This window comes from Biomphalaria glabrata, chromosome 1, assembly GCF_947242115.1.
Source record: "Biomphalaria glabrata chromosome 1, xgBioGlab47.1, whole genome shotgun sequence".
Classification (NCBI taxonomy): Eukaryota; Metazoa; Mollusca; class Gastropoda; family Planorbidae; genus Biomphalaria; species Biomphalaria glabrata.
The window spans coordinates 75,866,957-75,923,862 of NC_074711.1; the positions used below are offsets into that span (position 1 = coordinate 75,866,957).

A 56,906-nucleotide genomic window follows, 5' to 3' on the forward strand; every position below is an offset into this window, starting at 1 on the left:
AGTTTTTGTTCAATCATAATAGTTATCTGGATTAGGCTATGTAAAGTAAAGTAAAGCTAGCTGTTCATTTTATTTTAGCGTATCTCTTTATCATCAGGGCGTTATTGCAAATCAAATGATGTTGATCGTTTTCTTTGCAGGTTATTTTAATGAATCAGCGCTGGCAGGCACATAATGACAGTCAAGAACAACAGGTTCATTTACTAGGTGCCAGAATAGCAGAGCTAGAAGAAATTAATCAGGTAGCACAAACAAATTCAATTTAACTCATTTCTAAATAGTAACCACTCAATAGAAATTTTGTATAAAGCATGTTTTTTTTTATTGTGAAAAAAAAATTTTTTTTTGAGCTCTTGTAATGAAATTTTATAAAAATTTTAAAATCTTAAATGCGAAAGATGGACATCTTTTTTCCTCCTCAGTTGCAATGTAAAAATTTGTCTGAATTTAAATAGAACTACTCAAATGTCAGTAATTTTAAATATTGCCCACATTTATATACTTTTTCTAATCTTAGAGGTTTATACATTGCATCTTTTTTTTAATTTGAATATTGATTGAAAATTGTAAGGTAAAATGTCTCTAAATTGTGTAATTGAAAGTTTATCTTATTTAGCTTAATTATTTTCTTTCTTTATTTACATTTTTTTACAGGAATTGGAAAAAAAAATTGAAATGGACAGATTACAATTTGAAGCATTACAACTGGAAAATATGAGATTTAAAGAAGATATTGATCATTTATCTAGAGAAACTCTGAAGCGTCAGCAGCAACAGTTTGACCCAAGTATAGTTGAAATTTTAAAACAACAAATTCAAGTGTGTACAGAGGATTTTAACACAGAAAGAAAAGACAGGGAGCAGGCTGTGAATAGGTCAAAAATACTGCAAGATGAAAATAACAGATTAAATCAAGAGGTGAGTTATAATATGAAGGACAGTCTTTTTGCTGCTCTTTTAGAAGCTTTTAACATCTAGTTTTCACAACAAAAAAAAATGATTTGGTATCTACTCATTCTTCAAGACATATGAAGAGCTCTTCTTTTTGCATTTTACCTCATTAATAGTGTACAGTAAACACCACATTTTATTGCAATAGGAGTTAGTAGGTTCCAAAAACCTGTTGGATCTAGATCCGATTCAGAATATATTTTTTAGCATCACTTAAGAAAGGGACAACAATGGCTTTAAAAAAAAACAGAAAAATCTATGATGAAAATAGTTTACATAGCTAATATTTCTTCTTCTGAAACTGAATTAGAAATATTTTGCTTTGTTAATCAATGGGGTCTTTTCTGAAAACATATTACATTTAACCAGAAGTTAATATTTTTTTAGATGTTTATGTAAACTGGTAAAGCACTTGGATCAAATTTCAATTTCTCAAGTTATAATTCCATTGGTGGCTAGGAGTTATTTTTAGTGGCCCCCCGTTTAGATCTTGTAAACTAGAAAATATATTGAAAATCTCACATCATGATATTTTAGACCTTTCAAAGTTCTGATGCAACGGCTACTTTTTCTCTTTTCTGAAAGCGAAAATTTTTATTCTTGAAATCAACTATGCAAGCAGTTTTTTCATAAAAATACACCATTTTTACAACTACTTACTATTAATAGTAACAAACACTGGAGCCTATTATATTTAACAAATTTACCATTGGGGCACCACATAAGATCAGTCAACCTTTTTTCTCCATTGTTCTCTGTCATTTGCCTTTGATAAAATATTGAAACCTGTCTTATTACCTGCCTGGGTAGACCACTTTGGTTGCCTATTTTGAGTTTGTGTTTCCACACAAACTGTCTTTGTAAGCCTGTTTTTTTTTTATTTTAGAGGTTTCTGATATTTGATGAGAAAAGCAAAGTAATTGATTGTTGAGCTGATGTTCTATTTTTGGCTGTAACTATTTGCCACAGAAATTCACTTTATTTCAATTGGCTGTGGGAAGCGTGGTCGAGAGGCTAAGTGCGCTTGAACTTGGCTTGTCTTGGCTACCTTGAAGGGGGCTCGAGGTTCGACACCCGACTCGTGCAGGGTTGCGTTTTCTGAGTGCCTAAAGGCAGCACGGAAAACTAACTCCTAGATACCCCCTACATGCACAGTGATACCTGGTCTAATTTGTTTCATTTTAATCATCTTTTATGCACAAATATGGATTTATTGTTTTGTTTACATTTAATAAAATTTACTTAAATATGACCATAATTTTTTTTTTTATATCTGACTACTTGCAACAATATTGTTGCAAGTAGTCAGATATAAAAACAAATTCTGGTTATATTTAAGTAAATTTATTAAATGTAAAGTTATAACCTTTTGTTTCTGTGAAGAATCTAATGATAATTTCTTTTTTTTTATTTCTGTGGCCAGTGGTCAAGGGAATAGCATCATGAGTCCAGTAGAATGAGCAATCATTTTTATTTTGTTAATGCCCATTACTGTTTACTATACGTTTTGTGTTTTTGATTTTGTTTCTTTACAGATAGTTTTACTAAAACAGAATATAGAATTATTAAGAGCTTCTAAACATCCACTGGAGGTATCATTTTTTAAATTTATTATTTTTTTTAAATAGTGTTTGTTATTTTTGTTAGCATTTAGTTCACTAGGGTCTATTTATTATAAAGCTAAAATAATTCCTTTACCTCTCTATTCAGTTAAACAGGTCTGTTACACAAGCCCCACTTTATCAAGGACAGAATATGAGATTCAGAGCAAGAGGTGACTATGTAACACAAAAACTGCCTCAACATCTTTTTCCTTCAAATTCCTACACTGGAACATCACCAGCACCTTCTATGTCTCCTGTAACATCACCTGTACCCATGTCACTGTCATCATCAAACTTGTCAGGTGACAGATCATCCTCCTATGCCTTAAGTTCACAAGAAAACCCTTTCAGGGCTGGTCCTGTCTTTCCAGTACAGAGAGGTCATATAGCTCGGTCTGAAGCCGACTACAGTAGCCTACCTCGAAGTAGCAGGAGCTCAACACCAGACAGCCAGCTTCCCTCAAGTACATCTCAGCCTTCAGATAACAGTAACATTTCAATGCCAATGATAAGCAGGAAAAGCACTGGCTCTAAGTCAAAAGGAGATTTTTTGGCATGCCCAAAGTGTAATCAAGAGTATCCAGAACATGAGCTTGTGGCTCACATAGACAAATGTAAAGATTAAAGTATAGCTTTTACACATTATATAGGTCATTGATAGACTCAATCAATGGATTATGGATACTTTCATCACATTTTCTGACACAGAAATTTTTTTTTCTTTATAAAGTTTGATTATTTAAAGGTGTTTAATTGAAATTCATTTAGTGAACTGAATAAAAATAGAACACCATCTTTATCATTATTAACTTAATTAATTCTGCTTAAATTCCAAGCCTTTGAACTTTATCTTGCTTAAATTCCAAGCAGAGTTTAAATTCCATTCTTTGTCCTCCCCTTTCTGGCCCTATTACTGCATTAGTTAAGTGTTGCTAACAAATAATTGTATTAGCAAATTAGTCCTTAGGGTCAACATTACAATATGGTATGTTCATACAGTAAATGTAACAAAATTTGAACAATTGAAAAAGCTGAAGAACTGAACTCAAAATGATAATTAAATCTTGTATAATGAATTATTACTTTGCACCAACTATCTCAGCTCTTGAAACATTTTGAATCAAAGAATGTTTGCCGTTGTAGCATTTAACTTTTATGTCATTTTAATCCATTTATTAAAATATGCAGAAGACTGGAACAACACCAAAAGAAAGCAGTAATTTGTATCATAATAAATGCATTCTCAAGGGTAACACACTAATAAAATAACTAAATTTTGAAATATTCCAGAATAGATGATGAAAATTGAAGTAGCAGTAATACATAGAACACTAATTTACAATTACTTAAACATATCGGAAGAAATATGAAAAAAAAAACATACTTTGCATTCCAAATGCCTAGGCAACATTATTCTGAGCAATTGCATGCAGCTTAAAGTAAGAAGGAGGGCATATCAATAAATAGAGTTTAATTCTCTTAATAATCATACATGAATAGTGAAATAATGGACATGAGCAAGACAGTTATAAATATGTTATTTACTAAAGAAAATCTGTACATTACTAGCAAAGATAAAACAAAATTCAAATAACTATTACAAATACCAAGCAAGTTAAAAAGGAAAGGATTTAAATATAAAAACTGTCAAAAAGTTCATCTTTACTATTTCTTAATAATGCATATTTGTAAATAAAATCAGTTCATTTCATTTAATTAAATAAAACGTCATTGTTTTTCTTTTTATATTTTTTTTTTTATTTTAGTGTTATAATGACACTAACCAAAAAAGACATATTTTTGTTTAAATGTAAATGGTGAAGAAGGTTACTTTGGACATTATAAATGAATGGATAATTTGTTCACCTACTTCTTTGATTTTCCTATGTAAAGTAAATGTCTCATATGTGAATCATGCATGCATAGAATGGTTTAGAAAATATTTTCTTTTATTTTTTTCTAGTCCAAGTGTTGCATTTCGTTATTCATCTTAATAAAATATATTTCCCATTGTTGGAGGCTGTACAGTTCTGTAGCATTACAATTAAATAAGTTTGTTGTTATTCTTCTCAAAAATGTGTGTAGATGTTCTGTCGTCACTACAAAGAAATGTGGCATGTGCATCGGCTTTAAGGATTTTATTGTAAGAAATCCAAGGCATAAACAACAAATTTTGGTCAAGGGGATGTTTTAAGAAGGTTAAATCAGCTAAGGCAGAAAATCCTTTTAAGTAATTTATATTTATTCCAAGGCCACCATCATGAAATTCAAAGTGGCTACTTGGTCAGACACTGGCCAGTTTGGGTCATGGTCATTTCTTGACCTTATTTTTGGTTATTATAATAAATGCACATTTTTTTGTTTATGTTTTTTTTTTTACAACCATGTTTCGGCTTACTAGTTAGGGAAGGTACTGCTGTGGGTGCACATGTACAAAGTTGTTTTTTTTTTAATGGTGGACATTTTAATTTAAAGAAAAAAATATATTATTTTACATTTATTTAGAATTTTGTTAGCCTATTATCAAATCTTTTAATATGCTGGTTGTATTTTCTTCTCTTAATTTAATATGATGCTTTTGTTTCTGAAAGTAAAGTATATTAAATGTTTGGGTACAGCTGCTACAAAACCAAGAGGCATTAAACAGAATATAAGGTGAATGGGATGTGTGCTATATAGAGTTCAACTTTTGAGTGTGACCTGATCATTAAAAAGTAGTCAACTAGGAAGGTTTCAAAAGTTATCAAAATGTTGTTTTTTTTTTCTAGTAATGTAAAGTTCTATTTGAGTTCCACAATGTCCATTTGTAAATCAGAGAACATGTTTCTTTAATCAATCAATTTAATTGGCCGTCATGTAACCTTCTTTAAGACCAAACAACAAGTTGAGTTAGGTCAGTTGAAATACTGCCACAAATAGACATACTGTTGTTATGATTTGAATGATTTCCACATTTAGATCCACAATGCCCTAATACCCAAACTAACTAATGCCAAACTAAGATGTTTTTTTCCATAGCCTTTTTATTCTGTCAGAATGTTGGAAGTAGTTCTTGAATTTCTCATCCAAGATCTGCTACTAGCTAATGGAGACGTCCAGTACCAACGAGGCAATTATTTCTCATTTTAGTTGACACTGTAAATTAATTTCATCATGCTGGAATGGTTTCGTTCTAAAAAAAAAAAAAAAACCCTAACCCTAGAATTTACACTTGGCATTTTGAAGTTATGACATCTGTCACTTAAATATGAAAGTGGTTTGGCTTAAGTATGGATGGTAGTCTATACCTAGAACTGTAGACATGTCTATTACTGGTAAATAATTTGAACTGTATATAACTTTTAAAATGTTTTTATAAGTTATGTTATTTAAATATACTAATATGTTTACCAATTGTTGAGATTCTTTTGTAATTATTTTTATTTTATTATAAGCCTATACAGACGCCTTGGCTGGCTTGGCCACGTTCGTAGAATGCTAGTAGGTCGACTTCCACAGGACATCCTGTATGGCGATCTAATAGAAGGCAGGAGAGCCGCTGGTCGCCCACTTTTACGTTATACGGATGTATGCAAACGCGACATGAAGCTCTTCAAAATCGACACTGGCAACTGGGAAGAGGTGGCACTGGACAGATCCACATGGAGAGAGAGCATAAAGGAAGGGTCACAGATTGCAGATGTCATACACAACAGAAGCAGAAAGAAGGGTGAAAATGCAACGGCGCCTGGTGATTATATATGCCCAACCTGCGATCGCAGCTGTGTATCAAGGATTGGCCTCTTTAGTCACACAAGAAGTTGCAAAGGGAAAAGATCGTCTCTCGAGACGTAAAATGCCACAGATACAATATATGTATAATTGACTAAAGATATTGTGTTAACAATAAATGACTACAATAATCAAGGCAATTCTTTAGGGGAAAAAAGTTATCCTTTAACTTTTGGAAAATTAGCCTTGGAAAAAAACAATAATGTGTAACCAAATTAGTGAAATTTCTTCTATAATTTCCAGTAGAAAAAACGTGACGTCTATGCTGACATTAAGTCTCTTGTAAATAGGCGGGTCTCTGCTGACAGTAAGTCTCTTGTAAATAGGCGGGTCTCTGCTGACATTAAGTCTCTTGTAAATAGGCCTGGGACCCGTGGGTTGTTTTCCTTTACCAAACCTATTTCTTTGTCACCTGGTTATCTTCAAACGGGATAAAAGCAGCACTTATGAAGGCCTGCAGTAAACTTGTTCGTATTTCATTATCTAGAGTAATTTTTTTTTAATAGATCGCAGGTATCTTAAGAATTGTTCAGTTTTAAAAGTGTTCACACACTGGTCTCTATGAGATTTAATAGGATACTGACACCTATACTTTTTCAACAGTTTGTAAACATAAATCGCGATTTACGAATAACTAAATACATGATTTGTAATATATATATATAAAAGGTATATATGCACACGAATATTGTTCAAGTAAATAGGTCTACTTGTTCTGACGTTGACAGCGGAAAATATTAAACTTAACAGTTGCTGGATAATTGTTTTCATTATAACAAAACAGAAGTCGAAACTGTCTAGGACCAAAATTTAGACCCATATTTCTACTTGAATTCAGATTTTCCCCAAATCATTGGGGTTAATCAAGAGAAATTAGTGCATATAGTACAGCCTATACACGTAAGGCCTATGTAGCCTATGTGAGGATGTGTCTACTTGAAATAGACCTCATTGAAAACTTAGCATGCACACGTTAAGTTCTATGTAGCCTAAGTGTCTACTTGAAATAGACCTCATTGAAAACTTAGCATACACACATAAGGTCTATGTAGCCTATGTGTCTACTTGAAATAGACCTCATTGAAAACTTAGCATACACACATAAGGTCTATGTAGCCTATGTGTCTACTTGAAATAGACCTCATTGAAAACTTAGCCTACACAAGTAAGGTCTTTGTAGCCTATGTGTCTACTTGAAATATACCTCATTGAAAACTTAAATTAGCATACACACATAAGGTCTATGTAGCCTATGTGTCTACTTGAAATAGACCTCATCGAAAACTTAGCATGCACACGTAATTTAAGGTCTTTGTAGCCTATGTGTCTACTTGAAATAGACCTCATTGAAAACTTAGCATACACACATAAGGTCTATGTAGCCTATACCTATGTGTCTACTGGAAATAGACCTCATTGAAAATGTATAATAAATTCTCTCTTTTTTTTTTTTACTTCATAAGCTTAACCTCCTAGCACTAATTCTTAAAGGATGGCTGACTGATCAAATTGTATGCACTCTGGACTATTGTTCAATAGTCGCTAAGGTCCCTGGTTCGAGCCTTCGAACCCTGCACGCCGCCATCTACCTGTCGTCCTGCAGATTTGGGTTAGGATATACTTATCTAATCTTTAGGAGCATATAGAATATTCTACTCTACATTTTTTTTACAAAACATTTACATCAAACATTTTAATGTTACGTTGATGTTGTATGTTTTTTGTATTTTTATTATAATAACCAATCTACTGAACATTTACATTAGGTAGATTGGAGATATTTTGAATAAAAAATTTAGTCCTATACATGAGGGAGGGGGGGGGGGCTACAAAGATTTTAGTCTAGAAAACCAAGACCCTACTTATTAGTAGCCTACTCATATTGTCTCATAATACGCCCACAACCCAAATTATCTGCGAATTAAAACTATAATAGATTTAAATTATTTTACTAGAAAAAAATCGTTATCCAATTTCACAAGCTTTCTAATTTTAGCTTTGAAAGATGTCAGACAACAAGATCAAGTGCGGGACTCCACATCAATAGGCTACTCGATCTAGAATTTTTGTAGTAGGCAGCAGGCTTTCTGAACACTTGAAAACAAAGTGACTCATTGGTTGCAATTAAAACGTGGTCCCCCTACAAAAAATTTGTCATTGTAGTGCCTAATAGTGTTAATTTATCTAATGTACATCAAGTGTGTAAAAGTTATTTTCTTGTATGGAGACTCTTTTTATAGCCTAATCGAGAGACGATTTTTTTCCCTTTGCAACTTTTAGTGTGACTAAAGAGGTCAAGTATTTATATTATTTCTTCGGAATCGTGGGATATGAAGGCGTACAATCTTGTATTGGCCAATTATGCAGGTCACCCTGGCCGAAAAATGCTTCTCGACCTCAACGTGGGGCATGGGTGGAAACGTCGTTAGAGGAGACGATTAGGCCAATAGGGAAGAAACAGATCCCCCTAAGGACAGATTCCATTGTAAGGGAGCCAAACAACTGTGTCATATACACCGTTCCTCAATGGGACTAAATAGAATGAATAGCTTTTACTTTTTCTTCCCTAGTGCTATTAGATAATGGAATGGGTTGCCTGAATCAACCAGGAAAACCAACGACTTAGCAGCGTTTAAAGCATTGATTAACATGCATGACAAGATTGACACATGAAATGCGTATGAAGTAATTATCTTCTTTTTTGACATCGGACTAATGTTTGTATAATATAAAAGATACATTGAAGACAGAACATGAATTCCTAGAGGACAATGGAAAGAAGCTTCAATGCAATGAGTTTCAGGGGTCTTCGACTCGGCGTTTCAGAGTACGAAACAAAAAAACAACAACAGCCAATGGGAAAGAAAAGCATTGCTTTAATTAAAGTTTAATAGTGACAATTTTATGGAAATAATTAGGATTATAAGTACTATCTAGACCAGTGGTTCCCAAACTTTTTTGTCTCGTAGACCCGGCCCTTGCCATATTTTCCTGTTTTCGGTAGACCCCCTGCTCAACTTGCACATTTTTGCAAATTCATAAACATTTTTTAAACAAATTTCTAACTGTAGTGAGTTGAGGAGTGAAAAAGTAATTTAAAACTACACAACTTAGGATATTATGTTTAATATACGAATTTGTCGTTCTATGAAGTAGTCTTTCCAACATTAAATATTAATTAATTAATTAATTAATTAATTAATATGCCTTAAGTATCATTGTAAAAGGTTTCGCACAGAGCAGTTTCTCGTGTATTTCTTGATCTTTCACGTGTGGCTCAAATGTTGAATCTGCTGAACTGTTTTCATTAACAGGAGATGGGTCGAAGGCGAGTAACTGAAGCCTAAACCAGTAAACTTCAAGCAGGAAGGGCTTTTAGCCTTGGCTTGCTACCCACCTAGCAGAAGGAAAACTGAATTCAAACCTCTGCTGCCTTGCTACTACACCCAAACATGGGAAAGGTCTCGTGGGTCAACCCTAAGGAAATATAAAGGAGACGGTGACCAATAGCGCCAGTATTTCTATTTCTCTTTCCTTGGGGGGTTCCAGGTTAGGGCTTGCCTTGTTATGTTGGATGCAGGCTTGCGAAGGGTGTGAACTATCCATCTCCAGCGTCTCTGAAGGATATCTACTTCAGTGGGCTGCTACTTTGTTCTTTGTCACAGTTCCTCATTCAAAATCTTGTCTGGCCAGCGGATCATAAGAATTTTCATCAGGCAGGTATTGATGGATTGCTGGATTTTGTTCATGGTGGTGATGGTGGTTCACCAGGTCTCTGCGATCTGGAAGCAGATGGGCAAGACGTGGCGACAGTTGGAGAGACTCGCCCGGAACCGAGATGCCTGGAGGAAGCTGGTTGGTAACCTATGCCCAGAAGGGACTACAGGCATAGATGAGATGAGATGGTGACCATTAGACAGTTTGTAGCACACAGCGCTACACATTGTCAGACCAAACTGTATTTATGTATCTTGTAAAGATTTACATAAGAAGCTTTTAATTTTATAACTCATGCCACCGAAGCGACCTACTTGAACTGTATTGTTGCTTACAAAGAAATTCTTTTAATAATAACAGATGTAGGTTTGTGCAAAACGGCTGGTGGAATCAATGTTTGACCTTTGCATTTTTCCGTATTTTGCTATAAGAAAAGAAATCTTGTAAGACTCTCACAAACCATCATCTTCTCTATATGATGTCGAACTATGATTTTGCGGGTCTATTTTGAACTTTGAGTGTTCGAAAGTTTTTAAAATCTTTATTTTTGTCAGGGTAGCATTGTCTCAGATGATCTTCCAGCGAACCTGGTTCATATCGTCATAAAAAAGTCACTTAATTAGGCTTGTTCGACAAGGAAGGAATGAATCCCAATTTTATTTTTAAATAATTAATGCTCTACTGTCTACATTTCTTTTTTTTTTTTTTTTCTAAATATTAGTTACATGTAGACAAAATTAAGCTATTTAAATAAGTATTGAAATTGATTACAACAATTTTTCATTTGAATAGCAGGATAAATATTTAAAGGATTTATGAAGGTACAAATCATATATTAGTGTATGCAATAATTACATTAGTGGAATGTGAACATTAAATGTGCTTAAATGAAATCTATTATCGTAGACCCCCGTGGGCATCTCATGGACCCCCAATTTAGTTTTTTACTTTCGTAGACCCCTTGGAGGTCTTCGTAGACCCCTGGGGGTCTATATAGACCACTTTGGGAATCACTGATCTAGACTAATCTCGAGCTTACCTTTGCTAATGTATATAGATATACGCTAGTTTCTTTAGCTGGTCATATGAGGTGTTAGCAAGCAACATAAAAAAAATAGGCATTCTCTCTCTCTCTCTCTCTCTCTCTCTCCCTGTGTGTGTATGGCATGACATCTGGTTAGGCAGTGAAATATATAATATATATATAAGCCCTACCCCCACCCCACCAAGTATAATTATTTTTACCCTATATAATATATATTGGATTTTCTTATGGTCTCAAATATGTATCCTGAGGCTTTTGTGAGTGACCTCCAGCTGTCTCCTTCTGCCATGAGGCCGCATGCAACCAGGTGCTCTCTTCTATGTCAGCTAAGGCAAGTTGGCGCCTAAGCTGGTCTTTAAAGCGTTTCGGCGGGGCACCTCTTTAGCTCACCAAAAAAGAATGCCTTTGGCATACGTTCGTCCCCCATACGGGATACCTGCTCTGTCCAGCGTAACTGTCGGGCCATATAAGAAGTCCCTCTATACTGTCCATACCGGCGTTGGCAAGGACATCGCTATTTGTAGTGCGGTCTTGTCATCGTATGTCCACGATGGAGAGCAATCATCTTTGGTGAAAGCGCTCAAGTAGTCTTAGTTGCTTTCTGTACAATACCCATGTCTCGGATCCATATAGAAGGGTTGAGAAACCACCGCTTGGTTGACACTGATTTCTGTATTCCGCCAAACTTTCGCCCGAAGGTGTCCAAAAGCACTACGGGTCCAGGCCAGACGGTTATTAATCAACTTCCCTTGAAAGCGAGGGTACTTGATACTATACTTCCTAGATATGTGAAGTTGTCTACCACTTTAAGGGGTTTACATTTACGCTTATCTTTGGAGCTGAGTAGGTTTTATTGGGTGACATCTGGAACATGGCTTATGTTTTCCGAGGTTTATAGATAAACCGAAAGAGGCGGCAGCGTATGCAAATTCGTTGACCACGTTCTGGAGATCATGTTCATTGTGAGCTAGCAGGGCGCAATCATCGGCATAGAGAAGCTCTGCTATGACCATTTCTTTTGTTTTTGTATGGGATAGTAGACGTCGAAGATCGAACACATTGACGCAGACGGCGAAAAGAAATTCTTAGTCGACCACCGGCATATAAAAGAGGAGCTTTAAACCTTTATTTTACTTGTATTAAAATAATAATTTATGTTATTGCTATTTGATGATATTCAAAGAAATAAAGACCAATTCTTAAGTAATTTATCTTTATCTTATCTTAAAAAAAATTGATCTATAAATGTAATCAATATTGCGGGTAATTATCGGGAAAAAAACAACTAAATAGATAATATAGCTTGATGGTGTTTTGTGGGGTAGGCCTACAAAATAAATGGATTGTAATTTTGAATGTTGATAAACTGTTTTAAAATGTATATGTTAATTTTTGCACATTTTTAGCACTGCAGAATCAATGTTTTGTAAGCTCTTCAGTTTTAAAATAAATGCAATATTTTGAATACAGATTTATAGATAATAGGAACTAATAGGAAGTATTAGGATTTTCCTCTATCAACAATATGACCTTATTTAAAAACAACTGGGAAACTAGATTCTAACTAATAAAAGAGTTTAATCGTCAATACGAAAATCAACTGCCAGGCATTGAGATATTGTTAAAATTATAATATTTAGCTCCATTCTTTTTTTCTTTTTAAATTTCGTCCTTCACTATGTTTAGTTTATCGTGAAAATCTCCCAATACATTTGAAAGACAAGAAAGAAATTGTTTCGTGTAAAATCTATTCGGTTATTGTTTTATGCCGCCAACTTTTTAACTATATTTATCTATAATATTTTAAAATTCTGGGAAAGATTTCTTACGATATTGTAAACATTGAGGATAAAATATAACCAACGAATTGTCACGAATAGTCTAGATCTATTATTCTATAGATAGATTAGATTCTAAATCTGGATTATTTTTAGATCTAGATTGAAAAGTATAGTCTAGAGACGTATTATTCTATCTATAGTCTATATCGACTAGTCTAAGTCTAAGACTAAATTTGTCTTAAATTTATAAGTAAATTTTGATGAGTAGAGAGTAGAGTGTAGAGTAGTGTCAAGTGTGTGTCAGTCAGCGTGAGTTAGTGTTACAGAGAGTGAGAGAGACTGAGAGAGATTACTCATACTACTCATACTCATAGTCATTACCCATCATTACTGAGATCAAACTAGACCTAGATCTATCAGATACATCATCATACATCATTTATTTATCATAATATACCGTGTCATACACTAGTGCTAGTCTAGTATATAAAGACTGTATAAAAAAAATATAGATCTAGTTATAGAGTAGAGTCTAGACTACTGAGTCTACTCTACTTCTCTAGACTTGTCACTTATGACTTAGAGACTACATTGTCACTAGATTTAGAATTTAGATTCTAATCTAGATCTAGACTGAAGACTCTCTAGAGACCCATCATGATTAAATGAAAAAAGCTCCTATTTTTTGGTTTTTATCTCTAAAATTAATCAGGAATCTAGACTATAGAGGGGATACTTATAGATTATAGATCTTGAGTCTAGAGAGTATCAAAGAATCATTATGTCCATCAAACATCCTAAAAAACGTCAAAGTGAAGAACTTGACTATTTTAGTCAAGATGCTGGATCAACCAGGACCAAATCTAGATCAGTTGTGAAACACGATTCTGTATATTCAGAAGGTTCTATTGTTCGAATAAAGCTTGTGTCATTTTTGTAAGTTTATGTAATTTGATTGTAAAAGGCTTATAAATAAAAAAAAAGATAGGTATAGTGACTATAGTCAGTATAGTCTAGAAGACTAGACCTAGTCATAGTGTAGTAGTGACAAACCTATATTCTAATGCTTATTAAACTTATTGTATTGAACTAATACTTTTTTAACTTCACTTCTCTTTTGGCTTATTAAATCTACTGAATATATTTATAGATACATACTCTCCTTTGTGCTTGTTATAATATTTAATTATAATCTATTACCGCCTGCATTAAAACAGTGGTTATCAAACTGTGGTCCATGAACCTCCAGGGTCTGCAGAAACATGAGAAATGTATAAAATTAAAATAACTTCTTCGCTAAAACCCAGTTTATCCGATTAGATAATTTTAATAATAATCAACTAGCCCATCAATGCTGTTTAATATGTCTATTACGTACCATTCTATGACTACCAAAACCTAAGATTTGAAGACATTCTTCCCTTGGATATTACCAATTGGGTGCTAAACTCTTTTGTGTGTGGATTTCAAACACAGATGAATCCACACCAATATAAGAGCATGCTTTTGAAATATCTACTAATGAGGGGCATAAACCAATGTTTGAACAAGGATAGCTAAAATGCTGGTTACAAAAACAAATTACAACTTCATATTCAGAATTGGAGGTGCAGTGGCTGGATGGTAAAGCAGTTGGCTTGTGAACTAGGGGTCCCGGGAATTGTGGGTTATTGTACTGTAGTTGTTGACCTGCCTTCCAGTCTTCCTATTTGATATTTATATAATGTTGATTCAGGGCAGTTATGAACATCATCACCAATAAAAGAAACCGAAATAGTTGCTCATGGAGATTTGCGATTGCTACTTACAAACCATAACTGATCATCCTCATCCAAGTCATTGTTTTAAAAATTAAAATTATTTTAAACAGAAGTTATAATCTCAATAAACACTGTGTTGTCGCTTTAAAAATTATTATTTTTATTTTACAATTGTAACTTATATACTAGAACATGCATTTATATAGCTTTTCACTTATAGCAAGCTTCATAGAGGTAAAATGAACCTGTGACATGTTTTTCTCCCATTTCTCATTCTGGGATCAAGTTGAAATTTTGCATAAAATTATTCATAGTTGATAACAATACAAGGAATCAATCCAAAAATTAATCAGTTAGTTAATCATTTAATACTAATTAATTAACTTTGTTTTAAATAACAGAAAGTGAGCTAAATTCTGTCATTTTCAGATAAATCACAGTAATTAGCTGTTATTTCCCCTTAAATAATCTTTGTTTTTAAAATTCTTTTTTCTATTGCTTGTTTCAATGTGCTTTTATTGATATAATATACAAATCTCTTTCTTCAGAACCTATGATAATGTTGAATTCAATACTGGGCCATACTTGAACATTCTCATTGGACCAAATGGAACAGGAAAGTCTGCCATTGTCTGCGCCATTTGTCTTGGTTTGGCAGGCAAAACTAACTGGCTGGGACGTGCAAGTGATCCTAAAGATTTCATTAAATATGGAGCAGAGAAAGCTGTAATTGAAATAGAATTGTAAGTTTTTAAAGATTTTATAGAATTGTAAGTTTTTAAAGATTTTAACACATTTCTGTTGTAAAACTGCATTGTTAATGTAAAGAATAGCTATTTAAATAATCATTTTATGGATCATTGAAATTTGTAAGTATATTTTTTTAACTGAATGTATGTTAACTTATGTACAAAGTTTTCGTTAAAGGCTTAAAAAAAAAAACCCAAACATTTTTTATATGTTTAAAAAACAAACAAAACTAAGAATTATAAACATCAACAAACAATAAAAAAAATTATTTAGCATGCAGTTAAAAAAAAAAGAGTACAAAATGTATTGCTTTTTTTACAAATCTTATATCAACTCACCCTGCCTGTTTTAACACAAATTTTGTACATGTTATTTCTCCCACTTCTTCCCATTCTCTGATCAAGCTGGCCTGTTGCATAATTATTCGTTGTTAATGACAACACATGAATCAGTCAAAAAATTAACCAGTTAGTTTCTTCATTAGTGCTAATTTATTAATTTTGTTATATATAGAAAGAAGGGATATAAATCTTGCAGCATTGATGTATATGACAAATTGTTGTTGTTTTTTTTAAGTATTTTTTTTATTATGCTTTATTTTTTTTTTCTAGGTTTAACCCATACAATGACAGCAATTACATTATTTGCCGTGAAATTTTCAAAAGCAAAGCTTCTAATTGGTTAATAAATAGAAGAACGACAAACCAAAAAGCGGTGTGTACATTTCCTTAAAGACAAAATTTAATTTGTTTTTTTGTCATTGTGAACGTCAATTATTTTGTTTCATGTAAATTTATAAAGAGAAATATTCTGAACAATTTTGACCATTAAAAAAAAAATGATTACATTGTTAAATGTTTCATTACATGTTACATGTACCTATCTTTTTCCCCCTCAACAAAAGGAACTCTTATTGCTTTGCCATCGATAGGTTTAAAAAAAAAATACAATTACATGGTTAATTATGTTGTCTTAATATTGCAGGTGGAACAGCTGGTTGCAAAATTAAATATTCAGATTTCTAACTTGTGCCAGTTCTTACCTCAAGAAAAAGTTGCAGATTTCGCTAGAATGTCTCAGCAGGAGTTACTGGAAAACACAGAAAAAGCTGTAAGGAATCAATGTATGACTTGTTAAATCAGAAAAGTACAAACTCTTCTTTTAAAAAAAAAACAACTCCTTAAAACAGTCAATTTTGTGGAGAGTTCTCACAAAAACATTGAAGAATAATATCTTATAAAATATAACAACTATTGTGTTTTAAAAAGACCAAATAAAAGTGTTTTGGTATTTAAAATAGGCACCTCAATATTTCAGTAGCTCTGAGTAAAATAAGCCTTTAGATGGAGAAGTGAAACTTATTTTTTATAGAACTATCTATGCTGTAGTGTATATATTTTCTTGAAGACAACAAAGCATCAATTTTAGATGTTAGTCTTGCCAACACTTATATTTTAAATTATTGATTTTCAATATAAATGTAGGCCTTTATTGAATTGCCTTCTACATTTTAATTAATAATGACATATTTGCTATTTTAGACTTAGCTGTTTATCAAATGTTAGAGCTAGTTTTTTCCATTGCTATTTATGATGCAGTATTGCCTTATGTACATGATAGAGTTAAAATGTTGGTGAAAACATTGAAGAAGTCCTATTTCTTTCTGTAGAGTACCCATGTCTCAGATCCATATTCCTCGTTCCATATGCTAGGAGAAATTTGTACTAATGCTCCTTCTTCCCTAGTGCTTTTATAGCATGGAATGGGTTGCCTGAGTCAGCCAGGAGAACCCATGACTTTGAAGAGTTTAAGTCATTGATTAACATGCATGACACATAGGACATAACCATCATCTTTTTTTTAAAAGTAATTCTGTATTTTATAAGATAAGATATAGAAGGGTTTAGAAAACCTCTGCTTAATAGACACTGATTTTTGTTGGCAGTCTAAAAGCACTACTAACCCTAGCCAGATGGTTATCAACTTCCCTTAAAAGTGATGCATCATTTGGTACTGTGCATCCCAGATATGAAAATGAAATAATAAGGAATCTGTCAATCAGTTGGTGGCTTAGTTTGTTTAGTGTCCTCATTTTTTTTAAATTTTCCTGTGTGTCTAAGATTGGTAAAGATGAACTTTATGAAACACACCAAAAGCTTAAAGACGCTCGCCAGAAAGCCAAGTCATTTGAACAGGATGTTGACAAGTATCAGCAGGAGCTTGACAGAGAAAAGCAGAAGAATGCAAGACTGGAAGAGGACGTGAAGTGTTATCATGACAGAAAGAACTTCTTAAAAAAAGTGGATATTTTAAAAATGAAAAAACCATGGTTGGTAGGTTGATACTTTTTATAATTGAAATAGCATTTATTTGTACTTACATTGTGACATAATCAGCATTTTTTCTATTGTTACAGTAGTTACGCTGAGGAGGTCATTTGTAGTCAAACTGAATTTCCATTTGATTGGACCAATAAAAATTATCTTATCTTAGAAAATCTATTTGGTGTTCTTACTACTGCCCTTCCTTCAGTAAGCTAATTTTGTGAGAGCAATAACAGGAATGATAACTCATTGGCTGCCATTTCTCAAATACTCTTTTGATTAGCTTACTTCTTTATTATTTCCCGTTATATAAAAAAAAATGCTTCTACTCTTCTTAACAATCTTTTGAATGCTTAAACCTGTTGAATCATTTGCACAAGGTGAGATGCTTGAATAAGTTGTGTGCCTTTGTAAGATTTACAGCATAGTATCAAGGGACAACTGTAAAGCCCATTATTTCATAAACTGTTTTTTTAGAACAGGTATTCCTAAATGTTGGCATTGTAACATCTATTTGTATATAGTCTAGCTTTAGTGCACTTTTCTGTACATCAATTTTATCACTTACAGTATGTATATTTCAGGAATATCAGTATCTGAAAGATGTGTTTGAGCGCGGTAAGGCAGAGAAAGACAAGAAGGCTGAGGAGCTGAAAGAGGCTAAAAAGTATTTACATCCATTAGAGAAAAAATGTGCATCTTTGAAAGCTGAATTAGAAAATTTAAGGAGAGAGACAGCTGACTTAGTAAGTTTTGTTTAACAAATAAAGTGCAAGATTATAAAGAAAAAAAAATTTAATATATTCAAATTTATGTTTTTTTATTTTATGTTTGATAGTTGTGATAGAAAGGTATTTTACAATATTTTTGTTTGTTTGTGTGCTTATCTTTACAGTCTCAGAAGTTAAGATCTAAAACAAAGAATGTCACGGATCAAAGGCAGAATATAAATGTTGTAACAGAAAAGGTATCAGATTTAAAATTTTTTTTACTTGTTGCTTACCTCAACAGTTTACTCACAAATTTATTTTGGATTGCTCTGTTCTTAACACTTTTATTTTCAGATACAAGAGACCAGAAATGATTTTGATGCTAAATTAAAAGAAGAGGAGACAAGGAAACAAAAGTAAAATTCATTGATGAAATATTTTTTTTCATGCATCCTTACTTCTGAATACCTTATTTAGTTGGCTTTGCACTATTGTTAATTTTACATTGAAACCTTTCTTTAGAAGTAATCCTGTTTTAGAGTATTTTGCAAGATGATCCTTTTTTTTTTTTTTTTTTTTTTTTTTTGAAACACTATATTCCAACAAAATTTTAAAATTGTAGACTTAAAAATGCTGGAAAAAAAACCCAACCATAATAGCTTTTAGTTAATAATTTAGATGATAATAAAAAAAGTCAATAACAAAAAAGTCAATAACTTAATGCTGTGTAACATCATTAGACATAAGTGTTTGACATTATTTATATCTATTTTTGAGGTGTTCTTTGTTAATTTTATATTTTTCAGATTGCATGATCTTCAAGAACAGTTGAAAGCATTAGAGAATGCATTGGCAGAGATTAAAGAATCAGATACTCACACGCTTACTGTAATTATTTTAGATTTAAAATGTGTTTATTTTACATTTTTTTTTTTCAGACATTAAAAAGGATGAGGCTATTTTTGAGTGCAGAGATAATTTCTTTTTACTTTATTTATTTTTTTATCATCTTTTCCCCCAGAAAAGTTTTGAAAAGGTAACTGAAGAGACTCGTAATGTGAGTTTAGACATCAACTCTGTTCAAGCTGATGGGGAAGTGTTGCGCCAAGACATTGCAGCTTTAAGACAAGAGAAAAAAGGTATTGAAGATTTAATTTGACAACATACATCTGAATATATTTATATTTATAATCCTTTGAATTTGACTTATATTATTACTGAAACTTTTCATTAAACCACCTAATTTGCTTTTTTTTTTTTTTTTTCTATTTCAACTTAATGATAATAGAATTTACATTGACCTGAACCGCCTTTTGTCTTTTTTTTTTATAGCATTCAAAAAGACAATTCTAGATGCTTCATTAACTTTTGGCCTTTTCTTAGAATATTTCTTGATTCCAGCTAGTCAGATTTATTTAATTATAAGCTGGTTAAGGTCCTAACTTTAAGTTTCTCTTGTAATCTTTAAATTTCAAACAATTAGGCTTCCTTCTTAAATCCTAACGTCTTGGCTACATGCACAGTTGAGCATGAAGTTACTCCATGTCATCAGTGTATATATAACAATGAGATGCCCTTGTACCTCAGCAAACTGATTACTCCATATGTCCCCCAGAGAGCCCTGCGCTCAATGGACTCAACACTTTTAGTAGTGCCACGTTTCTCCCTCAAAAGCTACGGTCTGTGTGCTTTTTCAGTTCACGGACTAAAGGTTTGGAACTCACTCCCAATTGATCTCAGACAGACAACATGCTACACCACTTTTAAGAAGAACATTAAGACCTACTTGTTTAAAACTTTTTTAGATTAACTGTTATTCTAGCTCACGTGTTTTTGTTTGTAATGTTGTTACAGCGCCTTGAGCCTACATTTTGTTTGTTAACAGCGCTTTATAAATAAAATTATTATTATTATTATTATTATGTCCTCTTCATTTTTTGTTATGAATATAAAATGAAAACATTTTACTTAAGTTTCAAAAGTTACATTAAACACTACAAGACATCCAGTAGACATCCAGTAACCCAAAGAATAGCCTTTGCCCTAGAAGGTTACAGACATCTGAAAGAAAATTGACCATTGACAGACAGGGGCTTTGTCTGCATCGAATAAGGCATGATAAGCATGTTGGAACTGGGTTAGGTGAAATGCTGCACTAATCCTTAATCTTCAAAATCGAAGACAATGCCTATTTATATCAAGTGCCTATCATTAATAAAGAAGTTCAATACATTTGTACTTGTGCTGACTAATGGTACAATATGAAGGGCTGATTTATAAATTTAATTAAGTTCTTTAATGATTGAATAAGGACAATAACTTATTATAAATTACATAATATTTATATAAACTATAAAGGTTTTCTACTTTTCAAAAATTAACCATTCGTTACTTTCAAAGTGTTTCTTGTTACTTTACAATTTGTATTTGTTTACTTTCTTTCTATCAAGGTTATGAGCATCAACTTCAGAACATTAAAAACATCAATAACAGGCGTCTTGAAATGTTGCGGGGTTTACATCAGGATACCTACGAGGCTGTCCAGTGGTTGCGGTCCAACAGCTCTCTTTTTAAACACACAATTTATGAACCCATGATCATAAGTGTAAGGTTATTGAATATCTTAATATTTCTAAATGTGTCAAGTTCTTTTTAATATTTCTTAATTTGTAAAGTTATCTCAATATTTCTTAATGTGCAAAATTATGTAATGATGTACTCCATATTGTGGTGTAATATGTTACACTGGAAGAGAGCACCTGTTTTTAACTGCATTTATGATAAGGATTGGAAAAAATTAACATGAATCATAAAGAACAAAAGAAATTATATTTTTAAATATTTTAAAATTCTGAAAATTAAAAATCCAAGTTTTAAAAAAATAACTGTTACATCCTCCATTGTTTTTAAATAAATTATTTTTTTTTTAATATATTGAAAAAAAAGTTTATAATGCATTAACCACAACCCTCTTAAACAGCTGAATGTCAATAAGCCAGAAGATGTCAAGCTTGTTGAGAATCACATCAGCTTCAAGGATTTGAAAGCCTTTGTGTGTGAAGATCCTGATGACCTAAGCCTCTTTTTAAAGCAAATGTCAACATTGAAGCTGAGGGTAAATGCTGTCAAAGCGCCACCAAAATCTTCTAAAAATTTTCAGCCTAAATACCCTATCAGTCATTACCAGTGAGATTAATTTTTTGTTTACTTACCAGTCTTTAGTTTGACTTAGAGATAATGGAACATTAATTTGAGCTTAGTTGTAATTCCAAGAGTTCATCTTAATACTTCATTCAGCCTTTTTGCTTTCTAAATAGAATTGCTCAGAATAGACAAGTGCTTAAAGTGTTCCACTAAAGTGTCCCTATGGAAACTGTGATTTTATGTATTTATTGGGTTGCCATTTTGTTCACTAAACACTCTCATTGGGTTTTGTTTGAAAAAAAAAAGAATTTTGCTTAACATGGTTTATAAGATCATTTATAAGGCTGAAAGAAGCTATCTATTTTATATTTGTGTAAATGTGTTATTATGCTAAGTTAGCTTTATTGTTTTTTAAATTATTTTTTGTTTACTAACAGTTACCTTCCAATTTTTTTTGTTTTACAACAAACTCAAATGACTTAAAAATTATATTAAAGATTTTACTTTGATATTTTCAGAAAATATGGTTTTGTTGCATATATTCAAAGTTTGTTTACCTGTCCTGAGCCAGTCATGAACTATCTTTGTCTAATGTACAATGTACATGTTATACCTGTTGGATCTATAGTTGTAAAAAAACAGCTACAGCAAATTCATTCAGAGTGTCCAGAGCTGACCACATTTTATTCACCAGATGATCAGGCATGTTTTATAGTTATGTCTTAAAAAAGAGTATTATATATCTATGTTTTGTATGTGTGTTTTTGTTGAAGGGTATTTTTATGTGAAGATTAATTGTTATATTTGTCTATTAGATTTGGTTTTAAGTTTGTTTTGTAATTATTGAATTATTGTTATGCCAGAATCAGAATGTTGAGTGGGTTTAAATACTGTCCATTATCATTGTATGCTTGTAAATATGTTTGTTATTTGCATCATTTCTTTCCAATGAGCCTGAAATGTGTGTTTCTCAAGCATGTATATTTAAAGGAATCTGAATTTAGACTTAGATCCTCCTACATCGTTCTGTTACAAGCTCACAATCACCAGCTATGTCTGTAGCCTCTGCCTGACTTGTTCACTGCCCTGAGGTCCTCAATAAAGGTGCAGTGCCAAGTTATATGAGAACATCCCTTGTATTGACCTCCATGTCATTGCTACTTTTATGATGCACAGTTCATTCTGTTGGATGACATGTCCTGCAAACTTCATGTGATGCTTGGTTACAATCTTATTAAATGATTGAATAAGATTTCTTTCTTTTGTGACCTGATCTCTGTTATTCTTAAAAATCTGTCTTAGCTACTTTTGCATAAGCATTTCTGGGAGAAGCCTCTGTTAAATCATTCTTCTTTATGCACAGTAAATAAGTTTACTTTCACTATAGTGACACCTCATTGTTCACAAAATGAGGACAGTGTACCTATCTCAAATTAGGTCACACATACCCACGCTTGCTTAGATGCCAGGAAGACGCCGATTAAAACTTAGTTCAAGGCTACAGCAGGGAAACATAATCAATGTAGGTTAAATTAAAAACAATTAAAAGGAAAATAAATGTAAACAGGTCAAGGAGGGCATTGAGATGTTGTGGTTTTTTATTCTAAGGAAAGATATAAAAGGTGGAGTAGTAGCTTGGGACGAGAGAGAGAGCTAGAAAGTTAGACTTAGAAGTCGCTAGTTTAAAAGTAAATTGTTACTCATTTTATTGATCATTATTACTGTATCCTGTATCTGCCTTATATATCTTTTGTACACACATTTATTGTTTCAAGTTCAAGTTTTAAAGTTATTAAAAACTTTAGAAAAGCATATCAACACTTTGTTATTTCATTGATTATTAAAGTGTTTCAACCATAATTACGGCACCTCCAAACCAGCATGTGTCACAAGTTTTTATCGTGGTGATCATCAAATCAAATAAACATAATAAACACGTGACAATAATAAGTCCCTATATGGATTATGGTCATTTACTACCACTTTCAGCTGTCAAACAAATAAGTATTGTGTCCTAATTGGACATAAGCAATTACCAGATGGTCCTTATATTGACAATAGAGTCTTTGGTGGAAGTGTTGTTTTAATCATCATTACTTTATTATTTTAACTACCAGAAACTATTTAAAAACTCTGCAAAATTCTTTTATTTCAGTTTACCATCAAAAGATCCAGATATAATAACAGTGTTTCATCTAAGAATACTGCCTTAAAGTAAGCATAGCTTTTTCTTTTCAAAATGGAGATTATGTAGAGAAATTGAGATGAATTTAAAGAAAAAAAACAACTTTGTTTCACTGTTAGGTTGAAAACTTTTTCAGACCAGCCTCATATATATATATACATATTTGATTATTTGGAATTATTTATTTATTGCATTTCTAGACTTCCCAAAGCTTTAGCTGATTCCCTGAATGTTGAAAAAGAACATGAGCTTCATAAACTGATGAAGGTAATTAGCTGTTGTTTTTATTTGTTAATTTTTTAAATAAAATACAAGGAGCTCTCTACATTTATTTTTCTCAACTGTCCATTTTGTATTAGTGTTTTTATTACAAAATATTAAACTTAAGTCATGTTTATCTATGTTTGTAGGAAGTTGGTGATAAACTAATGGCGAAAGAAGATGAATATAAACTTCTTCAAAAAAAATCTGAACAGCTCGAGTTAAAAATCAATGCCCTTCGTGAGGAAAAGGTATGAAAAAAGAGAAAAAAAAATTAGTTTATTGAATTAGTACTTTTAGACTGTATATTCAGGATTTATTTCATTATTAGGACTTATATTATTTTGCTGATGATAGAGTTGAAGGATATGACTTCAATCATCATAATATTTTGTGTTATTTAGTATAATATTAGTATTATATTAGAAGAATCTGTGAAAATGTGCATTGTAGTGAGGGACAAAATGAAATCAAATAATTCAGATATCCCAATGGCTTAATAACACCAAGCCTTAATACTTATGTGGAATATAAAAAAAAAAGTTTTTTTTTTTCTTTCAGAGAAATTTATTGAAGCAACGAGACCATAGGAAAAATATTGAGAGCCAAATAACAACCAAAAATCAAAGGTACTGAAAAAAGAAAAGATAGATTCTGATACTTTCAGTGCAGATAGTTCAAAGAAAAAAATCAGAAACTTAATTTAGTTTAACTTGTGATGAATGTTTGTGGCTTAAATAGAATAGTTAATATTTCTTTATTTGAACATGTTCTACTTTGCTCCTTTTACCTATACCTAAAATGATGTATCTTTTGTATTTTTCAGAGTTGATAGTTAAACTTATTATATTTTCCTATATTATTTCATTTGTAGAATTCAGCAAGTTATGAAAGAAGAATTGAATGTGAATGCCGAGAAGAAGAAACTGAAACTTTTGTTAAACTCATTTATCAAAGAAAAGATCAAATGTTTAGAGACTATGAAAAAGCTTGTACTTGTGAGTTACAGATGTTTTGTCTCTATAAAGAAAGGTTTATTGCTCAAACTACTTTCTGTGCTGATGGTGATGTCATTTTAAAAATAAATTACTTTTGTATAGCATATCTTTCATGCTTGTAGTATGCTCACAGCGGTCCAATCTTTTTAGTGGATATGTGGGGGAGGGGGTATCTGAGAGAAGGTTTCAATGCTGCCTTTAAGCGCTCAGCCAACACATCTTAGGTTCAGTCTTGGTTTTGAACTTGAGCCCCTTTAAGTGGTTTTTGCCTGTCAGTAGTTTTTAGTGTAGTTATTAAAATTAAAAATTTTTTAATGTCAATAATAGAAAATGCAATTCACAAAACAAAAGTAAAAGCTAACTTTCCCAATGATTTCTACATTCTATAAAAAATATTTAATCTTGTGAATCCCCATTGGCTATTTCAAAATTTTCTGAATGAAAATTAGAATTAAATTGGTGTGAAAAGAAATGTAACTTATAAATTTTTAATGACAGTGAGGTACCATTAAAAAAATCCTTGGCCCATTCTTTTTTTTTTTTTTTAAATTCTTTAAAAAAAATGTCTAGGCTGAACTAATCAATTAATGACCTCCTATTGCTTTAAGTTTTTGAAAAATAAATAAGATTTATATCTAATATATATAAAATGCATGAAATAGTATTGTTATTTTTTTTTTAGTATTTTATAGTTTGTTAAGTCCTTAAAATAAGAATAAGGATTTAGATACACTTAGAAGTACAATAAAGTTAAAAGTAACCTACAGTTTTAATGAGTACTTTATGGAGGCCAAATGGTGTATTACTTTAATGGTTAAGCAAATTTATAAGCCCAAATATAACTTTATTTTTGAAAGGCTTTCAACCCAAATGTACTTCTTAAACATACATTTCTTTTTGATTCAATATGTCTCAATAGGAATATTTGACTATGACTAAAGAGAGGACAACCAAAATTCTCAAACTGGCCAAACTTGACACAGATTTCATCCATAATGACACAAAGCTACAGAATGAAAAGCAAAGATTTGAAGCATTGGCGGTGAGACAGGTTTCAAATAATATTTTTTAGTTTTAGTTCAAAGCTTTATAATATATGAGTAGCTATATATATAGGCCTATATCTTCTTCTGGTTGAGTTGAAAATTCACATGAGCACTCCCTGCAACTATGAATAAATATAGATATCAAACATGTTTTGTACACTATATACCAGTTATTCACTAGGTTTTAATTTTATTTTTTCTTCTGCTTCTGTCTCTTTGTGTAAGATTTCTTAATGCTTCTTTGCTGGAGCATTAGATACACGGAGCATTAGATATATTAGATCTAAGTCAAAATGAAAAACAACTTAGTTATTGTGTGCATGCATATACTCTCGTAAATTTCTTTTTTTATTTCTCCATTTACATCATCCATTAACATAATACTTTTGAGAAATCTTCATTGGTTGAGAGCAGCTTTAGATTTTGCAGCCACCAACTGAGTTCAAAGTATTCAAAAGTATTCTTGTTGTAGATGACAAAAAACTAACAACTCTACCATGTAGACATTTTTGCTATTAAATAATGTGATTGACAGTAAATCATTTTCTGTCCATAGAATTCACAAATGTGACTATAATTCCTGCTCTGTTTCCTACAGGGGATATTTGTATTTCTATTGAAGGTTACCAAATATCTTTTGTGTAATCACAAAAGCAGGTTGGGCTTCATATACTATGATTTTATTAACAGCCTCATTGGCTCTGTGGTTCATATAGAACCATGATGTGCCCCAGACAAATATAATTTTAAAAGTAAAATACTTTTGAGAATAATTATTATTTTGTATTTATTTAGCTTAAAAAAAAGTATGAGTAATTTTTTTATTTTATAAAGCTAAAAAAAACCCCTTGCTTCTGAAAAGGTTGGTATATTTTAACAACTACAAACTAGGTATTATGTACATCAAAAACCTATTTCTTCTTCACAGAGAGAAGTGAAAGAATTTCAAGAACAAGCTGAAGAGTGGAAGCAACAAGCCAGAGAAAAACTGATAGAGGCAAAGAAAAGAGCAGATATAGGACTAAATGATAACTTGGAAACAGTTCTAACAGCAGTATGTAGTAACCAAAGAATAAAAGTTTTAATGGTCATGTGTATACTATTAGCTGATTCACTCTGGTAGTAACAAGGGGCTTTTTTTTTTTATTTAACTCTTTGGCTCCGCAACAACGCTCAGGACGTTGATTTTAAAAAAGGGGAAAAAAGTCGGACCAATGCTGGGGGCATCGGCTATTTCAAATTTATTTTTTTCGTTTCCATTTCTCCAATTCTTGTTTTTTATTGCTTAATTTTTTATCTAGAATAGTTTCCCTTTGCTAAACATCCGGAATTTCCTTCATTTAACATGTTTTTATTTTGTACGAAGTTTGTAAAGAGATGACATTTATTTTTTCTGTGTGCGTGTTTTTTTAACATGGAGCTTCAACCAAGGCCATATAAACTTTGTAGATCTAAATATTTCTTTGATAAAGAAGTATAAGAATTCAGATGACAGTGGTTTTGTTTCATCTGATGGTGATATTGATAAATCTAATTATATAGATATTTATATACTAAGTACATGAAGAACTTTAGAACAAAATACTATAAATATATATATGCTGTACAGTTGGACTAGTTTTAGGGTAAAAGTGTTTTGTTCCAGGAGTGTTGCTTTTTTTTATGGGCTTTTTCGTTAAAGTAGTGACATTGGATTATTAGTTCCAGTTTATTATTTTTTGCATCTATTGCTGTTTCTTCTGTTGTGTTCTGTAAACAAATGGATAAAAATGAGAAAAAAAGCTATTTCAATTCAATTTGAACAATAAATTTCTTTAAACATGCACTTGGATGGATATTTTCAATGTCAGTTGGTGAGTTTTCCATTTTTAATTTTTATATTCAAAACCCAAAATTACAAAAACAACATAATTTGCAAACTAGAAAACATAAGAAATGGAAAGAGCATTCATTTCTCTTTAATTCTATATCAAGTTTATTATTTTCCAATAATAAATAAAAAAGTTATACAAGTTATATCGAAGCAAAGTAGCGCACTCTGAAATGGCAGAAAAATTAATTCCGTCCAAAAGTGGCAAATAATTCCGAATTAATTCCGGAGCCAAAGAGTTAAGTGACCAAGCAGTATGCTCTCTTTTGATACAAATGCAACATTCATTGTTCTTCATATTAAGTAGATGTGTAAAAGTAATCCCAATTTAGATTTTTTTTTAAGTAAGTGCTGTCTTTTTTTTCTTCTAGCAGTACTCAATATTACACACACACAAATACTTTAAGAACAGTTCTACATAGAATACTACTGTTTCTATAGTCTTTTGATATTGGCATTTTGGTTTATTTCACCAAGTTTAGCTGCATTTTTATAATACATAATTTTTTTTACAGAGAGGAGTTTGGGAAGATTTTAAAAATGCTCCATCAAAAATTGATGAGCTTGATAGTGAGATTCATAGCATGCAGGCAAGGGCGGAGTCAATGTTTCAGATTGATGAGAGGGTGAGTTATTATTTAATCTGTTTCTAATTGAAGGAAAAAAGTCCTGATTTTATTGTATATGACTATCATTGTTTCATTAGTAGATTTTAAAAAAATTCAGTGAGATCTTACACCACAGCATCTTTCCTTTGCGTTCCTCATGGAACATAGGGCCTCAGTAAAAACGCTCCATTCTCCAAGGTCTCTTGCTAGTTTTTTAATGGTTTCCTAGCTTGTGTCGCCTCATTCTTTTTGGTCTTCTTCTACCTCTTGTGCTCTGGGGGGTTCCACTCTATGGCCTATCTTGCTCTGTTGTTGGTACCTTTTTTAAAGGTGTCACCAATTCATCTCCGCTTTCTCTCTAAGATCTGCACCTGTATATTTCTCTTTCCACCCATCTCCCACAGTTTGGTGTTTTATATTTTGTCATACTAGTGTATTTTAAAGATATTTCTCAGACATCTGTTGATTAAGGTATGTAATTTTTTGTTGTTGTTGCTTCAGTTGTTCTCCATGTTGGTGAAAAAGATGTGTTTTTTTTCTCTCAATACTTATAAAAAAAGTTCATGGCATCTGGAAGAAATAGATCTACTTGAAAATCACTCAATATAAAATAGTTTATGTTTTGTGTCAGAATTTAAACAGTCTTAAAAAAAACAAAAAGGATAATTTCTGACAGATAACTTCTAACTATGCGGCTACCAATTGTTATTTTTCAATCAAAATCAAAATGTTGATTATGAATATATTTTAACTAGTCTTGAATTCCTTCTCCCTTGTCATTCCTACAGTGCTCAAACTGCTTTAAACAGCTTCATAAAACCCCTTTCCACTCAAGAACAATCTGCTGATGCCTTCTCCCAAGCTTCAACTGCAAGCTGTCTTAGTTGTGTCTGTCTACACATAGAGTGTGTTTGTGCAATTTGACCAGCCAGTTATTAGGACCAAAACATTTGTGTCTTAGTGTGGTCCAATTAACTGGATTTGTAGATGTCTTGAAATCTTTGTAAAGCTGGAATACTGGGATCTTATAGTTCTAACTCTTTTCCTAAAGGCATCTGATATTGGAGATTTGTAGATCTGACCTCGTTTTGAATGGCTCTAGCAATTAAAGTTAGAAAATATTTTTATTTCTTTAAGGTTGTACGAGAATTTGAGAAAAGAGAAGAGGAGATAAGAAAGCTTGAAGAACTAATCGGTCAGACAGAATCCAGGCGGCAGACCCACCAGGAGGACATTACGGAAAGCAAAAGGAAGTGGTTGGAACCATTACAGAGACTAATAGAACAGATTAATAACAAATTCAGTCATTTCTTTTCCTGTCTACAGTGCTGTGGGGAAGTTTCTCTCAACATTCCTGAGAACTCTGTGAGTACCACATTTAGTTTAGGACTGGCTGCAAAACCATATCAAGGGCATAATCTGACAAACTCACTCTGTCTGGTACAAATTTTGTACACTTCTCTCCCACTTCTCATTCTCAAATCAAGTTGAAACTTGGCACAATTATTCATTGTCCCTCCTAAAACATGAATCAATCAAGACTTTGACTAAATATTTTATAAAATAATTAATTTCATAATTAATTAGTTTTATTCTATATAGAGACAGTAATAGCTAAGGGGAGATAAGCCTTGTGTAGAGAATGAGGTTATCGCTTAAAAATGTGAAACTAACAATAGATAAATATAAAACCTTTTATTCTTATAAGCACTTAGCAGACTCGGTGATACAATGTATTGGCTTGAGAACTTGAGTTCAAATTTAAGCAGAACAACTTATAAAAAAAAAATTGCTTTTAAAAAGCTATCAGGAAACTTTACAAATAATCTATACAATTACACTTAGTATAAGCTTTGTATTTTTTAATTCAAGTATTTTTTAATTTTACTTGTTCGACTACTCTATCCTCCATGTGATAAAAAATTACATTGTGTGAGTTAATATCAGACATGCCTACCCTCAAGACCCAGAATGTGGAACACTCAGGTTGAAAATGTGGAATTTTGGGTCCCAATGTGGAACATAAACGCGTTTATGTTTGTTAGCCATACTGTACGCAATATAAATAAAACTTCAATTATATTACTTTAATAACAATACTAGTTTGCTTCTTATAAATTAGATGTAAATATTATAATTAAAAGTAAGAAAACCTTTAATTCATAATTATGTCCTTTGTTTGAAATCAATAGATCTAACTCCTAAATGATGAATTCTAACTAAAATGTATTCTAATGACCTAGACTCAAATGTTACTATTTTTATTTGTTACTACTAGATCTAAATCTACTGACTAGATCTAGATTATTCTAGATCTACTTGATTATCTCTATCCTTTTCTATGGCTCTACTCTAATCACTCTAGATGTTGTCTCTAGTTCTAGATCTAAAATAATTTAAGAGTCTACTAGTTACTTACTAGTCTAGACTTACATTTAATATAAGTCCTCTAAGTCTAAGAACACACTACACAGATTATAATAATAATATTATAGATCTAAATATTAATGTCTATAGTCTAGATCTATAGTATAGACTTATTGAGAACTAAATTTATTACATAATAATGATACATAGAAATCTAGAATCTAATCTATCATCTTCTAACTTGATTCTAAGTCTATTTCAATATAGATCTAGATTTAGTATCATCTAGTGCTAGTCCTACTTTTAGATCTAGATCTAGAAACTAATAATTAATTTAGACTATGTAATAATACTAATAAGTAGATCTATACTACTATACTTTACTATAGTAATATAATAGTATAGCCTTATTATTTAGGCCTTAGTCTTACTGTGTCTAAGTTAATTAATTTAATAATTACATTTAGGAATTTAGGTCTAGATCTAGATCTAGGTCTTTAATTTAACGTATTGTTACGAATCTCACTATCCAGGCTCTCTCCAAACTGCACCATACACCACCAACTTAAAGAACTTGACAACTCAGGGCTCCAAAGTAACGTAACACTTTAATAGTTGAATAAATAACAGCCAATACTGTACAATTGGCAACACGTACACTGTACAAATATCTCTCCGATAACACCGTTCCGCCGTATCAACTCTTGCACTGGCCTCTCCGTCTCGTTCCGGGCTTGCACTGGGTTCAACAGTTCAGGACTGACTTCACACACTAGGCTCGTTGTGTCGGACTCGATCACAGACCAAGATCAAGACGCCGTTCGCCTCAACTGTACTTGATAGTACTCCGCACCGAACCGTCGTAATGCTCCGTACAGAACCACACCGCTGAACTGTGCTGTAGTCAACCGGACTGTAGTGAACCAGGCTCTGAACCCTTGCCGTGAACCGTCTTGACTGCGACACCTCCGCTCTTATATAGGGTCCCTACTGGCCTTCTCGAACCGGACAGAATGCCGCTCGACGTTTCTAGGTGGTCAGATGACTACAACTCTCGTGACACTCCTGAGTTCTGTTCACGACGTCGATCCTTCCCGGACCGCCGTCGATCCTTCCCGAACCGCCGTGTTGGCACTCGTCTCGGCTGACAGTCGTAACTCGCCACGGTTGACCCCTCGTCTAGCGCTGGCCTGGGGCGATTTGCGTCGGCTGACTACACACACACCACTACCCCCATTTGTGCCACCACCAGGTTTATAACACTGCCCCCTCCTTAGATTTGTCCGTCCCGGACAGAATCAACATCATGACATTGGCTGTAAAGTTTCATCGCTGCAGGCGGGGGTCGATCAGTGGCAGTTGGCTTGCCTCTTGAGCTTGATGGAGCCATCCATGTTGCAGTCAGCAATGGTCGCTTCCTTCTTCTCCTCCAATTGGGCTTCACCTGGTTGCATGGACGTCTTGCGTGCATCGCCATCCACGTTGAATTCAGAAAACGTTTTCTTCTTCTCCTCCAGTTAGCCTTCATCTGGTTGCATCGATGTCGTTGTCGCATCGTCATCCATGTTGCACTCAACAAAAGTAGCCTTCTTCTCCGCCAGTTGGTCTTCATTTGGCTGCAGTTATTTCTTGGTAGAATCACCATGCACGTTGGACTACGCAAACGTCGCCTTCTTCTTTTCCTCCAGTTGATCGTCCTCTTGTTGCAGTGACGTTGTGGTTGCATTGCTCTCTTGTCGGTCGGTACTGAGGACAGCCACTTGACACATGGAGAGGTATAGGATGTAAGGGCTGGGGATACCAAGATCGTTGGAAAAAGAGGTGGCTTCATAGGGCTTTGCGAAGAAGGACTGGGATGGGCTTCAAATCCACAGGGCGAGGAATTGTGGAACATGTCATCATCTTCAACCTTGTCTGGAGGGCATGCTCGTGGGGCAGGTTGGTAACACTCCTCGTGCAAAGGTCCCTCGTCTTCGGCTTCAGGCTCCATTCGGCTTTCTTCACCACCATCAGGACCTCTCTCTCTCGTCTCAGTATTGGGCCAATCGCTTGTTGGTTTCAGACCTCGTCGATGACTTTCATCTTGCAAATGTCCATCAAAGTCAACGTCAGGCTGTCTTGGATTCTCTTGACCACCATCAGGGCTTTCCTCTCCAGTCTTGGCAGCTGGACCAACGTCAGGCTTCCTTGGATTCTCTTGACCACCATAAGAACTTCTCTCGCTGAGCTTAGCATCTGGACGAACGTCTGTAGGGTACAAGCTTCGCCGGTAGCTTCCATCATGTAAACGTCCCTCAGCAACTGGCTTGGAGGCAGACTCAGTGTTCTCTTGATCTGTCTTGCTGTTTGAGCTTCTCATATCAGGTACGTCGGCAGCACAAGCTTCTGTTGGACTATAGGCAGCTTCTCTTGTCTCTTTGTCTGTCTCTTTCGGCTCCCCAGATCTGTACTCCTTGTTTTCGGATTCACAGGCAGCACCACGTTCATCAGCATTACCATTGTTACTGCTTATTGATTCACAGCATTGGGTGGGTAATAGTTCAATGTCCAACGATGGTGAATCTCCTTCATCTTTCAAGTCTCCTTGGTCGTACAAGGTTTCTTCCACCACGTCCATCGTTTTCACCACGGGGCTCGTCACTTCTTTCACTGAGGTACACATCTTTTTAATCTCTCTACAGAACTCCTCGGTGGACTTCTTCAATGTCATACTCATCTCGTCCAGTACAGAGTTCAAGAGCTCTCCCAAGTCTGGTGCGACTTCAAACAGATACGTGTCCGGATCTTCTTCTTCTTCCACTATGTCTTCCCGGAGGCGTGCTTGTAAGGTTTCCTTGTTTCCACATGTCTTCAGCCCTCGTTCACGGAGTTCTTGCTTCAGTTCTCTAAATTCAAGTTCGTACAGCAGTTTCAGACGAGCCATAGTAGATCCGATCCAATCCGATTCCGATCCGATCCCACTTCTGACACCAGTTGTTACGAACTGTAGATCGGGAAGTTGTGACTGACTCGTCTCTGATACCTTCGCTCTTTATATAGGGTCCCTACTGGCCTTCTCGAACCGGACAGAATGCCGCTCGACGTTTCTAGGTGGTCAGATGACTACAACTCTCGTGACACTCCTGAGTTCTGTTCACGACGTCGATCCTTCCCGGACCGCCGTCGATCCTTCCCGAACCGCCGTGTTGGCACTCGTCTCGGCTGACAGTCGTAACTCGCCACGGTTGACCCCTCGTCTAGCGCTGGCCTGGGGCGATTTGCGTCGGCTGACTACACACACACCACTACCCCCATTTGTGCCACCACCAGGTTTATAACAGTATTTTTAAAAAATCCTTTTCTTGGATTACTTAGAAACCTAAGCCTAAGAAACCAGTTGAGTTAGTGTTAGAATAGTGACAATACTATACTAGATCTAGAATCTAGAATCTAGACTAGTGACAATACCATAGACGGCATAGATGATAGTAGACCATACCGTAGCGTACGTCAAGACAATGTGAATGATGAATGAATAGTTGAATAATGAATTATTGAATAGTCTAGAATCTAGATCTAGTAGAGCCATTGTCACTTGTGAGAAAAGAAAGGGATTTGAATGGAACATTTGGCTTATTAGAGTACTAGATCTAGATTCTAGATCTATGTCTAGAATAGTCTAGATCTAGCTCAACCGTATCTTCATAAATTTAGGACACACCGGGTCCGGGAGGAGATGAAATGTAAACAATAATATAAACACAGACCTAGATCTATATCTATTTTATTTTGCATTCAGTATTTTCATTTCGCATTATTAATAAATAATGAAAAATCGGCGATTTTTTTTTTTTTTTTGTGTGTGTGTCAGAATTCAGACTTGGCGGAACAAAAAATCGTGAATGCGGGACGGCGGAACATGTGAACTTTTTTTATGCTTTTGCGGGACGGTTCCGCATAATGCGGGACTGTAGGCATGTCTGTAATATAAACAACTACTTACAAAATAAACGTTATATATATATAATAAAAAATAAACAAAAAACTTTCTGCATACCGTACATAAATTTATTAATATTTGCTACTTGCTATTAGTCTTTTAAATAACATTTTGTTTTTAAACTATGCCCTTAGTACCAGTATTACATTTTTTGTAACTAAAATAGTTTGAAACAGACTTTTATGACTGACTATACATTTTAAAATGTTGTATTCTGTGATTTTTTGTATATTTTTTAGAAAAAAAAAATTGGTCAAACAATGCAATTGTTATATTGTTAGAGACACTTTTTGTATGCAGTATGAAAGATTTGGCTTCACTCACACACAAAACAAACAAAAAACGCAGGGGGAGGGGATGAAAATAAGATTAAAATTTATCTTGACATTTCTAATGGCCTAAAAGTGTTTACACAAAAACAGAATATAATGTTTACTGTCAGTCAACCTCAGCTTTTAGACTTGTTTCTGGACTGTTTTCTAAAGGTAACATTTCTTCAACAATGTCTCTTACAATGCTGCCACTCTGAAATGTAAAACGTTGCTTTATATTCTGTATAATAACAAGCAACTCTTTAATGTTACAGGAGGATTATGAAAAATATGGCGTCTGCATCAAAGTGAAATTCCGTGACGAGGAGAGTTTGAGGGAACTAACTGCATACCACCAGAGTGGAGGGGAGAGGAGTGTTAGCACAGTCTTGTACATGTTGGCCCTGCAGGAACTCACCAAATGTCCGTTTCGATGTGTGGATGAAATCAATCAGGTGTGTTAGCTTTCTCCTTATCATTTTGACTAAGATCTTAAAGCTACAATATTGTACTATACCATAGTCCAGTTGAATTGGAGAAAACATCTAAACCTACTGAATTAACTAAAATTAGGCATGTACCGTATTTTCTCCATAGAGATAACTGTATTAACATCATCTCTGACAAACAACTGACAAAGAATGTAATGCACTCTCTAGTATAGCTCAGTGAGACATGGTTCTAAATGAAATTGCAAAGCAATAATTTCTTTCTCTTGGTTATAATTTCTGATTCTTCCATATCCCATTGGCAATAGTAAAGATTTTTTTTTCCCCAAGTGATGCAATGGTGAGAGTAAATGTTCAGTTTCTCAGTCAAATATTTTTCTTAAGGATGATAGTAATTTTAATCTTGGTGTTTGCTTAGTGATGTGAAAAATTGCAAGCATTCTGATTCTTCGGAATTGAAGACATTGCATTCAATTTTATTCTAACAAATAACCATTTTATAGGCTTTACACTAAGCCTTTATCTAATAATCTCTACTGAATCATTCCTTGTTTAATTCCAGGGCATGGATCCAAACAATGAAAGAAAAATTTTCACACTTGTTGTGCAAACTGTCTGTAAGGCTTGTGCATCCCAATATTTTCTTCTTACTCCTAAGGTAAAGCAGCTCCTACAAGAAAAAAAATGTTTATATATATAAATTACTCTCTTTTTTGTTTTTAACTTTAGAATTCTATTCTTCATTAACTTTAAATAGCTTCACTATTTAGCTACTAGCTAAGTTCTTTTTCAGTGTGCTTAAAAAACAACAACATTAAAACATATATTATATATTAATATCTTCTGTTGTTTACAAATGCACACAATTTGAATATGTTTGGGATCCCTCAACTCTATCTGTTTCTATTCCCCTCATCTGTCCTATAAAGCAATTGTACACCTTTCTTTCTTATTTACCTTCACTCATAAATTATGTCTCTGACTCCTTTCTATTTCTTTTTCCTTTCCTTCTTTATCCTTTCTCCTCTTTTTCAATCTCCAACACAGTGTCTCGTCTTACTCTCTCTCCAATTTAACCATCTACATGAACTCAAAAATGGCTGAGTGAAGTAGATCTATGTACAATACACAAAGTTAGCAATGCACTAGCCTATATATGTAAGCTTAACTAAGTAGATTTTAAAAAATTAGATTGGAAAAATAATGTGCTTCTTAAATAAATTTATTTTTAACTAAAATCATAAATGTTATTTAACCTTGGTTAGACCATTATTAGACTATGCTTACTTTGTTTTGGACCCTTCAACTCAAGAAACCAAAGAAACTAGACTAGAGGCAAAATAAAGCAGTGAGATTTAAAACAAATGAATATTCACTTTTGATTAAAATAACACCATTAGTAAAATTACTTAAATGTAGAGGCACTTTAGAAGAGAAGACTAAAAAGTAAAGTAGCAATAATACATATACTGAACCATAACAAAAACAAAAACACAACTTGAAAAAAAAAAACAACAAGAAGATACAAAGATAAAGGCATATTTCTTATTCCATATGCTAGGACACATTTTTACAAGTACTCCATCTTCCCTTGTGTCATTAGAGTATGGAACTGGTTGCCTGAATCAGCCAAAAAAACCCTAATAACTTAGCAGAGCTTAAGTCTTTAATTTATATGCTAACTAAATTAACACATGTATTTGTGTAGGACATAATTATCTTCTGGGGGGTGTATTCGCAGAGTAGTAAAGGGCTTGGCTTTCAAACTGAGGGGTCACGGGTTTGAATCTTGGTGAAGACAGGGATTTTTAATTTGGGGGATTTGAAGGGGGCCCAGACTCCACTCAATTCTAATGGCTAATAAATAGTTGGAAAAAGTAAAGCAATTGGTGTGTTGTGCTGGCCATGACACCCTCATTAACTGTGGGTCTTAGAAACACATGACCTTTACATCATCTACTACATAGATTGCTAGGTCTGAAAAGGGTGCTTACATTTTTTCTCTCCTAATCAACAATACCATCATTGATTTTACCCCATTCTGTAGTCTAATTGACTATATTAGCCTTGATGCTTAAAAAGTAGGTTGCTTTGTTTTCAATCCTCCCACATTGTTATTAATTGCTTATAATTTAATCTTAAATAATTTACGTTTGGAAAAAAAAGGATTTTTTCATTTTCAATGTGTTTTTACCAGAAAATGATGTTGTTAATGAGTAGGGGCTTCAGAGAGGCTTTATTGTTCTATATACACTTTTCCTAGGGTGGTGACATGGGACAGTGACCTCAAGACAATTAACTTACATGTTTTATATATGTTATAGATAACATTTTGTTAAAATATGGATAAATATCATAAAAAAATACTTTTAATTCAATTTGGGTCATAAAATATTGCCTAGATTTAGTCTAGATCTAGTTCTTAAATGACTCGGCCACAGTGGGTAAGTTTCTATTTTTAATTTTTTAAATTCCATTATCCAAAATAAACTTTTATGTTGGCTTTATAAACATCAATTTGTTTTATCTAAAAAGGGCCTGCATTCTCTTTTAATCCTATACCAAATATAACATTTTCTGATAAGAAACAAAAAAGTGATTAAAGTTTAATTAGAACAGGGTAGTGAAATACATGAGCAAAATGAATAACTCTTGGAACATGGAAAATAATTACAGAGAGACAGGGCTTATTATCTTCTCTTTGTGATTTATAAGATATATTGTTGTTTTTTTTTTATTTTGATGGTGGCTAATGTGTTTTAATTGTTTTCTAAAGCTGCTTCCAGACCTGGACTATGATAAACATATTACAGTACTTTGTGTCTACAATGGACCAGAGCTCCTGGATTACAAGCAGTGGTCATTGAAGAAGTTCATTGAAAGAAGAGAACGTCTAGAACTAGTGGAATAAATCCCAATGAAACTTAGAATGTTTCTTTTGTTTTACTGTCATTCAGCACTGGGACCACTCACACTGTGTTACCATGATTTTTAAAAATGATGCACTCATGATTTTACTTTTCTATTCATGTATATATCACAGTAAGTAAAGTCTGCTACAACTCACTTCAAGGTTCTCTTTTAATGTGTTCATTTCAATATTGTTTGTTCTGACAAACATTGATGTAGATAATATAAAGTTGCCTTACTGACATTTATCTCAATGTTGTTGGTTTTTTTAAATCAACTGACTGACAATACTGACTTTAAAGGATAAAATCTTAGTTTAGCTTGTGTGAATACTTACAATATATAAATAAAAAGCATAACGTTTAAGCAATGGCATATAAGAATTCACTAAGTTGCTTCTCACTTACAATAAGATTGTTCATGTTGTCTGTGATAAGCTGATGTAAGAGTGAGATCAGAAAGCAAAAATGAAAGTAAAGTATGTGTATTTGTGGGTGATTTGCTTTGGCTTTAAGGCATGTCTGGTGCTTTGTTGTCATTGGATGTTTGTGCAAGCAATAGTTTGTTAATGTTACGTAACAAATGTTCTCAACCCTCTCAGAATTATTATCACCTAAAAAAAAGCAACTTGGTTTTGTTGTATGTAAAATCTTATTTCTTAAACTTTTCATTTATTTAAAACTATGATCTTGTACAAAAATAGTATATAAGTAAATTTTTAGAAGCATTTGTCACTGAATTTTTTGCTATATATTTTTTACTTGCTTGTTTCAATAGTGGTGTAGTAACATACTTAATACTTTTAATCAGTTTTTTTTGTTGGTGCTAATATACTTATATGCTAATGTATTTTTTTATTTATTCAAAGTAATCTGCCAGCACACCAAAATACTAGAAGGTAGCTATTTTTATAATTACAATTTACTAAATTGATGCATTCTATAATATATATTTGTTTTGTTTGAAATAGTACTATGGTTTTAAAACACTGAAATGACTGCTGCCTTAAACTGGTATCACTTATTTAGAGTAAAGTATTTTTAAAGATACTGTATGCTTTATTTCTTAAAAGCGGTTTTGTATATGTCAATGTATGTTGTAATTTGCTGTAGATTGTAACAAGATTGGTGGTAGCAGTGGTGTAGAAGCCATGGAGCAGAGGGGTTCATTGGGCGTGACTAATAGGGGCTTACAAGGGACATTGAAAGATGATCTTGTATTATTTCTAAGAAGACGTCCAAGCATTGAGTTGTAAGAAGTCATTTTTGAAGTGAATGCAATGACACTATTACTTGAACTTGATGTGATGTATTGATACATGCCGGATGACATTATCTTTTTGTTGTTATTTTTTTCACAATCATATCCTTAAAACCAGGCCCATGGATTCCTTGCTAATTATTTTCAGACTCTGTAGTTTCTCTCTAAAGCTGATCTTTCATGTACAAATACCTTTGATTATTATCCTGTTCTTTGGATTTGAAAACATAACACATCTTTTCAAAATATATGTATGTGTATATATATATATATAGTATTGATCTTAAAACTGTCATATTTTAGCTACCGGTAATTTTAAATTTTTGTCTTTATATAATATCTTTATAAAAAATAATACAATCTTGAGGGCTTGTTTCTTTAAGGCATTTTGCTTTTTTAAATTTTTAAAGCCATTTTTTTTTCAATAATTAATTTTCTATGTTGAATTTGACTAAGGTTCTGCAGCTTGTCATCTAGACAAACTAGTTCTATACATTTCATAGCTGTATTATCACATTGATGATTCTGTGATGCTCCAGAAACATTCCTTACTATTTTGTTAGTTGTTTTCACTTCTAGAGAACCAGTCTTTATAGTTGTCATTGAGACTTTCAGTGCATGAGGACAGAGAAAGCAAGTCACATGACAGTAGATAGGATAAAACATCTTGATTGAAGTGTTTGTATCAAATGTACTTTGTAAAGGACTATTCAGAACAGTGCACATTTAGTCCAGTAGTAATGTTGGATTCTGTTTGAAAAAATTAATAAAACATGCAAACAAAGAATAAAAAGATCACAAGTTTGTTTGATCTAACTCATTATAACAAAACATGTCTACATAACAGTTGACAAAAAGCATTTCTCTATTTTTTACTCCTCATTAATAATAGTTTCATTTCTATAGCACTACAAACAAAATGTATGATGAACGTGTGATGGTCTTTTTCAAGTTCTGAACTACTGAACTGATTTTCTGAAGGTAGAATTTCACTGGAAGCTTTTTCTTCTTCACAGGATTTGAAAGCATTATTAAGTTCATCCAACTATAATAGTAAGCCTCCATAAGTTTTGGTAGTTGTTATTTTGGCTACATGATTCTTAAAATTGTTAACCAAATAAACAATCTGCCATGTGTCTGCAACTTCTCAAGGGAAATTGTACTTTGTATCACTTGATACACTTTTAAATATCATTTGATTAATTCTTATTCTCTACAAAAGTGATCCATTTTGAGATCACACTATGCAGTTGACAGTGCTGTGCTGGACTAGAATATACTTTCACGAATCTAGGGTAAACACTATACGAAGGATCAAGGTGAAGAGATGAATATTTATTTTCTTGACTACTTATGAGAAATGATTACACACAGCTAAATGTTTATGTTAGCTATAAGTTCACTGTCGCCGCCACTGCATTCTTCTATCATACAAGTTTCACTGTTGCCGACTATGTCTAAACGTTTCTATAGGGTTCACTATTTTGCTTGCTACTAAAAGGTCACAATACGTGCCGCTTCTCGTTGTCTCTGGAACGATAGTGACTAGTGTACATACACAAACAGAAATGTCTTCCACTAACAGGAAAGACCCTTTCCACAGATTCCTCTCAGGACTTTTTTTCTGACCAGACAACCTACACTGCTTCTCACCTGCTCACCACACTGGCAATGATCCCTTCTACAACTCAGGCGGTTCTAAGCTATCTCTAATTTTGCTTCTTCATTTACTTAGCCGGAATCAACAGTCAGCCATCTTGTCATCACTGTTCCCCACTCGTCTTAAACAGTGCACTGGTGCGCACCATATGCTTCAGTGTAGGAGCAGAGCTAGAACAATACTTATCTTTTTGTCGTGGCTGGTTACGATACAGTGGGCTGCACACAAAACTAAGACATTATGCCACGGCTTTAACTTTTGTAACCCGAGTCTTGGACATAAAGACTGTCACTGACCTAAAGACAAAACACGGAGAGACATTGAGCACCTTGCAAAAAAAAAAAACATCTATTAGGAACTTGAAGCGTTTCTGCGTTCTCATAAGAATTTCTCCAAACGGATAGGCGTGGACCGGGAGCTTTTCACCACAATTTAAATCCCGTCTGAAGGTTTCTCAATGGTAGCGCCCATTACTGCGAGTGGGTCGTGCCTTATACCGGTAGGTAGCGCCCATTACTGCGAGTGGGTCGTGCCTTATACCGGTAGGTAGCGCACAGTTCTAGACCACGCTTGCTATGAGCGACTGAAGGCTGCGCTAACTAGATCTACTAGGAAATTCTTCATATTCCTGTACCCGACACTCCAGCCTGTGGTATTTGGTGACGGCCCCTTTGTGGTACGGCGTGGCGGACTTATTGGACTGGGTCAGTCATGTTCACCTCTGAACAACGAAAAGGTCGATTGAGGTAACGTGAAGGGGGCCAGGTTTATAACCGTTGCTCGCCTAAATGTCACCACTAATAGACGTTTTCACTGAGGTGCCACTTAGAGGTCACGGGGAGCTAGAATTACCTCGAACATTGACCACTAGATTCACTGACCTTAAAATAGGTAAGAAACACCAGATGAAGACCAAATTATCTTTGTGATCGAAGTATAGAAGGATATCATTATATATGGTATAGCCTAGTATCTTAAAAAATATTTGTAAACTTGAAGATGTAGGCCTATCTAAGAAAATCACAATCTGCAAAAATCACGACAGAACGTTAAAAAAAAAATCTCAGTTCCTTGTCAGTTTCTCTGCTATTCATTTTCATTGATACATTTCAGAAGTTTCACACTCCTCCTCTAGCAGGGCAGCAGGATATGATTATGAACAGGCTTCGAAATGGTCCGTGTTACTTACAGTGGGAATAGCCATTGTTAGTTTCACGTGGCCATGGGTAGTCGTTTTTATTAAATATTTAAAGTAGATTTTTCTAGATCTAGGCTAGGTACATTGTTTTTCTCTCTCATATTTTGTATACTCCCCTCCGCCTCCTTCCACTAATGGAATAGAATCTAGGTCTAGATTCAGAATAAAGAATCTAGAAGCCAAGTGTTGATAAGAAAGACACTTTATTATGACCTAGTAAAAAGGTGAATGCAAAACAATACTAGACTATAAATATTTATTTCGACTTTTTTCTTTTTCATAGTTCATTACAAGTACAATATGTACGGTAGATTTTTATCTATTATAGATTAGTCTGTCTGTAGTTTAAAAAATAATCTAGGTTAAAAAAAAAGTAGATCTACATCTAATATCTAGATTTAGAGCCTAGTACATGAAGATTGAGCTCAGCTTATTCCTACGGAAACATAATTTGCGTCAAGGCGAGGAAAATGTGCCTTACATTTTTTAAGTAGCTAAGAAAATCTATAATCTATATAATTTACTATAAATGTTATATCTATATAGCCTGACTATGTAGATCTATATAGACCTAAAATTAGCATACATGGCACATGCCTACACCTACATTGCCATTACAATACAAATACAGATAATTAAATCTAGATCTAGAGATCTATAATATAGTCTAAATCTCTCTTAGTGAGTAACACAAACGCTTAGAATTATTAGATTAACTTATATATAGAATATATATATATATCATATGCCATATGGTCATTATATAGATCTATATGGAAAGTTAAGGAAGCCTACTTGCAAAACGGTACATTAAATATCTAATATTTGTTAAAGAAAATTCTGTCAATTTACGACAGATGAATCTGGATATAACTAAACTAGAATGCTCCTGATCAGAGTCTATTGTCTTTGGATATGATTTATTTTCACTAAGTTGACACTTGACAGATCATGATGCAGTCTCCTTCTAGACTCTAGTCATCACTAAATCTTTAGTTGATTAATTTAGCTAATTTTAAATGTTCAATATTATATTATAGTTAGAGGCAAATAAACGTTAGGACTATATATATCTATAAGAATTTATGAAATTCTAAAAATGTTAATGGAGTTGAAGCACCTTTCTATTTAATTTATAGTAGGTCTTTTAAAAAATTTGATTTTTCCATATTTTTGGCATCATTATCAAACTCTTGAGTGAGAGTTTTGAGAGCAGAAAATATCATCTGTTTAGAAAAACAATGGATATAAGCTTTTAGAATTCATTATAAAAAACAATTTTAAAACTTTTTATTTTATAAGTGTACAAAACAAATTGTCAGATCATGCAATCAAGTGTGTGCAGACAAACATGCTAATTAAGTGTGTGCAGACAAACATGCTAATTAAGTGTGTGCAGACAAACATGCTAATTAAGTGTGTGCAGACAAACATGCTAATTAAGTGTGTGCAGACAAACATGCTAATTAAGTGTGTGCAGACAAACATGCTAATTAAGTTATAAAATTAATATAATTTTTCAGCTTGAACAAAGCTTCATTTCTTTCAGCATTATATTTATGTTTGTTAGCAGAATGACTGTTTAAACCATTAGAACTTTTAGGGTTTTTAGTCTTTGGTACAATAGAACTGTCAAGAATATTACAATCTAAATTTTCATTAAAAACACACACACCATGATGTTTATATCAAGCAAATGAAAGAAAACAATAAGATAATTATTCAAAACCTTAAAAAAAATTTTCTCAAAGTGACATTTGAGACTTGGAATGAGTTGAATGAACTATTGAGTGGAATCAATGAAAACATGTTAAATTGTGAATTGACAGCAAAAATTTATTAACTTTTTTTAGGAGTTTATTTTTGAATTATATTTCTTTGACTCTATGAATCAATACTCCTCCCCATTAGCTTGACAATTCATAATTTATCCTTTAAAGTAATGTCTGTAATTTATTTCACTCCATCCCCACAGAAGTTTCAAATTGGCATCAATTCAAGTACATTTATTTTTAAATAGTCATTGATAAACTGTAACTGTTTTAGTAAAAAAAAAATCTTAAGAAAATTAAAGTACTAAAACACAAGTGTTGTCTTTATAAATGAATGCTGATTTCATGTCAAAAGTTAAAAAAATGAAAAGAAGGAGTAAAAAGGTTATTTCCCCTTCATATTTAGTAGAGAGAAAGTGTTTTTACTATTGCATAACCCCTGAAACAAAAAAACACAAACAAAGTGTGAGATTTATATATGAAAAGTACCAATCCTAAATGAAGTCAACTTAAAGCTACAAAAAAAAGTAGATTAATCTAAATCCTTTGGCTTACTTTTTTTTTTTTAGTTCAACATGTGACAATGTGACTGAGTGTAACTTTGCATTCATTGAGTGATAATGATTAGATGTAATGTGATAACAAGCATGTTGAAAGGGATTTGAAAAAGGACTAATATTTATAGTACAACAATTAGTTGTATTGTGCGATGGATAACCACAATGCTGAGCAACTTGAGCCTTTCACTGTATCTGAGAAAGTTAACAATGTTGAGGAAGAGAAACAACCTGTTGGTGTCATCACTAAGCTCAAGACAGACTTGGCTTACAGAAAGAGAGTATTCCAATCACTTCTGTTGTCAGTTTCCAGCTTTACATTGGTATTTACCATCATGTAAATATTGAACATTAAAATTATTTTGATGTTCTTGTAGTTGAATTGTAGTTCTTTTTATCATTTAATGTAAAATGATTAGCAGCAACATAGTCTGGTTTTAAAAAATAGAATTTGAAGAAACCTTTATTTTAGAACCATTCTTCTTCACTATTAAGCATAACAAAGTAGTGGTTTTTCAGCTTTTAAGTGGTTAAACATAATTATTATGGTAACTGCCATCCTTGTAGACTGTTACGGAGGTTTTGGCAAATAAAAGATTACTTTTAGTGTTATCATGTCTGTAGGTGGTAAATAAAGCATCATGACAAATGGTATCTCAGAGAAGGCAAATTTAAAATGATTTAGTTATTCTTTCACTTCATGTAAAATTTGGGATGAATTTCTGTCATTATTTATAATCTTACACACATAAAAAGAATAACAAAGTTTAGCCAACATTCAGATGGTCTGTTTAGGAATTTGTGCAAAAAATGGCATTAATTTAAAAAAAAAAAGGAGATTTAGACTATTTCTAAATTAGAGAAAAACTGTTTGAGAATGTTTTTGCAGATCTAAGCCAGTATTAAGTCTTTAGGTGCTTGGGAAGGTAGGAAGTTAGGGACAATGAGACTGTGAAAGATAGAGACAAAGAGATGCATAATAAGCTTTGGCCAAAAATGGGCAGGAAACTTGAGCAAGATTGGGTTATGCAAAGGGAAAGTGTTGACTGTAAACAAAGGTGGTGTGGTGCAAATCAGAGGATAGGAGACAAAGAGGGTGGGGGGATAATGTTAGTTGAGCAGAAATGAAATACATATAAGTAACTGTGATTGAGTGACAGAAAAGTAGAGTGGAAGAAAGGCAAATGGAAGGGAGTGAAGTACGTTAGGCTCTTTTGTTTTTAACACCTTCACTTAGAACAGGTGGTTTACTTAACATTTATTAAATATATGAGACTTACAAAGCCCTTTTAACTAAATACTTTACAAATATTATCTATTTTCTATAATTTATAAACTCATGCTTACTCTCTTTTTATTAGGGAATTGTTCTTGGACAGCAAGGACCTTCGTTTCTTGACTTACAGATCATAACCAATACGGATGTTGTACAAGCATCAGCATTTTTCACATCTGCTTCCTTTGGTTATATGGTTGGCTCTTTTATCAGTGGCTTTGTTCATGGGAAGGTACAATACATTGTTTTGAGAGCTCAATGACCTCCTTTGCTCCTATTCTCAATTGACTCTTGATAGTCTGACGGTTATAGGATCTAGGGAATGTCAGATTACTGAAAATGTCACATTACCAAATCTTTACTGTACTTAAAAAATTGGTTGTATACATCAAGATAATTCAAAAATTTATTTATGATGTTATAAAATACTCTCAGACTTTTAATAAACAATAGATGAAAAAAAAATGTGTATTGATCTAAATAATGTAAAACAGGATTTCAGCATTCACATACAGTACTAATTTAAATGACAATTTAAGCCTAACTACAGTTTAAAAAATTATCTGCTCTAGTATACATTAATTACATGAATTAACACATTGTATTTAAAAATCTGTAATATTCTTTTGGTTCTTTCTACACAAACTCGATTTTTTCTGAATGTCTTTCAACATTAAAACATGCATGAGCAGATGTTGTATGCATCGACATCTCATCAGATTTCTGAGTGTGCCTGATTCAAAAGTGTTGAATTATCAAGAGTCAACTGTATTTTGATGTGTCTTTTGTAGCTGTTAGAATCCCTAGATAATTGAATTTTTTTAAATTAAACTTTTAACAGTTACATCTTATCTGAAGAAATGATGACAAAACTGAAACCAGGGAAAGGAAATACTAAGGGAATAAAAAAAAAAAAGAATGAAATGTAAACATGTCCAAGGAGTAAATCTCAACTCACAGATAAACTATTGTGATTTGACCTTTCAAATTTAGCCTAACTACTAATGTTGGATTATAATCTAGTCTACTTGATAAAGTTTTTTTGTTTTTTAAATTAAATTTAAATTCATATACTAATATTCACATATGCCATTATGGTACCAGTATTTATGTTTTTCAAGAAGTGTCAGGGTATTATATTTCAGAGGGTAAGGGTATACTGAATAGAAGTTTATTAAATGAATTTTCACTTCAGTTTTAATGCTGTTAGATACTGCAGCTCTTCATTAAAAAACAACACCAAAAAAAGAAAGCTTTGTTTTTTAAAAATACAAAGTCTGCTTAATGAATTTAAAATGTTCTATTCAGGTCAATAACAATATAAACATGGCAGTTGTATGTGCTGGAGCTGGTCTAGGTGCTATTACAACTCCTCATTGTTCCTCTTACTACCTCATGATTGCTATTAGATTTACAACGAATATGTTTTGTGGTGGAATTGATACATGTAAGTATAAACATGATAGTTTGGGCATTTTGTTCATTTAGTGTTTATGAACACCATGATCATCTAATTACTTTATATCTTGACTGGTCATTACTGTTGGAAAGTATATTATCCTGTGCATACTTTTCTAAGACCTGAGTGCTGAAACAAAACCACCAAAAGCTCAGGAAGTCTGGGAGCACAGGAAGGGGGAAGGCATTGTCTTATACCTTGTGTGGTTCAAGCCAAACTTTTAACCCTTCCACTGATGGAAGGAAAAGGAAACCTTGGTTTATGTTCATAGTGCTTGTCCAAGATTTGCAAAACTCTCATTGGGTCTGGTAAGTCACTTGCTCTTGATATATGGATACATATTTGAAGATTATTGACATGGGGTGGGTTAGAAAGACCCACATGTATCCATTTGTCTAAATTTCTGGTGGCAGGCCTGATACTTGCACTATGCCCAAATGCAGTTTCTATTATGTGCTTTTAAAAGGGAGGATTTTAACCTATTAAGCCCTTACTCAAATGGAGTTTGATAATAATGCTTTTATTTGTCAATTGTATTCATTTTAGTCACATAATATGCTTGTGATTTCATAGATTAAGTACAAGAAATTTTTTTTTTTTTTTTTACATTTTCATTGTGGCAGTTTTTCAATGCAAAGCATTTGTGTTAATTGTTCAATTGTTCAGCTTTTTTTAGAGGTTTGGTAGGAAGTACACTGTGGTTTGAATCTAGTATCCAAAAAAAAATTCAGCTGGAAATTTTTGTTTTCATTCAATAAATTGATTATTACGTAAAAGCTCTAGAGCCTATAACCTTAAAGAAAACTAATTAACAGTAAAAGTGCAAGGCCATCCTTGTCAAGAGATAGGAACCAAAATGAGAGAGGCATAGAAATAGATATGTAAGGTTATAGAAACACTTTGTTGATTTTCTAAAATCTTGTGGTTATAATGAAATTCTTTTTATATTTCTTTACAGTGGTTAATGCGGAACATATGTCAATCTGGGGCAGTGAAGCACAGGCATTACTTCAAGTTATCCATTTTACTTTTGCTTTTGGAGGAGTTATCACCCCTTTATTTACTGAACCATTCCTTACTCCCAAAGATGTAAAAATGGCAAATTTATCAAATTATTTAAATGTAACCGGGCATAACTTATCAATCAATTTAAGCTCTTTTAATGAAGGGACAAACTCAACATTACTTCCTTCAGAGTTTAACAAGTACACAGATTTTAATCTTACCAACAGTTCTGAAATTTTCCTGGATAACATATCTGCTGAGCTTAAATACAGGACTACAAAAGTGCATTATGCTTTCCTTATAGCTGGATGCATAGCTATTATGACATCTATACCATTTTTCATCATGATTTTCTATGACAAGAAATCTAAAACGCCCCATGACGAAAACTATATTCAAGTCCCTTCTAGAAAACTTCCACTTCATTTACACATCTTCCTTATTATAACACTTTGCTTTTTCTTTCTTGTTTATTGCTGCGTTGAAGACACGTTTGCTTCATTTCTCATGACCTTTCTTGTTAAAGAATACGAGGAGGTTTCAAAATCAAAAGGTGCTTACATAACAACTTTCTACTGGGCTTCTTTTGCCTTGGGAAGATTTCTTTGTATCTTTGTTTGCAAATTTCTCATAGCAGTGAAGGTTATTACATTGTACACAATCTTGATGGTCTTGGCTTATTCAGGTTTTACAATTTGTGCCACCTATGGGTTGATTGATGGGCTGACAGTATTTGCTGGCATGGCAGGTATATCCATGGCACCAGTGTTTGCTTCAGGGTTTAATTGGGCCGGTTCAGAGCTTTTGCAGGTCACAGGTTGGATATCCTCTTTCATTCTCATTGGCAGTTCTATTGGCATGATGATCAATCCACTTATAATAGGAAACCTCATGGAGAGGCTCTCTAACATGTGGTTCTGTTATGTTCTTCTAAGTCAAACATTTTTATTGTGTGGTGTTTTTGTATTTTTACTTTCACTGAACAGATTATATATTAATAAAGTGTATGGCACAGTAGGAGGGCAGCGTTCATTGGAAATTGAAGTAGATGCTCCGGAAAAAGAAACTGAGCCTAGACTCTTAAACTCTGGGAATGAAAATAAAACTTCAGTATGACACAATTATTCATGGGAATTATAATTTAGATTGTTTTAAACTATATTTATTGAATGAGATGCAGACTGACAAAAGAGTACCTTAATGGAAAAGTAATTTTTATAAGTTTAAATAAAAAAGATTCGATAGATAATTTTCTCAGCTACACAGTAGATTTGGGCACATTAAATAACAGATACCAATATATTGAATTATCCATATATGCCAAACAGATTAATGCCAAAAATTGCTCTCAAACATTTAAAAAATTCTATCGACTCCTACATCAATCACTCAATGGATCCCAGGAAACACAAAAAATTATGCAACTCTGATTGCTTACATATTGGCCAAATATAGGCAAGCACTTTACCTGGAAGATGGGAAGAAAACCCTTGAGAAAAACTAACAATGGCCCATCTCTCACTTGACTTACTACAAAGTATCTTGCCATGACCTACATAACATACTACAAAGTATCTTGCCATGACCTACATAACCTTTTTGTTTCAAGAGAAAGATATTTCAAAATAATTTATTAGTAAATATTTTTGAAAATTTGACATTATTTTATTTTAATTGTACAAAGAAATCTCAAAAAACTAAATTAGCATTTTTTTCAGATTATTCTCCTAAGCTTTAATTAGAAATCATTGAAGCTGTGTGCCATTACAATATCATTAGCTATTTGAACCTATAAGCCTACAATACAGCAAACCAATATAATGTCCATCACTTGAAATTGATCAGAATATAGTCGAATCGCTTAAAGCATCATTTAATCCTTCACCTAGTGATTGATTTTGACAGATATTGCCATTGATTTTGGCTGTAGTTGAGACATAAATTGTGATTTCCTATTTATTTAAAAGAATATATTAAAATGGCATGACATTGTTATTATCTATTTTATTGATTTATTTCAGACGAGGAGGAGGAGCAACCAGTTATTCAAATTAAAAGAATTATTTTTATTTTACATTGATGAAATTTAAATTAAGAAGAAATTTTCTTAGTTGGCATAAAATATGTATGACTATTTCATAATGAAATTAAAAAGCCTAATTCTTATTTCTATTTGTTCAAACTTTCCGAGAACAGAAATTCAAATTCTGATTATGTGCTGCTGAGTTAAAAAAAAAATGCATTTCTATTTCTCATGATGGCACTAATTAAACATAGTAAGACATTTGGTGACAGTACACACTATTTTGTTTAATCTAAGTACTTCTTGAAAATGTCACCTGTTCATTTGTTAAATCTTGTATTGTATGTTATGAACATATGTAAGCAATTTGATACATGGAGGATGTAAGTTTAAAAAAATATTTTTGAGAAAAAGAAAAAAAAAGTAAGTTAAAAAAATAATTTTGTCAATGCATTTTTCCTAATAAAACTTAAAAATACTTCAGTAGGTCATTTAAAAAGGAAGATTAATTATGGCTACAAATGATACCCTTCTGTTACCCTGGTGTTTCATGGCTTGCTCCTCCCCTTAAACATTCCAATTTAGTATAGTGCCAGTATTTTAAAAATTACATGCTTTAAATGTCGTTCACAGGATTATATTTATTTTATTGTATTTATTGTCTGTGGCTTATTAAAAGTTTAATGGTTAAAAAAATCAGTCTGGTTCAAAATGTGTTATAATAGGCCTATAGCTTGTAAAATGTGTGAACATTTTCCCCACTTGTATTATAAATTCTTGTGTTATGGGTAAAAGTTATTTCTAAAGTAAGTTACTAATTCAAAATTAATGGGGTTATTTAATTAATAATTTTTAATTTTTAAAAAAATTCTTCCAATGAGTTTTTTTAAAACAAATTACAATTATCAAACAATATTAACATATCTCTAGCTAAAGAAAAGTGCCAATGAAGGATTTAAATTTTAAAATTATTTTTAATAGCATCACAGCATAAATAATTCAAAATTGTTACAATGTAAAAATATTCCAAAATTGACACAATATTGGTAGAAGAAAAAGTACCTTATTGAATGTACTGACAGACACCCTGAAAACATTAGTACCTTAAACTGAAAAATATAAATTGAAGTCAATCAAAAGGGATGGGTGATGATTCCTTAAACTGCTGTTGGCAAGCATGGTACGGTACATGGTATGTTACATTAAAAGTATTTGTACAGTTGTCAAAACAAAAATCATCCTTAGTAGTTAGTATCTGCAATCCTTGCAGCCTGAAGTTTAAAACTTTCCAACTGATTCCAGAAATGTTCACTATTATTACAAATTTCATGACATGATGCAGCATTCTTAGCATCATGTGATGCAGCCTCTTCATTGCCTTTTGTACTGTCCACAATACTCTTACTCATGCACGATCCTAAGACTGGTGATCCGTCGACTAAACTGTCCTTTTTTTCTAAGGTTACATCACTTTTTAACATATTGGGTATTTTGTTTATGAGGTCAGAACATGACGATAACAAATTTGTAATTGCAGGAATTGAGTTTGTGTCTACAGCTTGAGATAATACAACAGGACTGGTGGATAGCTTGGGTGGAATACTTATTTGAGCACTGTGGATAAAAAAAAAAATATTTGGTTGGTAACTCTAAAAAAAAATCTGGAACATGTTTTGATATTTTCTTACTTGGGACTAGATTTAATTTATTATAATATTTTTTTTTTTGCATGTTTCTTAGAATTAGATGGCACTGATAAGTTGAACTCTTTTATATTTATTGACAACAAATTAAATAAAAACATTTTTTTATAACTGTAGTGGTGATGCAGATAGGGGTAGTTGTTGCTGATACATGTGACACAGGCTTGCATGCTTCTAGCGGTCAACAGAGTTGCAGGACTAGGGACAGACCTACAGGAAAGTGCAGGTATGAATACTACACCTGCGATATGGTTATAGGAATTCGTAGAAAGCACTGGTGTTTCTGGGATTTTTCTAGAAGGCCTTGATGGACCCTATATAAAGAGTGAGAGTCAGATGACTAGGTCAGGGACAGCTCAGGACAAGAAGACATGCCGGATGAGACACAAAGAGACCATGTTTTTATTTACTACAGCAGTATGGTTATGTACAGTGAAGCATTTGTACAATGTTTTGTGTTTCCAATTGTACAGTATTGATTGTTAATTTAATGTATTGGACTAATTAAAGAATATGTCATGTGGAGCCAGCTTTGTCAAGTTTTTGTGTTTTTTATGTTATGTTGTGCAGTGTTTGCGGAGAGCCTGATAGCAATACTTAAATGAGAATAAAAAAATAATGCATCGGAAAGTTGTAGCAAGTGAATAAAAAAATGTGTTTCCAACTTTGTTCGAGGGCATTTTATGAGAATAGCTAAATTTCTAAATATTTTAATCAGTCATAAAGTCTGATTTAAAAACTTATTGGTCAGCATTTATAATATCTTTATAAGTTATGTATTCATAGTAAATTAATTTATTTTAATACCTATGATCCCAATATCTTATCAGTTACATACCGCTAATCTATTTAGTTAAGTAAAAAAAGATGAAAAAAAAAAAAAGGATACTTAGAAATGCTTAGTCTCAAAATGCATGACAGGTCATTATTTTAAGAAATTTAAAAAAATTAGTGTACACACAACTACTAAAGAATAGACAGTGATTTTATTTTTGTATATTAACTACCTTAAATTGCCTTGAATATTTCCAGCAGCAAATGACATTTTCAATGCTTCATTAAATGCTGCATTGAATCCCTTTTGTAAACATTGTTCAAAGCCTTCTTCCATTCCAGCACGATAGCCTTCCTTTAGAATGAATACAGAATTGTGTTAGATATAAATTATACAATTTAAAAAATAAATACAGAATTTGAAACAAGAAGCCATATATCAAATTAGCTTTTACAAGCAGACCGATAATCTTAATTTAAAATACATAAAAACTTTATCATTATAGTAAATTTATTCTTTTTTTTTTTTTTTTTTTGCGGTTTAGTTCATTTAATTTCCTCATCATTCTCTCAGTCATAACCAGGGTCAAGACAAATGGTTCATAGACACCTGTTCACCAACAATAGACTCATGAAAAATGGTTTACTAAATAAATCTCTTAAAATCTTGTGGAATTCAGGTGAATGTGAAAATACTCTGATGAATCTATAGCTGGACATTTCTGCTTTTATGAATGAGTATCATATACAGTAGTATATAGTCCCACTGTGTAGTCATATTTGCATTAGGGTTGAGCAGTTTATAAGCCTTATTTCAGGATTTGTCTGCTACAAATAATAAACTAGTATTATCCTACAGGTCACTAAACAAGGATTAACAAAAAAATAAATCAAGTAGAGTAATGGAAGAGCAGAAAAATTGAGATATAAAAAGCAAATGAAGTCAATTGCCAAGAGCTGCAATAAAATCACTTATTTATTTTCTTGCCAGTTTGTCATAAAAGATTCAAAATTTTGTTAAACCTCATGATATAATGTTCACAAAGGTACATAAAAAATCCCATTTAGTACTGGATTCAATTTAAACTAATTAAGGTTGTTGTAGGAATATTGTTAATGTTTTTAAAACAAGTAGAAATACAATATATATAGATATTTAGGTCTATAGATATGTTACATACACTCACACAGCATTCATTTGTTAAGTTTTTAGTGCATTATATATATTAATATATTTACTGCCATATGGCAAGTAATTTGTGAGCCGGTTATATCTAGTATACTAAAATGGTCAATTTTTATACCCATTCTGTCCTTAGGCCAAGTTAGGCTTAGCCTTAGTTTAGGGCGCCTTACGGCTTAGGCTATATTTAAGCTAAGGCTGGCTTAAGCCTCTACTCTTACTCTTACTTAGCAGTAGCAGGCAGGGTGACGATGTCCATTAAAATGATTATGTATGTGTAAATCTGATCTATTAGCCTAGACTCTATTCTTAATTTTTCTGATCGAAACTCACATTTTTTAAATTGGCATCAACCTTCTCCCAATCCCCAATTAAATGGTCCTGGAAGTCATCGTCACACATAAAATCGTCGATTTGTTCAGCCATTTTCGGTCTGTAACAACTGAACTAACAAAACATGTAAAGATTCTGTAATCTGTATGAATCACGAGTGTTCAAATTTTAATAATTCTAGGCTTCTTTTATTTTATGAGTATAACTGTATATCTAGAGTTTCTAGACTTTAGACCTAGATCTAGATTTAGATCTATTCTAGATCAAAAGTTATGTTATTGTTTTATTCTATTTTTTCCCCCAGACACATAAGATCTAGATTGTATTTATCTTCTTAGTAAAAGAGCTCATATTTTTAAACTCAATGTATATAGTTTAGTGCTCATTCATTTAGTACACTTAGCGTACTCAAAAATGTACCCTTTCAGTGTACAAGAACAAGACTGACCAGAGACGAGTTAAAAAAACAAACAACAACAACTAATCACCAGGCAAATTATTTCTTCAATATTCATCATCGGGAAAGTTCATCGGGTAATCCTTACACTCAGTCGGTCAATTGGTGGAATAACGGACGACCGTGGTGAGGTGAACACATTTGATAGAGGCCTATGGGATCTAGATCTATGTGGCTCGAAGAAAAACATGAGATATCATAGTTACATTATTAATAATGTACATGTACACCAGTCTAGTGACTAGGCCTACACATTGCACAATGCACACCGTAGCTCCAGTGGCGGCCTGGGTTAAAGAATATGTTGGTGGGGAACCCCCCCCTCCCCCCCCCCCCCCCCATTTCCAAAAAAATTTAGTGTGTGACATAAAATATCGGGACATTTTCCATGTAATAAGGTCATTATGTTTGATTCAGTAATGACTCCTTACAAGTACACACAAGTACACCTATTGTACAGCCTCTAAGATTAACGACTAAACGTTGTTTTAAATGAACAAATGAACGTTTGTTTCCCAATAGACACATTTTCATTGTAAACATTTCTACGGGTCAAACTATTAAACATCGATACAAACTAAAATCTAGTTCTATATGTTCTATGTAAATAAATTAACAGTAAATAGATCTCACACTCATTTTCTAAAATTTCATTTTTCTGGCCTTTTTATTAGCAAAGTTCAAATTCAGTGCAACTATTTCTAAATATTTGGCTGTGACATTGTTTAGAAAACATGATGTTAGAGAACTAGTTTGAAGGTAATTATGTATGAGTTAAAAAAAAAAGCCAAATCTCACAGAATAGCTATGTCTTTTTGGTGGCTTCTTTGAAGGATTACATCTCTGAAAATATTCTTTGGTAGGCTTAATATCATCTGGGTAAGATGAGACTAGAAGAAAGGTGACATCATATAATGTAGGCCTACTTTATCGTTGGTACTTGAAATGAAACTGAGCATTAACGACAGAAACACGTTGAAAATAATTTTTAATGCCCATAAAATTTGTCAAGTAATTGAGAAAAAAAAATAACATCGATAGTTGATAACATTTTGACTTCGAAAGTCTGCATCTTTAATCATCTCTCCACTAAAGAAACGATTGGAGTGGAAATTGGATTAGCAATCCCAGTTCGAGGTACTTCAGAATAAGTTCAGAAGCCTCATTTTTAGACTCAGAGTCATTTCTTAAATGACTTACTTCATTTATAGATCTTCAGTTGACGCATCTAGATTTTGCTGTTAATTTCCAACATTTTTAATACAAAATTGATTGCGCTTACGATTTTGTACTCAACAGAACAATAGTGTCGAATGTTTCTAATTTTACCCTAAATGCTGCAGCTTGTAGTCTACTTCTGGTAAGTATAGCATCAAAATATCTAAACATCATTGCTGTTAGAGCATCATGACTTGACCACATTATAGGGCACATTTTTTTGAGTGTCCTATAAACTTTTCTCTTTCTCTATTGAATGTAAGAAGCAAACATCTTATTATGCTGCGAGCATAAAACACATACACATTTTTTACACGCCAGAGAAAGCTGCAACTTTTTGAACACAACTGATGGAATCATTCAAGACCAAGTTAAAGTTATGGAACATAGTGCGCAAGCGGCTGCTTTTGTTTGATTAATCACACTGCCCACTCATATTAGCAGCACCATCATAGCCTTTGCCTTGAGCGAGGGAGAAAGATGGAAA

The 56,906-nt window shown here is 32.9% G+C and overlaps 4 protein-coding genes across 15 annotated transcripts in view; 3 read left to right on the plus strand and 1 right to left on the minus strand.

Moving 5' to 3' along the window:
- The window catches only part of LOC106078679 (centrosomal protein of 55 kDa-like), an 11,089-nt gene extending 5,140 nt beyond the window's left edge, over nt 1-5,949 (plus strand). For both annotated transcript variants that reach the window (XM_056014920.1, XM_013239664.2), the window contains exons 7-10: nt 141-242; nt 655-918; nt 2,487-2,543; nt 2,662-5,949. In XM_056014920.1, coding sequence (XP_055870895.1) covers nt 141-242; nt 655-918; nt 2,487-2,543; nt 2,662-3,180 — 942 coding nt within the window. In that variant the 3' untranslated portion in view covers nt 3,181-5,949. The remainder of the gene's footprint in view (nt 1-140; nt 243-654; nt 919-2,486; nt 2,544-2,661) is intronic.
- Nucleotides 5,950-12,890: 6,941 nt separating this feature from the next.
- On the plus strand, nt 12,891-39,590 carry LOC106078680 (structural maintenance of chromosomes protein 5-like). Of its 5 annotated transcripts, none has more exons than XM_056014961.1 (26): nt 12,891-12,923; nt 13,582-13,805; nt 15,178-15,372; nt 15,991-16,093; nt 16,364-16,489; nt 17,500-17,712; nt 18,288-18,449; nt 18,599-18,670; nt 18,768-18,829; nt 19,220-19,301; nt 19,435-19,552; nt 20,864-21,018; nt 21,394-21,599; nt 22,076-22,259; nt 23,713-23,771; nt 23,943-24,009; nt 24,153-24,254; nt 24,565-24,632; nt 24,878-25,001; nt 25,921-26,043; nt 26,976-27,101; nt 28,433-28,543; nt 29,663-29,890; nt 35,458-35,637; nt 36,194-36,289; nt 38,408-39,590. In XM_056014961.1, exons 2-26 carry the CDS (start codon nt 13,651-13,653, stop codon nt 38,540-38,542), a joined length of 3,252 nt encoding a protein of 1,083 aa, XP_055870936.1. In that variant the 5' UTR covers nt 12,891-12,923; nt 13,582-13,650; the 3' UTR covers nt 38,543-39,590. The 5 variants fall into 5 exon arrangements, with proteins under 5 accessions (XP_055870936.1, XP_055870910.1, XP_055870924.1 ...); XM_056014949.1 differs by having other exon boundaries at nt 12,903-13,178; XM_056014956.1 differs by having other exon boundaries at nt 12,903-13,119.
- A 3,336-nt stretch (nt 39,591-42,926) lies between these two features.
- Nucleotides 42,927-51,450, plus strand: LOC106078673 (sodium-dependent glucose transporter 1-like). Of its 5 annotated transcripts, none has more exons than XM_013239648.2 (5): nt 42,927-42,961; nt 45,001-45,311; nt 46,350-46,496; nt 47,573-47,711; nt 48,682-51,450. In XM_013239648.2, exons 2-5 carry the CDS (start codon nt 45,141-45,143, stop codon nt 49,842-49,844), a joined length of 1,620 nt encoding a protein of 539 aa, XP_013095102.2. In that variant the 5' UTR covers nt 42,927-42,961; nt 45,001-45,140; the 3' UTR covers nt 49,845-51,450. The 5 variants fall into 5 exon arrangements, with proteins under 5 accessions (XP_013095102.2, XP_013095101.2, XP_013095103.2 ...); XM_013239647.2 differs by lacking the exon at nt 42,927-42,961 and adding an exon at nt 42,968-43,149; XM_013239649.2 differs by lacking the exon at nt 42,927-42,961 and adding an exon at nt 42,968-43,131.
- A 255-nt stretch (nt 51,451-51,705) lies between these two features.
- LOC106078674 (uncharacterized) lies at nt 51,706-56,705 on the minus strand. 3 transcript variants are annotated; one of them, XM_056015004.1, is made up of 3 exons: nt 56,531-56,705; nt 53,462-53,583; nt 51,706-52,365 (listed from the first exon to the last, which is right to left on the minus strand). In XM_056015004.1, the coding sequence occupies exons 1-3, from the start codon at nt 56,633-56,635 to the stop codon at nt 51,993-51,995; spliced, it is 600 nt and encodes a 199-aa protein (XP_055870979.1). In that variant the 5' UTR covers nt 56,636-56,705; the 3' UTR covers nt 51,706-51,992. The 3 variants fall into 3 exon arrangements, with proteins under 3 accessions (XP_055870979.1, XP_055870994.1, XP_013095105.2); XM_056015019.1 differs by lacking the exon at nt 56,531-56,705 and adding an exon at nt 55,233-55,274; XM_013239651.2 differs by lacking the exon at nt 56,531-56,705 and adding an exon at nt 54,745-55,053.
- Between the last annotated feature and the right edge of the window lie 201 nt (nt 56,706-56,906).

Bases quoted from the DNA above. Each gene is read 5' to 3' on its own strand.
- LOC106078680 (XM_056014961.1), top strand. From the start codon at position 13,651: ATGTCCATCAAACATCCTAAAAAACGTCAAAGTGAAGAACTTGACTAT. The intron at 19,553-20,863 runs GTATTGAAGATT...CTTTCTATCAAG, and splicing joins TTTAAGACAAGAGAAAAAAG to GTTATGAGCATCAACTTCAG. The intron at 26,044-26,975 runs GTGAGACAGGTT...TCTTCTTCACAG, and splicing joins AAAGATTTGAAGCATTGGCG to AGAGAAGTGAAAGAATTTCA.
- LOC106078673 (XM_013239648.2), top strand. From the start codon at position 45,141: ATGGATAACCACAATGCTGAGCAACTTGAGCCTTTCACTGTATCTGAG. The intron at 45,312-46,349 runs GTATTTACCATC...TCTTTTTATTAG, and splicing joins CAGTTTCCAGCTTTACATTG to GGAATTGTTCTTGGACAGCA. The intron at 47,712-48,681 runs GTAAGTATAAAC...ATTTCTTTACAG, and splicing joins TTGTGGTGGAATTGATACAT to TGGTTAATGCGGAACATATG.
- LOC106078674 (XM_056015004.1), bottom strand. From the start codon at position 56,635: ATGTGCCCTATAATGTGGTCAAGTCATGATGCTCTAACAGCAATGATG. The intron at 53,584-56,530 runs GTAAAATTAGAA...TTCATTCTAAAG, and splicing joins TACAAGCTGCAGCATTTAGG to GAAGGCTATCGTGCTGGAAT. The intron at 52,366-53,461 runs GTAGTTAATATA...TTTTATCCACAG, and splicing joins AATATTCAAGGCAATTTAAG to TGCTCAAATAAGTATTCCAC.